Below are 72,089 nucleotides of genomic sequence, written 5' to 3'. Positions count from 1 at the left end.
CGTCTCTGCAGCCTTGCAACTGCCTTAAACAACCATTCACTCTTCTTCCCCACAGAGCTCTCACTTAGGAATGATCTCAAAACAGCTCTGTACTTAAAAAAAAAAAAGTGTAGCAAGTCCATTTACTAAAGGAACAAGAGCCTGCTTTTCGCTCCTTTCCTTGGCGTATCTTAACCGCAGCTGCCCAAGTCTGGGCTCTGCAAAAACTGTTAGGGGAGCTTGTGGAACCAGAGATCAGGCTGGTCACGGAAAACGGTTTTGAGGATTAAATGGCGCGTATTAAGCGATCTGTCCCTCTGCTGGCTCCATTCCCGTCTGTAGCTCTTCTAGGTTTAGTTAGCTTCTACAAATATGAAATAGGAATTCTTCATTCATTCTTTAGTTCATTCCACAAGGGCTGAACCAGCATCAGTCTCCCAGGCACCGTGCTGGGCTCTGGAGATACAGTGCTCATGGCAGATACGGTCTTACAGCAAACAGAAGAAAAAGATGAAAATGGATGGGGGGCGGGACTGGTGCCTGTCAGGTCCCACAGATACTGTGGATTCTGCCTGAGCTGGTAGCTCACCCCACCCCACCCCCCGCCCCGACTAGGATGGAGTTGCTGGTAGAAATGGGACCCAGCAGAACCTGTGTGCTGGGTCAGTTTGGACATTGAATAACTGTTACTGAGTTCCATTCAGAAGTTTGAGGTCTGTTGCTTAGACTCAGCTCCCTCTGTCCCATCCTTCCTAATGCCCTAGACGAAAACCCCTTTGGTCCTTCTGGAGTAAGGTCACTTCCTCTGGATTCACGTGCCTTATTTCACAGAATGTCCCCACCTGCTCTTCTGTGGGACACTGCTAACACCATCACTCTGTGGCCCTCTGCAAGACACGCTGCCCTCCTCCTTTGCCTCTGTCTGCCCAGAATCTGATGACTAGCTTAAGCCTAATCCCAGGGGAGACTGAGTCTTCCTCCTTCCATGATGCTGCTCACAGATCATTGTGCTTTTTTTCCCTTAAACCTCTTTTTATATATGCTATGGTTTAAAAGGTGCAGAAGATAGACATACAGTTTAAATAATTACTATACAGTGAATACACAGGAAATACCACATAGCCCAAGAATGTGATGGTTGCCAGAACCCAAGAAGACCTCTGTCCCTCCAACCACTCATGGACCCCACCCCCCTTATGGAGAGAACCTAGGATTCTGACATTTGGTATAATCCTATCCCTTGCTTAAAAAAAACAAAATCAAAAACTCATTTTATCAAAACTAAATAAATCAAAAAATCATTTTACCATTTTTATATGCATTCCAAAAGAATATAGACTACTTCTGCCTTTTTTGAGCTCTACATAAATGAAATCACATTGTATGTCTCATTTGGTGTCTGGCTCAATATCCTGTATGGGAGGGTCATTTATGCTGTTAACCGTTTCTATACTTTGCTCATTTTTATTTTGATTCATTGATTCAGTGATTAGTTACTTTTTATTTTTTCATTCATTGTGATTAATGAATTAATTTTTGTTTATTTTTTCATTCACTGCTTTTCACTTGTATTACTGTATTGAATCACCATTACTTTTCAACTGTTTTGAAAATCTGCCCTCCTGCTTTGAGCCCAATGATTTTGAGTAGCTTGTCTCATAGTCCTCAAACACAGTACAGACACTACCCTCATCCTGGATGATACTTTAAAAACTCTTTTATTTTTTATTTTTTAAATTATTTTTAAAAATTTTTGAATGTTTTATTTATTTTTGAGAGAGAGAGAGAGAGAGAGCAGGGGAAAGGCAGAGAGAGGGAAACACGGAATCTGAAGCAGGCTCTAGGCTCTGAACTGTCAGCACAGAGCCTTGACGTGGGGCTCGAACTCACAGACCACGAGATCGTGACCTGAGCCCAAGTCGGACACTTAACCAACTGAGCCACCCAGGTGTCCCTATTTTTTATTTGTTTTAATTTTATTTATTTTAATTTTTTATTATTTTTTTAAATTTACATCCAAGTTAGTTAGCATATAGTGTAACAATGATCCCAGGAGTAGATTCCTTAATGTCCCTTACCCATTTAGCCCATCCCTTCTCCCACAACCCCTCCAAAGTAACCCTCTGTTTGTTCTCCATATTTAAGAGTCTCTATGTTTTGTCCCCCCTCCCTGTTTTTATATTATTTTTGCTTCCCTTCCCTTGTGTTCATCTATTCTGTGTCTTAAAGTCCTCATATGAGTAAAGTCGTATGATATTTGTCTTTCTCTAACTAATTTCACTTAGCATAATACCCTCTAGTTCCATCCACATAATTGCAAATGGCAAGATTTCATTCTTTTTGATTGCCATGCAAGACTCCATTGTATATATGTACCACATCTTCTTTATCCATTCATCCATCGATGGACATCTGGGCTCTTTCCATACTTTGGCTATTGTTGATATTGCTGCTATAAACATTGGGGTGCATGTGCCCCATCAAAACAGCATCCCTGTATCCCTTTGGGTAAATACCTAGTAGTGCAACTGCTGGGTCATAAGGTAGTTCTATTTTTAATTTTTGAGGAACCTCCATACTGTTTTCCAGAGTGGCTGCACCAGTTTGCATTCTCACCAGCAGTGCAAAAGAGATCCTCTTTCTCGGCACCCTCACCAACATCTGTTGTTGCCTGAGTTGTTTAATGTTAGCCATTCTGACAGGTGTGAGGTGGTATCTCATTGTGGTTTTGATTTGTATTTCCCTGATTATGAGAGATGTTGAGCATTTTCTCATGTGTCGGTTGGCCATCTGGATGTCTTCTTTGGAGAAGTGTCTATTCATGTCTTTTGCCCATTTCTTCACCAGATTCTTTGTTTTTTGGGTGTTGAGTTTGATAAGTTCTTTATAGATTTTGGATACTAACCCTTTATCTGATATGTCATTTGCAAATATCTTCTCCCATTCTGTTGGTTGCCTTTTAGTTTTGCTGCTTGTTTCCTTCGCTGTGCAGAAGTTTTGTTTTGTTTTGTTTTGTTTTGATGAGGTCCCATAGTTCATTTTTGCTTTTGTTTCCCTTGCCTCTGGAGACGTGTTGAGTTAAGAAGTTGCTGTGGCCAAGACAAAAAGGTTTTTGCCTGCTTTCTCTTTGAGGATTGGGCTGTGGTGTTATCATTTTCATTGGCTTCCATGTACTTTTAAATTTACTCTTTAACTTCTTGGTTAGCCCATTCATTCTTCAGTAGGATGTTCTTTAGTCTCCAAGTATTTGGTACTTTTCCAAATTTTTTCTTGTGGTTTCTTTCGAGTTTCATAGCATTGTGGTCTGAAAATATGCACAGTATGATCTCGATCTTTTTATACTTGGTGAAGGCTGATTTGTGTCCCAGGATGTGGTCTATTCTGGAGAATGTTCCATGTGCAGTGAAGAAGAATGTATATTTCACTGCTTTAGGATGAAATGTTCTGAATATATCTGTTAAGTTCATCTGGTCCAGTGTATCACTCAAAGTCATTGTTTCCTTATTGATTTTCTGATTAGATGATCTGTTTATTGTTGTAAGTGGGGTGTTGAAGTCCCCTACTATTACGGTATTATTATCAACAAGTTTCTTTTATGTTTGTGATTAATTGATTTATATATTTGGGTTCTTCCACATATGGAGCATAAATATTTACAATTGTTAGGTCTTCTTGGTGGATAGACCCCCTAATTATGATATAATGCCTTTCTTCATCTCTTGTTACAGTCTTTATTTTAAAGTCTAGATTGTCTGATATAAGTATGGCTACTCTGTCTTTCTTTTGGTGACCATTAACATGATAGATGGTTCTCCATCCCCTTACTTTCAATCTGAAGGTGTCTTTAGGTCTAAAGTGGGTCTTTTGTAAACAGCATATAGATGGATCTTGTTTTCTTATCCAATCTGTTACCCTATGTCTTTTGACTGGAGCATTTAGTCCATTGACATTTAGAATGAGTATTGAAAGATATGAATTTATTGCCATTATGTTGCTTGTAGAGTTCGAGTTTCTGGTGGTGTTCTCTGGTCCTTTCTAGTCTTTGTTGCTTTTGGTATGTATGTATGTATGCATGTATTTTCATCTTTTCTCCCCTCAGAGAGTCCCCCTTAAAGTTTCTTGCAGGACTGGTTTAATGATCATGAACTCCTTTAATTTTTGTTTGTCTGGGAAACTTTTAATCTCTCCTTCTATTTTGAATGACAGCCTTGCTGGATAAAGAATTCTTGGCTGCATATTTTTCTGATTCAGCCCACTGAATATATTCTTCCACTCCTTTCTGGCCTGCCAAGTTTCTGTGGATAGGTCTGCTGCAAACCTGATCTGTCTTCCCTTGTAGGTTAAGGACTTTTTTTCCCCTTGTTCCTTTCATGATTCTTTCCTTGCTTGGGTATTTTGTGAATTTGACTATGATGTGCCTTGTTGATGGTCAGTTTTTGTTGAATCTAATGGGAGTCCCCCATGCTTCCTGGATTTTGATGTCTGAGTCTCTCCCCAGGTTAGGAAAGTTTTCTGCTATGATTTGCTCACATAACCATTCTACCCCTTTTTGTCTCCCTTCATCTTCTGGGACCCCTGATTCTGATGTTGTTCCTTTTTAATGAATCACTGATTTCTTGAATTCTTAAATAGTGCTCTTTTGCCTTAGCCTCTCTCTTCTTTTCTTCTTCATTATTCTCCAGAAGTTTGTCCTCTATATTGCTCTTCCTGCACTACCTCATCCATCCGTGCCGCCATGGCATCCATTTGAGATTGCAGCTCAGTTATAGCATTTTTTATCTCATCCTGACTAGCTTTTACTTCCTTTATCTCTGCAGAAAGGGATTCTAATCTATTTTCGACTCCTTAATAAGTATTTTCGATAATAAGTATTCTTATTATAATGATTCTAAATTCTGGTTTAGACATCTTGCTTGTATTTGTGTTGCTTAAGTTCCTGGCTGCCATTTCTTCCTGCCCTTTCTTTCGGGGCGAATTCCTTTCTTTCATCATTTTGAAGGGAGAAAAGGAGTTAATGAGGTAAAAAGAAATTAAAGTTAAAAAAATTAAAATTAAAAAATTAAAAATTAAAATTAAAAAATTAAAAACAACACACACCCACACAGAAGTCAAATAAACAATGCTAGATCCTAGGTGTGTTTTGGTCTGGGTGTTGAAAGGGGCTTGATAGATAGAGAAAAGGGGGGAAAGAAAGAGGAAAAAAAGAAATCATTTGAAAATTTGAAAAAATGAATACAATGAAATAGAATAAAATGAAATAAATGGAAGTAAAATAGAATTTGAAAAAATTCACACAAAATTAAAAAATATAGTAGAAAAAATTAAAGAAAAATAGTTTTAATAAAAATTGAAAATAAAAATCATTTTGTTTTCTTTCTGTATCAAGAAAAAGAAAGGAAATGAAAAAGGGGAAAAAAAGAAAATTAAGTAGATGGACCAGCGAGCAGACTGAAATACGATGGAAATTACTTCGTTTTCCCCTAGAAGTCAAACTATGAACCGCTTTACAGTCCGTAAACTAAGTGGGCGGAGAGATGTGTGTTCCTGAAGAGCGAGGTTAGCCCATTTGGGCGGGGCTTAGTGTAATGGCTCCATTCTCCACTAGATGGCGCTGCTAGCCTACTGGGGTGGAGTGCCGTGGCACTCGTGGGTGCGTATGCGCATGCGTGGGAGCGGTAAAAAAAATGGCATCACCCGGCTACCCGGCCTCTAGTGTCAGAATTCTGTTCTTCCCCATCAGCAATCGCGCACCCGTCCTTTGTCTTCAGCTTCCGTCCACTCCCCACTTTTACACTGTCTGTGATCAAGCCCCAGGCAGCACCTCCCTTCTGAGTTTTATCTCAGGTGCGGCTGTGTTTCCTGACCCCTGACTTCCGAGAGACTGCGGCTTTGACCCGCACAGCCGCTCTGCGGGAGGGTCTCACCAGTACCTGCCGGGTGCCTGCCGCACCCAGGAACATTCGCGGGACTGTGCTGCTGCCAATGCCCAGAGACTGCGGCCGGGTGCCAGCCCGCCCCAGAAAACGTTCACGCAATCGTGTAGCGGCAGCGTTTCAGGGATTATGGAAAATCACAACACGCATCTGGCACCGGGCTTCACCCCCAACGACCTTGTTCCAGCACCAGCGAACGTGGCTGTTCTCCCGGCTCCACTGGGGCCTTTGCCTGTGTGGGGGGCCACACAGCCTCTACCAGATGGCCTCCCAGCAGAGGAACCGCATCTCCCGTGTGGCCCCAAGACCCCTGGACTTCCCTCTGCTCCTGGGGATTCGCCCTTCCAACCAGAGCACCGCCAGGTATCAGCTGCTGAGTTTCAAACTCTATGCTCCCCCTGTAGAGTCTTAATGGGATTTAAACCCTGTCCTTTCTTCTTTCTCCTTTTTTAGTTCAGTCCCTGCGGCTGTTTCCACTTTTCCACTTTCTCTCCAGCTGCTTTGAGGGGAGGTGCTTTTCCGGTTCTCCACCCTCACCCCCACCTGTCTCTGTCCTCTCTCCACCTGCAAAAGCACCTCCTTTATCGCTCTCCAAGTTCACCTCTCTGTGCCATGGACCTGCTGAATTCTGTGGTTCAGGTTGTGCAGATTGTTGTGTTAATCCTCAGATCAGTTTTCTAGGTGTGCAGGATGGTTTAGTGTTGATCTGGCTGTATTTCATGGACGTGAGACACAAAAAATTTCCATGCTGTTCCGCCATCTTGGCTCCTCCCCCCTACAAACTCTTTTATTATGAAAACTTTCAAACATACACAAATTTGGGAGAGCAGTTTAATCAACCCCCTTATACCTAGCATCTAATTCCACCAATCATTCATTTACAACCCAACCTGTGGTACCTGTATCCCCATGTAGTTCCCTCCCCTTATTTTGAGATGAATCCCAATTATCATATTATTTGCTTCATAAATACTTCAATTTCTTCCTCAAAAGTTAAAGACTCTTTTTAAAAATATAATCCTATATCATTTTTTTTTTCAACGTTTATTTATTTTTGGGACAGAGAGAGACAGAGCATGAACGGGGGAGGGGCAGAGCGAGAGGGAGACACAGAATCGGAAAAAGGCTCCAGGCTCTGAGCCATCAGCCCAGAGCCCGACGCGGGGCTCGAACTCGCGGACCGCGAGATCGTGACCTGGCTGAAGTCGGACGCTTAACCGACTGCGCCACCCAGGCGCCCCTAATCCTATATCATTATCATACATACATACTTTAAGACCAGTGGAATTTTCTTAGTATAAAAAACAAGCTGATGTTCAAATTTTATTATTTAAAAAAGTTTTAATACTCTTTGGGTCAGAATTAAAATAAGATTTATAAATTACAACACAGTAGTTTGTATTTCTCTTAAAATGCTTCAAACCAGAGCTCCTTCATTCTGCTTGGTCATTTGTACAGGTTACCTCCCTCTTTCTCTCTCTCCCTCTCCCTCTCTCTCAATCACTATCTCATGATTTTGATCTCTCCTTATCCTTACAGTTTATTTATTTCTTAAAGAAACCAGATTATTCATCTCTAGACTTCCTCACAGTTAGGAATTTTCTGTTATTTAACATGTTCTCTGTCACCTCTGTTTTCTTTAAATTGGTGGTTGGCCATAGAGCTTTGTTCCAGATTTAGTTTTATTTTTGGCGAGAAGTCCCCATAGGTGGTGTTTTGTGCTTCCGTCAGCAGATGATCTGAGATGTCGGCATCTGTCACGACAGCCTATCTTCATGGATTGGAGATGGCAACATTCCTTCATTTGTCAGCTAAAATGCTTCTAGAGACAAACTTTTCATTGTCAACTACTTGATTTCCCTGAGATAAGTTCTTATAGGAAAGAAAGAATAAATGTTTGATGCTTTTCCTTTATTATTTTTCAAACTATATGAGATTATTTTATCACAAGATCCAGAGAAGAATGAGGACATTTTTCTTTTAGTAACTGTGAATTCATGGATACAACCATGTCTGAAATGTTTTCATCCATTGTGACTATTCTTGTGATGCCCAAATTATCCTGTTTTTGACCAGTAGGAGTCTTTTAATGGACTCCTGAGGTCCTAAAACCTTTCAATATGATGTTTGTAGACATTATAGCTTCTTTGTTTTCTGGCATCATATCATCATATCATCTCATCCATAAATATTTCAGAGTCTCCTGAGTTCTTCTAAAAGTGGAAGACCATGGTCTGGGTACTAAGGGTACTCCTTGGCTATTATTTCTAAGCCCTTTCAATGGACAGAGCCGGGAAATAAAGACAAATTGTCATGAGTTGATGTGGATACTTATCAATCAAATTAGGACTACATAGTTTTTACCTAATATGTTTAAGCGTACATATCCTTTTCTGTTATGCCAAGCATTGCATTTCTCAACACTGATGTAATTACTCACTTTCTTTCTCACATAGTTCACACACGACAGACTCAGAAAAACAATATAAATGCTACCATTAGCAATATGATTATTAAAATCAATTTAAGATTTTTTGTACTTTTTTTTTATATTTTCGGCCTTAAGATGCATCCCACTAAAGATGTTTAGTAAATTATTATGTCATAAAGTCATCTGAAATATTTTCTCTCATGTGGTTATGACACCAACTCAGTATTCTTATTAAGTCATTTTACTTTATTTTTTATTTAGAGAGATTACTTATGTATTTATATAATTATGCAAAATATTAGTGTATTCCAAAATCATATCACATGATAGAGTATATTCAGAGAAATTTAACTTCTAACCTCATTCCCCTCTCCTGTTTCCTCCATTTGAACCACTTATTTGGGTTCTTTGAGGAACTGTTTTGTTTGTTTTTTTTTTAAGTCTATTTATTTATTTTGAGAGAGAGACAGATCATGAGAAGGGGAGGAGAGAGAGGGACACAGAGGATCTGAGGCAGGCTCCGTGATGACAGCAGAGAGCCAGATGCAGGGCTCGAACCCACAAACCTCAAGATCATGACTGGAGCTGAAATCAAGAGTCAGACACTCAACTGAGTCACCCATGTGCCCTGTACCTGTTTCTTTTCAAGTTTTTGTTCTACTTTTTCTTTTATCTTAAAAACAAAAAAAAGGAAAAAATATATGTGTATGCCTCCCCTCCTCCTTTCTTAGCTAATTGACAGTGTACTACCCATAGTTTTCTCCATTTAGGTTTTCCACCCTATCAAGTATCACTTTAATGATATATAAGTGGGTTAGATGGTGTGCAACTTTATGGGGTTTGTTTTTCCCAGTGAGCATATTTCTCTGGAGATTGACCCAGGTTGTTGAGTATAAAACGAGTGTGTTCATTTTTATTGTGGAATAAGATTCTGTGGTGTGGACGTACCCTAGCTTGTTAAACCATTCAGCCATTCAAGGACATCTGGGTCATTTCTAGGTTTGGGCTATTACAAATAAAGCTGCTCTACATGTATGTAGGGGTTTGTGTTTGAACGAGAGTCATCATTTCTCTGGGATAAAGGGCCAAAAATGTACTTGTTGGATTGATGGTAGTTGTGTGTTTCATTTCTAAGGAAAGTTCCCAACTGTTTTCCAGAGGGATCGTACCATTTTACATTTGGACCAGGAATGTATTAATGATTCAGTCTGGCATCCTCACCAACCTTTGATGTTGTCACACATTTTATTTTAGACATTCTGATAGGTGTGTGGTCATATTTCATCATGGTTTTAGTTTGCAGTTCCCTAAGGGCTAATGATGTTAAATATCTCTTAGGTGCTTTTTTGTCACCTGTATGTCTTTGGTGAAATATGTCTTCCGGTCTTTTATCTTATTTTATTATTTCTTGGCTATTGAATTTTGAAAGCTCTTTATAGAGTCTAGATACTAGTCTTTTGTCAGATGCGTGGCTTGCAAAAAATTTCTATCACTCTGTAGCTTGTCTGTCCATCTTCTTGACAGAGTCCTTCATAGAGAAAAACACTTCTAATTTTGATCAAGTTTTATTGGCCAATTTTCCTTTTGTGAATCAAACTTACGCTCAAAACTGTGAACTCTTTGTCTGGCTCTGGATCCTGAAGATTTCCTCTATTTTGTTTTCTGTAAGTTTTATAGTTTCTAGCCGGCCCGCCTTGTTCCTTCCACTTTTCGGAGTATTAAGATGCTTATTTTCGTGTTTTTTTTTTTTTGTTTTGTTTTGTTTTTTTTGACCTAAATGTAAAAGTTTTATTATTTTTATTTTTTTTATAGTTTCATTAGGTTTATTTTTTTTTTTATGAAATTTATTGACAAATTGGTTTCCATACAACACCCAGTGCTCATCCCAAAAGGTGCCCTCCTCAATACCCATCACCCACCCTCTCCTCCCTCCCACCCCCCATCAACCCTCAGTTTGTTCTCAGTTTTTAAGTCTCTTATGCTTTGGCTCTCTCCCATTCTAACCTCTTTTTTTTTTTTTCCTTCCCCTCCCCCATGGGTTCCTGTTAAGTTTCTCAGGATCCACATAAGAGTGAAACCATATGGTATCTGTCTTTCTCTGTATGGCTTATTTCACTTAGAAGATGCTTATTTTCCATACACTGTCTGGGGCGCTCAATTGTACCACTTTCTCTGGCTCCATAGTTTATGATGAGAGTCCTGGGGTCATTTGAATTGGGTTTTTCCCTGGAGAGGAAATACCATTTCTGTCTCATTGCTTTCAAGATTTTTTTCTTTGTCTTTAGATTTCGAAGTTACACTGTAATGTGGCTTGTGGATTTGGGGAGCAGGTTATTCAGTAAAGGGTTCACTCAGCTTCTTAAATCCATAGGCTTCTGTCTTTGGGGAAGTTTGGGAAGTTTCTCAGCCGTACTCTCTTCCTTTTCTCCTCGGTGATGTTGATGACAGAAATGTCGGGTCTGTTATGACGGTCCACAGGTCCCTGAGGTTCTGTTCCTCTTTTTGTTCTGTTTTGTTCTCTCTCTGTTCAGATTTAGTGATTTCTATTTTTCTATCTTCAAATCCACTGGTTCTTTCCTCTGTCTCCCTGCCTCTGCACTTTGCTCTGGGACCCATCCAGTGAGGTTTTTAAATTGCAGGTATTGTGTTTTTGTTTAGTTCTAAAATTCCAATTTGTTTGCTGAGACTTTCTGTTTCTTTGTGGAGACTCTATTTCTTGATTTGTCTTGTTTGTTTGTAGCTCTCCTTGTATCTCTAGGAGGAGTGCTTTAAATCTTTGTCAGGTTATTTCAGTATTTCTGTCACCTTGGGATTGGCATCTGTTAATTGTCTTTTTCGTTCAGCTGGAGATTTTCCTAGTTCTCGGGATGATGTGTGATGTGCAGTTGAAACTTGGACACTTTCATATTGCGCTATGAGACTTCGGGCCTTATTTAAACCATCTGTTTCATCTAGGCCCCCTGATACCACTCTGGCAAAGGAAAGGCAGGGGCATTGTCCTGTGACTGCCAGCTGGGGCTAGAAGTCCAGATTCTCCACTCAGCCTCCTTTGACACCCAAGGGGGGAATGCAGTGTTTAATTTTAGGTGTCAACGTGAGTGGGCTTGGTGGTGCCCAGATTAAAGATTATTTCTGGGTGTGATGGTGAGGGTGTTTCTGGATGAGGTTAGCATTTGAATCAGGAGACTCAGTAGATTACCCTCCCCCATGTGGGTGGGCAGTCTGTCGAGGGCCTGAATAGCAAAAGGCCTCTGCCTTGGCCAGTTGCCATTTTTTCCTGCCTCACTGTATGAGCTGGGACACATCATCTCATATCATTTAATTTTCTTGTGCCCTCGGACTGGGATTTATCCCATCAGCTCTCCTGGTTCTTAGACCTTTTAGACTCAAGACTGAATAATACCTCTGGCTTTCCTGGGTCTCTAGCCTGTAGATGGCAGATTGTGGGACTTCTCAGCATCCATAATGGCATAAGCCAGTTCTTCATCATAAATTGATATAGATTGGGATGCTTGGGTGGCTCCATTGGTCAAGCTTTTGATTCTTGGTTTTGGCTCAGGTCATGGTCTCGCAGTTTGTGGGTTTGAGCCCCACATCGGGCTCTGTGCTGGCAGCGTGGAACCTGCTTGGGATCCTCTTTCTCCCTCTCTCTCTCTCTCTCTCTCTGTCCCTCCCCTGCTTGCACTCTCTCTTGTTGTCTCTCTAAATAAATAAATAAATAAACTTTAAAAACTAAATAAAAAATAAATTGATATGGATAGATACGGATACAAACACAGATACAGATATAGAGATATAAATATCTCTTGTTGGTTCTGTTTCCCTGGAGAACTCTAATACAGGGACTTCTTGTGACTTTGGGTGGGTTGTAAGTTAGACCTACTCTTTCACTTTATCCAAAAACAAATAGAGGCCTATATATACCTGGTTTTACTTCCTGTTATGGGCACATATAATTAGATATTTCAAGATGGATGCTAATGTCCACTTGGTAATTTTGGTTAAATTAGTGGATTAGATCAACACTAAAGGAAAAGACATCAGGCAACTCAATAGGTAATAAATCTCTGGCTATGCCATCTGTTTTCCATTTCCAAATACCTTTGCCCCTTTGAAGGCAGAGGCCGATTCTTTGGTCCCCAAACCAGACAGAACCAAGTGAGCCCTTGGTAATATTTGCCTCGGCAACGTAGAAAGAATGTGTGTAAAGTAACTCCACATTTCTAGGACTCAAGAAATGGCAATTCCATCTGTCATTCTTCTATCCCTTCTTTCCTTAATGCGATGTATAGAATACATCCAAATTTGAGACGCTTTTTTAGAGAAATGGTAGGATCCTCTGGCTAGCCCACACAACCTGTTTTACTCCTTATAGCTTTTAATAATATTGTTTATGGGTATAGTCACAATTTTCCTCATCACTACTGGCATGTTGTTTCTAACAATAAAATTGACTTAGAAAGAAACTAGCCAACTAATGTCAGGGCTGTGTTTCAAAGTCGTCAGAAAAAAGCCAAGAGGTTTAACAGTTGGCATTCTCCCTTCCACTTTGAGCACTAAACTCATCGTCTCCCTTTAAGTTTGGATAAAGCCTTCTTCTGGCTTCTTCAGGTGACAGCCTGGTGGGATTCAACCCTTCCTATGTGGATCTTCCTTGGATAGGGGCATATTTTAATAGTTGAGATATGGAGAAAATGTTGTTTTTGTCGTTGCTGCTGTTACTGCTGTTTTAACATTAGAGAAACCTCCCCTCCTTCCCCACCAAAAAATTGTTTTTGTTTTGTGACTTCTTTAATTAGAAACGTATGGTAGAGAACCCTAAAAGACATACTCACTAAGGATAGGCTACTAGACCTCATCCTAAGGAGGGTAGGTTTGGTTAATCCCAGGAGATATGCACAGAGCCTAGTGGTGGCTGGGTGCCTAGTCACTGGGTGCAAATAGGTCCTGAAATCCATCCCAGCCCTGCTAGATCAGGATCTATGTCCTCTGGAGGTGGTGTCTCGTCTAATTTGCACTGGTGCTAGAAGCTTGGAGTCAGGGCGTGGGTGCTGAGAACAATGGCATCCTTCCTGTGATGGAGAAGGGAAAGTGAAGAAGCCTCCTGAGACAGCTAGTCACCAGAAAGGGCCATTATGGGTGAAGAGCCAGGTGTCATTTTTTTGCTTTTCATTATTACTAATTTTTCACATGGTAAATGATGTAAATGCTACCTATTGATTGTTCTGAATTTGGATGAGGGGACCGGGGTACACGGATGCAACAAAGAAGTATTGAGTCTTAGTGCTAAGTGCACTTGAGCCAAGATGAGAGGTTGCCCACTTGGCTGGAGTGGGCGGCAAGACTATCTAGAAACACAATGACCAGATATTGGATATTTTTCGGATCTATTTCATTCAGCAAAATGAATGTTCATTCAAGGACACAACAATAGGCAGCCCTTATGTTGATCTAACTTCTGTAACATACTGTACATCTCTTGATGGTAAGAGGTGTTGGTGGCTAGTGAAGGTTTATCAACCTTTTCATACACATGCAAAACACTTGTGCCAATACAAGTGAATTATTTATAGGCACTGACAAACTAGGTCTACTAGAGGTCACATTTTATATTAACACTGAATTTTGATAAATGGTCACTGGAGTCTCTGGTTAAATCCTAGCTGTTCCTTATTCCTTGAAGTTCCACATTAGCTGGTATTTGGCAAAATATAAAATTACTATTGGAGTTGAAACAAAACTTCTATTTTCTCTATTTGTTTCTGAAAGCATGTTAGACATAAGTTACCTGTGTTATGCAAATTGATGTCAAGCAAAAAGGAAGATTTAGTGATCATGAATGTCTCTTCTTTTTAAAGTCTGTTCTTTATTTAAAATAAGGCCAACTTCATCTTGCAAATGGAAATATCCCCCCACAAAGTCATAGATCATGTCAGGAACAGACTTCTGTCCACAGAAGCAACATCCTATCTTACTCCCCCTATGACGATAGATGAAGGAGGGGGCCAAATCTTGAGCGAATTCAATGTTCAGACTCTATGCAGCTATGAATGTTATTCAAGGTTTCATCAGCTGTTTCTTTAAATCATGACAGTGCTATAATCAACTCCAGAGTTGAAATAGAAGATTAAAATTCTACTCCTAATTATATATTATCTTTTCTTGTAACTTTTTGTAAGAGCCAAAAGAATTGAGATACTAAATAGAAAACTTAAGGAGTCATTACAAAAATACTATTTATTTAAAAAAAAAACATTTTGTAGTTGCTGTGTGGAAAAAGAATTGCTATGCAATCAGAAAGATATGGGTTCAAATCTCAGCTGTGCTACTTGCTGGACAATGCAGGGTCTGCACTTTAAAGTTGATTTGTGCTTCGGCTTCATCACAGTATTTGTTTGAAAACAGGGCTAAAAAATTTTTTTTGTAAACCTATAAGACGACCTCATGCTGCCCCCGTGTGTCTATGGAAAGAGCAGAGTGCTGACCCCAGTTTGCACATTAAAAATAATCTGGAGAGATGAAAAATTACCAGGCTCTGTTAGTTTCTTGCTTGCGTGTTTCTTGCTTCTTTCCTCCCCAGGTGATTCTCCTTGTGCAACCGCGTTAGAGAAGCACAGAAATAGATTATAAACTCCAGAAGGGCAGGAATTTTGTGCAATTTGTGATTGCATTGTTTGTGTGGACAAAAGTATCCAGCTGACAGTAGGGCTCAAGTAATATTTATTGAGCAGATAAATTGATAAATGAATGTGTACTTGACTTTATTAAAGAAGTGATAGAATCAACCCTCAAGTCAGATCCTGCTGTAACAATTATAGTTACCATCAAGCGGGTCCTAACAATGTTTCTGGAGTGGCTCTTAAAACCTCCTAATGGAGTCCTATTGAGTTTAGTAAAAATCTGAACTTTTTACCGTAGCATCTAAGGTGCTGGATGATCTGGCCGCTTCCTTCTTTTTCAGCCTGATTTCTTGGCATCCTCCCTTTTCAGTCACATAGGCTCTATTTATTCTGACCCATCAGGCTAGTTCTCACCTCAGGACCTTTGCTCTTACTGTTCCTTCCACGTAGATTATTCATCTCCAGATCTTCACGTGCCTGATTCTTTCTCATCATCAGAATATCATCCCACACACATCATCTCCTCAGATCCACCTTCCGTGGCTACCCTGTCTAATGTGCCTCCACCCTGCTGTCACTCTGTCCTGTTACCTTGTTTCAATGTCCTCTCTATGGGGAATTAGCTTTTTATTAATATGCTAATATTAATGTTATGTTAATATGTTAACGATTTGATCGTCTATGGTTCTTCAATCCCCACTAAAACTGAGGTACCATTAGGACAAAACTCTAAGCCTTTAATTTTTTTTTTTTTCAGGCAGTATATTCAGCACTCAGAGCAGTGCCCAGCATCAACACAAACTTCCTAAATATTTGATGAATCCATACAATGATTTTTTAATGTCTTTTATTTATTTCTGAAAGAGAGAGAGAGAGAGAGAGAGAGAGAGAGAGAGAGAGAGAGAGAGAGAGGCAGAGAGAGAGGGAGACACAGAATCTGAAGGAGGCTCCAGGCTCTGAGCTGTCACCACGGAGCCAGATGCAAGGCTTTAACTCGTGAACCCTGAGATCATGACCTGAGCTGAGGTTGGATACTTAACAACTGAGCCACCCAGGAGCCCACAATGAGTTTTAAAAGCCTTATCTGTTAACTATTAACCTGTCTTGCCTTTGGGAAAATCATATATTTCCTGTAATATTTATAACTTGCTTTGCACAACGGCTGGCATATAGCAAGTGCTCAGATAATGTCGGCTTCTCTTGACTGTGCTTGCTTTTTTTTTTTTAAGTTTTTTTTTTTAATTTTTTTTTTTTCAACGTTTATTTATTTTTGGGACAGAGAGAGACAGAGCATGAACGGGGGAGGGGCAGAGAGAGAGGGAGACACAGAATCGGAAACAGGCTCCAGGCTCCGAGCCATCAGCCCAGAGCCCGACGCGGGGCTCGAACTCACGGACCGCGAGATCGTGACCTGGCTGAAGTCGGACGCTTAACCGACTGCGCCACCCAGGCGCCCCTTTTTTTAAGTTTTTAAATTTATTTTGAGAGAGAGAGGGAGCACATTGGGGGAGGGTCAGAGAGAATCCTAAGCAGGCTCCGAGCTGTCATTGCAGAGCCCAATGCACAGGCTTGATCCCAGAAATCATGGCTCAGCTGAGCCACCCGGGTGCCCCTTGACTACGTTGCTTCTGTTCCACCCTAAAGGAAAGTTCTTCAAGGCATCCTGTATAAAGTCATCTAAAAACAATAGTGGAACTTAGGTTTTCCTTTTTCTTGTGTAAATACCTAGGGATGGAATTTCTCAGTAGTTATACATGATTAGTTTTCAAGAAATTGTCGCACAATTTGCCAAAGTGACAGTATCGCCTCACACCTCCATCCCTTCCACGTTCTCCAGCATTTAATATTGTCAGTATTTTTAATTTTAGCATTCATGTGAGTATAAAATGGTCTATCATTGTTCTTTGATTTGTCTTCCCTCATGACTAATGATGTTGAGCATTTTTCGTGTATTTATTGGTCATTCACATGCCTTCTATTGTCAGGTGTCTTTTCCAATCATCTGCCGAGTTTTTACTAGTGTGTCTTCTTGTTCTTGATATGTAGACCTCTTTATTTATTCTGGACACAATTCCTCTGTCAAATATATTGCCCATACATTTCAATGCCTCTAATACATTGACAATAATTTCCCAGTTTTTAAATGGCTTGTTTTGATGAGCTTTTATTTTCATGAGGTATAATTTATCAACTTTTATTTTATGTTGAGTGCTTTTTTTTTTTCCAACGTTTTTTATTTATTTTTGGGACAGAGAGAGACAGAGCATGAACGGGGGAAGGGCAGAGAGAGAGGGAGACAAAGAATCGGAAACAGGCTCCAGGCTCTGAGCCATCAGCCCAGAGCCCGACGCGGGGCTCAAACTCACGGACCGCGAGATCGTGACCTGGCTGAAGTCGGACGCTTAACCGACTGCGCCACCCAGGCGCCCCTGTTGAGTGCTTTTTAAGTTATACCTAAGAAATTTTTCCCTGCTTCAAGGTCATGAAGATATTCTATGTTTCTTTTTTTTCCCCCTAGAATCTTTATGGTTTTAGCTTTTACATTTAATTTTATAATCAATCACAGACTAATTTTTGCATGTGATTTGATGTAAGGTCCCAAGTTTGTTTTCCATATGTATATCCAGATTTTATAAAAAATGTCTAGTACAGCCTTGTTCATAATGGGGAAAAGGGAAATAATCCAAATATCCATCAATAAGAGAAATGGAAGAACATATTGCAATTATTCTAACAATGGCATACTAATCAGCAATACAGAAAGTTACTATAGATATATGCAACAGCATGGATGAATCCTGAAAATGTTATATTGAGTGAAAGAAGCCAGACATAAAGGGCTACATACTGTTGATTCTATTTATATGAAATTCAAGAGTAGGCAAAGTTAATGTGTGGATTGAAAATCAGCACAGCGGTTGCCAATGGAGGAAGTGAGGCTTCACTAGAAGTGAACATGTGGGGACTCTGTGCGGATAGAAACATCCTATGTCTTGATTGGGGTGCTAACACAGGTGTAACACTTAATAGAACTCATTGAATTTCACACTTAAGGTCTGTGTATTTCATTGTGTGTAAATTTTACCTTTTTTCAATTTTTTTTTAGAGACAGAGAGAGAGAGAAAGAGAGTGTGAGGGGGCAGAGGGAGAAAGAGAGGGAGAATCTCAAGCAGGCTCCACATTCAGCATGGACATGGAACTTGATCCCATGACCCTAGAATCATGACCCGAGCCAAAATCAAGAGTCAGTCGCTCAACCAACTGAGCCACCCAGGTGCCCTGTAAATTTTATCTTTAAAGCATCACATAGCTGACAGTGACAAAGAGATTATAAGCATGGACATGCCATTATGTGTAAGGGCAGGTGTCTATAAATATTTCAATCACCCACATTCATCCCAGAGTCATCTATGTTTATGATGATAAAGTTCAGGAATGGTTAATTTTTTCTTCAGAATCTTCTTTTAATAATTCAGAGAATCTGCCTAGAAAGTTTTTTAAATGTAAAACCTTTGATATTTAAGACGTTTTGATATTTAAAGAGGGACACTTTACATAGGACGATTCATGAGTCAGAAACCTCTGGTAGCTGACGTTGTGTGATATGCTTATATAAATATATAAATTCACAGAACAAATATATATGTGTGTATGTATCCACTTTAGAGTCCTAGAACAAAGCCACAGAAGACTATATAATTATACTATAAAGGATTGATGTGCTTTTGGCTTCATAGTCTTTTTTTTTCAAATTGAATTGAAATACTCAATTCTAAAACCCCGCTAGAATTGCACATTCACAACAGAATACTTGCAACCATAAATTTATAACTGCTTCGGGACTTTCCAGAACAATCCCTTTGAGCCGCTCAGGCTCTGACAGAAAGAGTGTACAACCCGCCTGCACCACTTCTCCCTCAGACCAGTCAGCAGAATCCTAAGCAGCTTTATTTCATGCTCCCGGATTCTTTTTGTGCCTTGCTATCCAAGCTCAGACCTACTTATGTATTTATTAATGATGACTGTCTTTGCATTTCTATCAGCATTCACTGGGGCCACCAGGAGCGGGGGAATACGGTGTTGGAGTGTGTGGCTTCCATGGAACTTGTCAAACCGAGCCTTCTACTGGGTCATGAAAAAGATTCAGGGGGCGAGCACACTCTGCATTGTTTTATGGGGAATGGGGTATCAGACTGCAAACAGAATCGGGGAATCCCACTTTGTTGGTGGGCAATGCTTATGTACTATTTCTCCCATTTCTGGGTGAGAAGTTTCCATTGGCGTAGCTCTCTTGGTCTTTCTCACCCTATCGCTGCTCCCTTGCGAAGAGGGTCTTTTCTGATTGGTAATTTCGGAGGATGCTCCTTGATCGTGTTTCAGCTCCTTCTCATCATGCCTTCACCATGCCACAGGCACAAGAGAGCTGGTTCGGTCCTTGTGGAGATGAACTGCACTCTGGGGGAAATTTTCAATTCAGCAAAATAGTAGCAAGCCGATTTGTCCGAGCACTTAAGTCATCATTTTTATCTGACTTTTGTGCTTATCTTTCAACTGGATCTATACTCAAGTGGGAAGGAAGAGGTTGACATTTTTGGAACTGAGCACTCCCGCCTAGTGGTGGAGAAGAAAACACTTTTGATCTCTCTTGTTTTATAAAAATGTGCATCTTCTTGAATTTCAGCACATGAACATAGCTGACTCTTGGGTGTCTAAGAAAAGGGGTAAATTTCATACTCCTGCTGGCCACAGCTTTTAGCATGGTCATTATACATGTATTCTGAAAGCCTCCCAATTTACATGTAATTTAAGGGTTCACTCAACTAGCTTCTTATTGAAATCTTGGAATGATCCCCACTATAATTTTTTATTATGTAGCTGGATAGTCATTAATAACTCATATTAAATAGAAGTAGTTTCACATTTCATCAATACCTTAAAATTGTTTTCCTCATTACTTTTCTAATGTTTATGTCCATATTTTTTTTCTTATTATTGACCATCTTCTATAGACCAAAGACTTTAGCTGATTAATAAGACCTAGCGGCTCAGTCGGTTAAGCGTCCAGCTTTGGCTCAGGTCACGATCTCACGGTTCGTGAGTTCAAGCCTCACATCGAGCTCTGTGCTGACAGCTTGGAACCTTGAGCCTGCTTCAGATTCTGTGTCTCCCTCTCTCTCTGCCCTTCCTCTGTTCATGCTCTGTTTCTCCGTCTCTCTCAAAAATGAATAAACATTTAAAAAATTAAAAAAAAAGATCTATAAGGAATTTTTCAAATACTAGAGAGAATATATTCAAGTAGCACTCTCTCACTGATGGCAGATTATATGAAGTTTCAAAAAAGAGGTATAAACAAAGTTCCCCAGGAGCACACACTAAGGGAATATCACCTTTATGACTATGGGATTGGCCTCCCATAAACTGAATATCACCTTTAGATGATCATTTTTTTTTTAAATCTTGATCTCAGATATGTGTCCCACAATAGCAAAGAAATTTGTTTGAAAATAAACAGATAATAAGTGAGCACCTGCAAGTTTCGATGAAAGTTCCATATGTTCCAAGCCCTATCAGGCTTGTGGCATGACCATCCATTGGGTTAAGACTTTGAAAGGCCATTACCTATTCCCAGAAAAGCAGTCCAGATGACAACATAGTACAGATTACCTTGGGTTGTTCAGCCCTGTCCTGGCAGAAAATAGGGTCTGAGGGAGTACATGATGGACAGTCAGGCCCATAGAGAAGACCCAGAATACTCTTCACTGAAAATATTCTAACAGGGGCTGGATGATCACCTGCCAAAGATTCTGGGGCAGATTTCTGTCCTTGGTAAAAAGCTGGTAAGAGTGCATGACCTTGCAGATGCTTCCCATTCAGAAATTTCATGGTTCTTTTATAATAAGGTGTATGTTAGGACCCATAGTAGTGGGGAACTCTGGTTAGCCAAAGAGAAGCATGAAAGAATTAGGTGTTTGGACTGTCCTGCCTCTCTCCAGTAGAAATATTAGTGCTTATCTTCACTCCTTTCCAGAATCAATCTTGATTCAAAGATCAACCCAGCGTAAATAGGGATCTGCCCTGTGCACTTACATAGTTCTAAATTGCAAAATCCCTACTCCTTTTCCAGGATCACAGACTAGAATTCTGATTCACTTCTCTTGAATATTCAATATACAAGAACTGTTTTTATCCCAGTCCCCTTGGTTAGAGCCCCTGCATTCTGTCTAATTACTTTCCTAAGCTTCTTACTGTCTTATGACATACTTCAGAAAAAAAAAACATAAATTTTTGAAGAAAAATGTTATAAAATATAATAAAAACTTATATATGCATCCCAGCTTAAGAAATAAAACACAACAGTGTAGATGAAACCTTTCATTTCTTCTCTCCTGAATACACTTCATATTCAATCCAGTGGCGATCACAATGAAACCTACTCAAAAATTCCGCTCCCCCTTTTTTTTCTTCTTTGACATGTAGGTATTACTATATGTGCCAACTTCCCTTGCTGTAGGTCAGAGCATGTGATAGAATTCTGGCTAAAAGAATGTGAATGGAATGGAAGTACACCACTTCCAAATCTAGCTCATAATCCTGAGTATTCTCCAAGCTCTTTCCTTAACTGGCTGCATAGAGAAGTTTCCAAAGTTCCCAAAGGAGGATGGGGGACAACAAGGAACAGAACTGGGTCTCTGAGTGACTGCATGAAGCAGTTTTTCACTACCAACTTCACTGGACTGAAACACGAATGAAGAGTGGACTTGTTTTGAGTTAGCCTCCTCTCACCAATAGACTAGTCATTTCCATGCAGTTATATAAACTTTTACCCCCTGAAGAGGAGTCCCCAATCAGCACATAATTTTCATGCTTTCCAACTTACAAAAATGGAACTAAATCGCATGTGTTTCTTCAGCATCTTATTTTTTTACTCACCATTGCTTGTGAGATCCTCCCATGCTACAGGTAAAGTACTGTTCTCTCAGTCTATTTTCACTGCTGTAAATTTCTCCATTGCATCATTTGTGTATCTATATCCCTATTGCTGGCTATTTAAATAGTCTCATATTTCTTGCTATTATAAATATTTTTTAATGTGTATTTATTTTTGAGAGAGAGAGAGAGAGAGAAAGTGTGAGTGGGGGAGGAGCAGAGAGAGAGGGAGACACAGAATGTGAAGTAGCCTCCAGACTCTGAACTGTCAGCACAGAGCCCAACATGGTTCTTGAACTCCATGGACCCTGAGATCACAACCTGAGCTGAAGTTGGATGCTTAACCAACTGAGCCACCCAGGTGCCTCATATTTCTTGCTGTTATAAACAATTTTGCTATGAACATTCTTATACCTACTTCTTTATATGTGTGCATGTGTGTGTGTGTGTGTGTGTGTGTGTGTGTACATACACACAGCTAGTGAAGATAGATAGATAGATAGATACCCCTAAGACACTTAATGAATTGGCTTTTGCTGCACGAAATCACTTCAGAAGTTAGTGACAACACAACAGTCATTTATTTAGCTCACAATTCTGTGGGCTGGCATTTTAGGTTGTGCTCAGGCTCTGTTGTTTTGAGGTGGGCTTTTTATGTTTTTATGATCAGCTTGTAAGATGTCTATTGACTGGTGATCTCAAATGGTTAAGCTGGGATTGTTCATCTCTGCTCTACATGGTCTTTCTCTCATCCTCCAGCAGTCTGGTTCAGCCTAGGCTGTCAAAGTTTTAAGAGCAGCAAGAACAAAAATTGTAAGGTCTCTTGAAGCCCAGGCTCAGAACTGGCCCAACATCACTTTTAACTTACTTTCTTGGACAAAACAAATCTCAAGACCAGGCTAGAATCACAGAGTGGGAGAATAAACTCTACCTCTTGATAGAGGATATGAAAAATATTGCACTGATTTTTGTAATCTATCACACCTAAGAGTACAATTTCTGGGGGTTCTTGGCTAGCTAATCGGTAGAGCATGTGACTCTTGATCTTGGGATTGTGAGTTCAAGCCCCATATTGGGGGTGGAGCTTATTAAAAAAAATAAAAATAAAAGAGTGCAATTTCTGGGTTGTAGAATATACATATGTTCAACCTTACTAGATTTTTCAGAAACTTTTTCCAAAAGGGGCTATATACCTTATTGCAAAACTAGCAGTGTTGAGTACTGGTTAAGAGCATGGACTCTGGGAGCCCTATAGATTTGCTTGGATCACAACAGTGCTGCCTGCAACTGTGACTTTTGCCAAGTTTTTCAAACATCTCTATCTCTTAGTTTTTTCATCTGTGAATGTTCTTGGTTGCAAGACTCTAGCCAGTTTAGGCATACAAAGACTTTATTGGAAAGCTATTGCTTGGCTCTCTTAATCAATTGGAAGCCTGCACAACCAGGCTTAGCATATGGGCAGAAACCAAGGCAAGTGTTGGGGGATATTGTTAGCAAAGAACTCAGCCAAGGCCAGTTTTTATTAGAGAGAAGAGAAACTCCCAGGCACTGGTCAATACTATGAGGTTCAGATGGACACATGACTTTGCTTCACCCCTAGTAACCCCTTTTGAAACAGCCTATAAAGAGGTCACTTCTCCACTTCTGTCTTACCATCCCACACCCAACTCTGAATTCTGTTTTCTACAGAGGCTCACACACCAGTGCGAAATCAGCTTAGCAGAGATCCACTAACCTGTCTCTTATGTTTTAGTGGATATTTTACCCTCTTTCTCTACCTTTCTCCTGAAAACTTGGCTGTTCTGTGTCTGTCTCCCATTAGGTGAAAATTCAGAGTAGAAAGAATCCCTAGAAACAAATATAAACCACAAGCAAACTTATGGCAAAAAGGGAAAGCTATACACTAATGGATAAATAACTTGCCAATGGCAGAGTTAACATAGAAATGGAAAAAAAATAAAAAGCTAGGTAAAAAAAAAAACAATGAAAAGGTTAACTGACTGACTTTTCTTATTCCTAGTTTATGAGTTGGCCATCCTGGAATTGTGTGTGTGTACATATAAATATATATGTATATGTATACAGATTACATATGTGTATAAATGTATACATATTATATACATATATACATTATATACACATGCATATACACAGATTATATATTATATTTCATATTGTGTGTGTATATATATGTATGTATGTATATGTATGTGTACATATATATATTTATTCTGTTTATTGACTGGGTTCCCCAGTTTTTGTAAGAGAAATTGTTACAAAATTATTAGAAATCATACATGAAGATTGCTGGGGATCAGTTTGGGAAATCAATGCATCCAACAAGCATTTATTGAGGATCAGTTATGTGCCAAATAGGACTAAAACTTCACAGGGGTTCACTGAGCTGACGATGTGATGGAGTATTCAAGGGGCTCATAGTTTGGGGTGGACTTGAGGAGAGAGAGTGAAATTAGAAAATATAATATACTTATGGATGAAACAAATAGGCTAACAGCAGTAATCAGAACTGACTGTTGAGATTTTTCAAGCTATAAAAGACCACTGATAATACCTAACTGATCGCATCAATTTCAAAAGATATTCTATAGATATTTTCTTTATTACATTACCTGCCAGGGACTCATTTGCATGCGAATATCTGCACTACACAAGGAGTCTGAAATGAAGAACATTCTCTATATTTAAACGTTAAGCAAATTTAACCCCAGAATGGTCCATATTACTTTAGATATTCTATTTCACTCTGCAAATATGGCTTTAACGAAAGGCTAGGAAACATCAGTGTGTGCCCTGGGCAGATGCCAGAGTCATCCCTCTGTCCCTCTGAAGGAGCCAGTACTGGTCCAGTCACTTTGCTGTAATTATTTCCTACCATTACCTCTTCCAAGAACTGTTCATTTTCTCCTCTGATGATTCTTCATCCACTATGGGGTGTTTGAAAAGAACTAAATGACATTAATTGTGTTTCTCACAAACAAATGCCTTTTCAGAGGACCATAAAACAGCAGGTGCAGCATCATTGGAGCGATTCCTTCAGATGGCCATTCTGAGTTTGGATCAGTTCTGAGTTTGGATCAGTTCTGAGTTTGGATTAGTAATGCAACCAGGCAAATTGCATCAGAATCCACTCTTGAAACTGCTCCTTAAAAAGACAATAACTGGGAAAACGTTCTCTTCTAGAGCTGTCAAAATTTGGGGTTATCAGTAAGGTATGTGTTACTGGCACATTAGGTGTGGGAGATGGGGGAGGGAGAGAAAGAGAGAGAGAGAGAGAGAGAGAGAGAGAGGGAGCCTTGCTGCTCCTCTGGGATCTTACAGGTGCTGCTGTGGACCCTCTAATGCTGAGAGATCTGTTACAAATGTGGCCACAGCCAAAAGCTGTGAGACTTTGCTGGAAAAGCAGGCATGAAGTCAGATACCTAATTCTCCAAAAAGAGTTCTAGTGTAACTCCATTCACTGAAGCAGGCTATTAAAACTAGCTCCTTCAGTGGCCAGAGACTTCTTCCTCTTATAACTTAGCTGATGACTGGGGTTCCCCAGGTGGCTCAGTTGGTCAAGCGTCTGACTTCAGCTCAGGTCATGATCTTGCAGTTGGTGAGTTCAAGCCCCTCATCACGTTCTGTGCTGACAGCTCAGCGCCTGGAGCCTGCTTGGGATTCTGTGTCTCCCTGTCTCTTTGCCCCTCCCCATTCATGTTCTGTCTGTCTGTCTCTCTCTCTCAAAAATAAATAAACATTAACAGAAACATTTAAAAAAACAAGTAAGCTGATGACCAAGAACACTAAAACTTTGATGGGTATAAAAGGCAAATAGTCAATTAAAATCACATTGAGTTTTTACAGAATTGTGAATGGTGTCAAACTGTCTTTGAAGTCAGAGAAACCTCATTTTCAGTAAAGACTTTAACCACACTTGGGTCTTGTGACCTTGAGAAACCGACCTGGGCTCAGTCTTTGTTTACTTATTTGTAAAATGGAGATAGCAATGTCTTCTCATTTATTGTGAGCATTCAATAAGACATCACGTGTAAAGTGCCCAGTATTTGGCAAATGCTCAAATTACATTTATGTACTCATTTACATGTGAATATCTACATCAAAGATGGAGTCTGACAATGACTCCCTTTCTATCCAATCCTTGCCTCTCCTTCCTGTGTCGAATTATTTCTACACTGTTCTCGGTGTTTGAATATCCCTTCCCTACACGCCTCTTTTCTCAGTCATATGCACCTCATTATAAATGAAGTGGGATCAACTCTCTCTCCCAAAGCTACATCATACGTATATTGCCAAAGAATAAAACAAAACCAGAGGTGGTTTTGTTTGTTTTCATTTGTTTTAAGGAGCTCAATCAATATACTTGCCAGATAAACACTGACATCAATGACGAAGCTCCCCAAATCGTTCTTCAATGAGTGAAGGTGATGGTGGCACTTGTGATGTGCTAGAAAAGCCAGAGTGGGGGTTGGGGGATGTTCATGGTGTTTGTGCTAATTCAAAACCGAAAACTTAAACTCTAGATAGGACAGTATGATTCATAAGTCTCTCCATGGTTGCTTGAAATGAGTCTTATAATCCATAGGTCAGGAAATGTCTTCATTTGGGTCCAGGAAGGGTTTGGTTTCCTGATTCTAATTCAAAATTCAAAATTATTTAGCAGCGCTAGCTGGTTAGTGCCTGCTGTGGTGAACACAGCATTTGGTTTCCATCTATTCTAGACAAGGTCTGCTATACAAGGAACATATTAGGGTTGAGACTACAGTGATCAAGGTTGGTGCTTAGGGAGCAAAATTTAAGGAGGAACTTGCTCTTGGAGTTGTGCTGTGTGGCTTGGCACAAGGAGCCACTGACTCCTTGTGTACTCTGTCTTAGGCTTTCCACTTGCCTCATCCGGGTCTTGACTCTGCTTTGAATACAATTGCAGGGACTTTAGACTTTACCAAGTACCAAGAGGGGGCATTTCAGGAAATGAGGCATAGAGTATTTCTGAGCTGAAAGAAACCTTAGATACCATCTCTATGCTATTTTTCTCATTGGAAAATGACAACAACTGAGGCCCAGCGCAGACACGTAAATTATTCAAGTCACAAAGATGACACAAGTCTTCTTGGGCTAGCTGGGAGCTCCTGCCTTCCTCAGCATGGAGTCTGATAGTGGTCATGGGATACTTCAACATCAGGCTTTTCATGGGTGCATTTTTTCCCTGATTTTATCAATTCTGGGAAAGCAGCCAGTGTGCAGAACTTTACCCTGGTTGGGTTGGGACATGCTTCCTTAGCGAAGGACAGTGGGTACATCGATCCCTGCCTTGGGGACAGACACTGGGCAGAGAAGCTTGAGTCCATCATCTCATTTCATCTTTACAATATCCCTGTCAGGGGGATATTTCATCTTTGAAAGCTGAAGAAACTGAACTTTAAAAACAGAACTAACAAAAAGCAGAATTGGGATTTGAATCCAGGTTTCTCAGGGACTGCATCCTCTCGAGATCTTTTGGGTGCACGTGACAGAAAATCCAACCAAACTATCGTAAAGCAAAAGAGATTTGTTATCTTACATTGCCACTGAGGCCAGAAAGATCCATGGCTTCAAGGTCGGCTACGTTGGTCATCTGGTCTCATCCCCCCTCCCTCTCCCAGTTCTCTCTTCCCTGTCACCTTTGTCCTCAGGCTCAGGTTTGACAATAAGAGGCTGACAGCAGTTCCTGGCCAAGATCCTCTCAAGTTCAAGTTCAGAAGAAAGAAGGCAAACAGTCTCTGCCTGCTGCTAGAGCCGCGGGTGGTAATATACCACCCGAGGCTCGTGATCTGACGATGCAGGGGCTAGTTTCTTCCTTCTGCTAACAGAAGATGAGTGAATGACTAAAGAGAAAAACCTGCCACTGACACTTCAGCCTCCTAAACCTGATGCCATTAATGCCATCCAAAAAGAGCACATAAAAACAGACCACTGGGGAACTGTACTTGAGGCTTAAGACTTGTAGCAAAATCTCCCTAATATTGCAGGCTTGTGCACAGTTGGGGCAGAGAAGAGGCAATGTAATGTAACCTCCTAAGTGTGGCATGGTGATGTAATTGAATCAGACTTCGAGACAAAAATAAATTGCTGTCACGTTTCATCAGTCACCAGAGAGCTAGGATGTAATATAAATGTTGACCTACAGATAAAATATGCATCTGATGTAAAGTCATCTCAGTTTCATTTCAGGATCATGTTAAAAATAAATTCACCAGGTGGCCCATTGGATTTGAGTCATCAGGTAGAAATGCCACAAACGTTCCATGAGTACTCCGGTGTGAGCTCTACCCAGTGGCAGGTGGGGAGGGAAGCTTCAGTTGGAGGAGAACCCAAAACAGGAGACTGAATCAGCAAGGTCGGATGCTAGGAAGATCGGGCTGAGGGTGGTATTGGGAGCCAGCAAAGAGGAAGGAGGTTTGGCCCTGGGTTCCGTGGGGCATGTGGCAGACACCTCACAGCCCCCCTACCTCACCAGCTCAGTGTGCACCCAGCTGCCAGGTCCTGCGTGTCTTTGCCTGAGGGCTTTCTTTCGCTGGAGACTCACTTCCATGCATGGCAGAGCAGAAGCATCCCATGCCAGAGGGATAACTCCTGTGCCACCCGCAGCCCTCACCAGTGATGAGGGAAATGGACGTCGGAGCACCGCCAGCTTCCTTGCCCTCTGTGTAGTACCGTAGGGACATATATTTCACACTGGCTCCCCAGGTTTCCTCTGTGGGATGAAGTTCCAGGCACCCATAGCGGCAACTGGCTTGATAATCCTCCCTGTGTTGTCTGTCCTCCCTTCCCCTTCTCACTTCTCCACTCTCCTGCTGGTCTTCACATCCCAGATAAACTACTTGCTCTCAAGCCCTTGCTCCAGGGTCTGTTCTTGGAGAAACGCAAAGATTGAAGATGGAAATGGCCACTACTGAAGATGAGAGTATGCGAGTTATAGGTTAGGCGATGCTCAGGGACCAACAGGTAACCTCATGTGCTTCATGAGCTCAGGGTTTGCCCCAGGAGGCAAGACGTGATTGTCCAGAATTCCAAAGGAGGCTCTGTCAAGTGAAGGGATTGAAGGAGGGTGTCCTGGCTTGGAGCCCTTGATAGATGTCAGAGAATCTCAACAGTGAAAGTCAAAGCAACTTCAGCTTCCGCTCTGACACTCTTCACCTTGCCCTTTGTATCACCTGCAGTGCTATTTCTTCCTTACTTGCTGTGTTGCTGCTGGTGATTTTTTTTTTTCCTCCTGTCTGAAGAATATTCATTCCCTTCTCGGCCACGTAAAATCCTCCTTTAAAACTCAGCTTCCCAGCCTTTCCGCAGCAGCGCATGCTTTCTCTGTAGGAGCACCTCCATATTGTACTGACTGGCTGTGTTGCACCCTACTCTCTCCAAATGCTCCCAGCCAGCCTGTGAAAGTCAGGAAGGCAGGAGCTGTGTTCATCCCAGAATCCTCACCCTCAGCCCAGGCATTTAGTATGCTTCACTAAATATTCAAAAGAAAGAAAGAGCGAAGAAGAAGAAGGAGAAGAAGGAGAAGGAGAAGAAGGAGACAGACTTAAAGTGTTCCAAGAGCCTGCAAAAGTATCAGCAAGTACCATTAGGGGAAGAAGGAATTGCAGACATACCCTTGAAATGAGGTTGGCAGCATGGCAGAATAGAAAACGTGTTTTTCTTCTTACTGCTACACATTGGGAATCATAGGGACCTTTTAGGGGTGGGGGTCAGAAGAAGCAGAGCACAACATCTGGTAGGAAAGAGCAAGGGGTTAGGAAAGAGCATCACCTAGGAGTTTGTGAGAAATGCAGAATTCAGACCCACCCAAACAGAGTCTGCTTTGTAACAAGATTCCCAGGTGGCTCCAATCTGCCAAATCGCATTAGCTTTTGAGATGCACTAGGGAGTCCCTGCAGATTTTGGAAGCAGGATGAGCTCAGACAGAGTAAACAAGGTCTTCTCCATCATCTGGGCAAACAGCACCTTTGAAATTCCTGACAGCCCTAAGATCTGCTTTCCATTTCTCTTCCTAATAAGGCCAGAGATGAACTTGACTGCATACTGTCAACAACTTGCTTTGTCACCTCCCTTTACAGATGGCTTTTGTGTGGGAAGCTGTTTGACAGAAGGGAATGGAGCAGCACAGCAGAGTGTCTTTTGAGTGTAAGGAGAGGTGTGTCTATTCTCATTAAGTCCTCCCTCTTCTATGTTGTCCTCCCCACCCCCATCCTCCCCCCTTCGCCCACCCCCTGGCCCAGTCCTCCTCCTTTCCTCATCAAATGCATGGAGATGACTCCTGGCATTCCAGGGGTCTGGAGAGGCCAAGGCTCAGATGAAATTAATGAAAGTATATTAAAAGAAAAAGGAATCCAGATTGAATTGTCATTTCATTTAACTTCAAATGTATAACTTTGTGCTCTCGTTTCAGAGACTAGACTAGACTAGGCTGGCTACCACAATAAAAGTTCTAACGTTGCATTTTTAGAGTAACAGTGATTTCAAAGCATTGTTTTAACATTTTAACATTTTAACGTTCAAAACATTATTTAACATCTAAACCTTTTCTTGGCTTCCCCTCATTCCTGAAATTACTACTTTTCCATCATTGTTTTATACATGGGCAAGGAAATGCCTCAGAAAATGTACCAGAGGCAATATATCAGACAATATTATGGCAATATCTTGACATATTTTTTACACTGTTGTATTAATCAGAGGGTTCACGTAGCATCTCGAGGTGACCCAATAGTAATCCTAATTTGGTTGTTTTGGTGGCTACCTGCATAATGTCAAGCATGTCTGCAAAGATCTTCTTCTCAGCAGCGTTAAAAAAAAACATTACTTCATTCTGTCTTTGTCAAAATAGCTTTGGGCTATATCTGTACGAAGCCAGCTATAAGTCAATTATCCACCTACCAGGAAACAGATATACCCACTTGGATCTGAGTAATTGAATTCTTCAATTTGCATCCAGATGTTTCTGTGTGGAAGCTGCCTATGACCAGGAAATATATACAATGTAGATCAATAACTTGATAGGATAGCATTATTTTAAATGCATAGTTTCCTCTGTACCACACCCATAAGAAGTGAAACTCATTGCTTAATATCTTGCATATAGTAGGTACTCAGTGGCATTATTGGGATGTGAGCATAAAGAGAGCAAGCGTGAAAATGGTACATCTATCAGCCAGTCTTTATATCCATTCAGTGCTTTTCTTTGAATAGCCTGCATTGATTTGAGTACATATAACCATTGTGTGACTTGATTTTAAGTGCCTTTAAACTTAAATAATGATGCTCTACGGGAATATGCAAATGAGATTCAGTTGAAGAGCATGAATGCTGATAATAGAAGAATTAATTAAGTCATGGGAGCTATCTTTGCCTCTATTTCAATGTGATAGACTTGGGCTGATCACCCTATTTGAACATATTGCCGGAATTTCTTTTTTAATGCCAGGAGAGTTCTGTATTCTGAAATAGAGGACCTCTTTCCAATTCAAACTAGACCAGGGAAGTTTGTGCTTGCGAAGGGGATTAGATTCGTAAAGGAGATGCTGTGTGAGTCCTCCCAAGAGGGGGAGTTTTTCTGGATGGAACCCTGGGCAACTGAAGAGGTATCGATGTCTGGACAACCAAAGATGAGAAGTGTTGAGAGGTCAGTAAAATGCAGTAGAAGGAAATTAAAATTCATTAGATCCCTTCTCTGGTGGGTTGGGGTTTGTTGATCTACAAATGAAGCCCTTTTTTTTTTCTGTGTACACATAATATTAATTAATCAAAACCTTTAATTAAGCTTTTATTTATATCTAAGAGGGAAAAAGGCACACACAAGCTTTGAGTGAGACAGACCAGGGTTCTACCCACATCCAGGCAACTAACATAATTTCGCTGAGCCTCTGTTTGCTTGTTTGTAAACTGGGGTTGTTGTGAAGCTTAAATGAGATCATGTACACAAACATCTGTCGTGACAAGTGCCTCGTACATGGTCATAACAATGCTGATATTTGTTCCCAAGCAGGAAACTTCTGTGATCTGTGTGGTATTATAATGTACAAGAAATACATATTTTGTTATTTAGACTACCAAACTATAGTCCTCTTACGTATTTAGTCTTCCTCCAGGGTTCCTGGCTCCTAAAACCCTTGGAATTTCCTGTAATCAAAGCAATAAAGACGTCTTTTGTTATGTTAATGACAGTAGTTTTTGGACTCCACCCAAGGATAGGGGCTGGTTGCCTGGAGTGCCTTGGTGATTGGAGTCCCACCCCCTACCCCATTTCTGGGGAAGAGAGAGGGACTGGAGACTGAACCAGCCAAGGCCAATATCTTAGTCAATCATGACTATGCAGTGAAGCCCCCATAAAAACCGAAACTACTAGATTCAGAGTGCTTCTGGGGTGATGAGCAAGTGGAGATGTGGAGAAAATGGCACATCTTCTCCACACTCTTTCCCTGTACTATGATAGGGAAATACAGGATAAAATAGGCAGAGAGGGAAAGGCCAGGACTTGAGGTCCCTGGGTGGGAAAAACACAGATTTGAAAACGATGCTGGGAGCATCTGACCCTAAGCAAACTCCCTCAGGCATAAGGTTCCTCTTAAGAATGTAATAGACACCACTTACTTTCCCTCAGGTTTCCCTCTGGAATTTGACCAAAGACCTGAGTAAAAATAAGCAGACCATAAAACTATGACCCACAAGGAACAGTATGGCTACAGACCACCCGTCATACAGTGGAACCCACTCGATCCAAAGGGAATGACTACAGTCGTCAAGCCAGTAAGGGTAGAACGTGAGAAGGAACACGGGGGAAGGGAAGGGGTCACCCCAAACCCTATAAAGCAAAGTCCCTTGCCTATAGTCCGCAGGTATTCACTTTCGAGCGCCCCCTCTCTGTAAAGACAGGTTTCATACTATTCTCACTTTCTGATCTTATACCCTAACAAACTTTGGCCTGCTGCTCATTTGTTCCGTGTCCACCTCTTGATTCTTCAAAGCGGCGAGGCAATGAACCCTGGGTGTTGAGGTAAAAAATCCTGCAACAATACCTCACCCTGTGTATCTCTTCATCTGGCTGTTGATTTGTTTCCTTTAATAAACTGGTCAATGTAAATAACTGTTTCCTTGAGTTCTGTGAGCCGCTCTGGCAAATTAATTGAATTTAAGGAGGAGGTTGTTGGAACCTCCACTCTGTAGGCTGTCAGTCGGAAGTATAGGTAGTAACATTCTGGGGCTTGCAACTGGCCTCCGAAGTCAGGGGTTGGAGACTGTCTTATAGGATTGAACCCTTAACTTGTGGAATCTGATGCTTTCTTGAAGTAGGTGGTGTCAGAATTGAGTCGAATCCTCAGCCTGCTGGTGTTTGAGAGAATTGCTTGTTGTGGTGTTTGGGAACCACCCTTGCCTTCATCATTGGAAATTGAGTCTGGAAACCCTAAGAGAATCTGCACTAAGATTACATAAATCCTTAACACTTTCCTAGGAAAGCTATGTGGTATCCTTCTGTTTTTGTTTCATTATCTATAAAACGTGGAAAATGGAAACACCTATTTTATGCAATTATTTTTGGAAATAGCTGAGAAAATACATGTAAAGAAATGATAACAATGTCAGGAACACAGTAAATCATTGATAATATTGGGTGTTTTAATTACTTTTACATATTTTTGACGGCCTCAGCCATATGAAAATCGATATGACTACTCAGCAATTGTAATAGCAGTAGTTGCCTTTAATTTAGTGTCTGCCGTGTTTGACCCCATTAAACACTGTAAATATATTTCAATTTAATCTTTACCACCACACAACAAGAGAGGTGTTATTCCCACTTTACATGAAAGGAAACTGGGGCTCAGAGTAGTTATGTAATTTATCTGAAGCTATGGGGCTGGCTAAGTTAAAGTGATATAGTTGAGATTTCTAATTGCAGAGCCAGTGTTCTTTATACCATGGCAGAAAGTGCTATATCAAGACATAGTGTGGGGGCGTCTGGGTGGCTGAATCGGTTAAGCCTCTGACTCCTGATTTCAGTTCAGTTCTTGATCTCACGGGTCATGGGTTGGAGCCCAAGTCGGGCTCTGTGTAGAGCCCCCTCGGGCCTCTCTTTCTCCCTTTCTCTCTGCCCTTCTCCTGCTTGCTCTCTCTCTCTCTCTCTCTCTCTCAAAATACATAAATAAACTTTAAAAAAAGATGTAAGTGTGACTCTGGATAAGGAAGCACCATGGCTTATACATACTCTATTGTAAGTGAAGAGTAGCAGATAACTTCTGGAAAAAAATATTTTATTTTATTTGTAATTAAAAAAATTTTAATGTTTATTTATTTTTGAGAGAGAGACAGCATGAGTGGGGAAGGGGCAGAGAGAAAGGGAGACACAGAATGTGAGGCAGGTTCCAGGCTCTGAGCTGTCAGCACAGGCCTGACACAGGGCTGGAGCTCATGAACTGTGAGATCATGACCTGAGCCGAAGTCAGACGTTCAACCATCTGAGCCACCCAGGCACCACTGGAAAAAATATATTGAATAGGACAGAGAAGAAAAGTTGTTATCCCTGTACATGTGGAAGGTACGTATGAGGCTGGGGCTGGTGAGTGCAAGAACAAGGGAAGGCAAAGGAAGAGCTGAGAATTCTGAAAATGAACTTGGCTTGTATATAATAATATTGGATTGAATATACCATGGTGTTTCTATGCCTTTCAAATGACAGCATAACTTAGTGATTAAGAGGAAGCTCTGAAACCCCGTGGGACTTTGTCTGGGTTCAAATCCTAGCTTTGCCTCTCATCAGTGGTGTATTCTTGGACATGTAATTTTTTTTTTTAATTTTTTAATGTTTATTTATTTTTGAGAGAGAGAGACAGAGCATGAGCAGGGGAGGGGCAGAAAGAGAGGGAGACACAGAATTTGAAGCAGGCTGCAGGCTCTGAGCTGTCAGCACAGAGCCTGATGCGGGGCTTAAACCAACGAACTGTGAGATTATGACCTGAGCTGAAGTCGGACACTTAACCCACTGAGCCACCCAGGCGCCCCATTGAACATGTTATTTAACCCCACCTTCCTTTTCGTAAGATGGGAATAGAACCCTAACCATCATTATTATTACCTCAGTAAACATTGCCTACCTCATGTCTAAGAAATTCTTATTTGACTCATCTGGTATGGAACCCAGGCATTGCCATATTTAAAAACATCCTGGGGGTGGCCTGGGTGGCTCAGTCAGTCAGTTGAGTGTCCAACTTCAGCTCAGGTCATGATCTCACAGTTCAGTTTGTGAGTTCAAGCCCCTTGTTGGGCTCTGTGCTATCAGCTCAGAGTCTGGAGCCTGCTTTGGATTCTGTGTCTCCCTCTCTGCCCCTCCTCCCCTGCTCGTGCTCTGTCTCTCTGTCTCTAAAAAATAAATAAACCTTAAAAAAACAAAAATAAAACATCCTGAACTGATTCAAATATGTAGTCAGGGTTGACACCCATCAACTGAGCATTAGAATATAAGTTATTGGCAGGTAAGGCTGTCTTTTTTTCTGGCGTTATGGCCTCAGTGTAGTTCATTGCACAGGACACAAGAAGTACTCAATAAAAGTTTGATGCATGACTAATAGATGAGTGCATGATTGGGCTTAGATTCAACTCTGAGGTTTGATTCTATGTCCAGTGCTCACTCTACACTCTATAATGATACTTGGATATTGTTAGATGACTGTTACTCTCCTTGGACAATATGGCTTACCCTCAGTTCTTCAGAGAACCCAAGCCAAAAATATAAATTTGTTGACTCACTAAATTGAGGAATCCAAGGATGACCTACCTTCAGGCATGGTAAGATTCCAGAGCACAGATAACCTCATCATGGCTCTGGTTTCTTTCCCTTCTTCTCTTGGCTTCTTTTCTCCCTTTGACTTCTTCAGATATACTGTTCTTTTGAGATGTCATGATAGCATCCCCTGTGTCTGCTTAGCTCAGGGCTCTGTGTTAGCTGTTTCATCCTTGGAGTCAGAGGTAGGGGCTTAAAGTCCATGGACTGATGCCCAAGAGAGAATCAGAGTTTCACTATCAAAGAAGAATGATGGCCTCTTGACTACTAAATCCAACAAAATAGATGGAAATGTCTAGAACTCGGCTATCTGTACATTTTCTAGGAGAAATGTGATCATTTTAAGAAGAATCTACCTGTCTTCTTTTGAGGAGACCTACTTCCATATTGTGTACCAGTCATGCTGCACAATAACAAATGGCTGTTCCCTGTGGTAAATCACTTTTGTTAGTGTCCTTGGTATCTGACCCATTCATCCTAAAAACCATCACCTATGATTATATCATATTATCTATCACCTGGATCCGTCATACTCAAAATAACTGAGGGTGATTTTGTCCTGCAGGAGATAGTAGGCAATGTCTAGAGATATTCTTGACTGTCACACCTTAGGGGATAGGTGGTACTGGAATCTAGTGGGTAGAGCCCAAGAGTGCTGCTACACATCCTACAATGCACTAAATAGCCACCCACAATAAAGAATTACCAGCCCCAAATGCTAATGGTGCCGAGGTTGAGAAATCATGAACTAGATAATTATAGTAGCTTAAACGTTCTCTGTACCTTTATTCTCTTTTCTTTCTCCAGTCTTCTGGTCCACCGAAGTGGTTTTTGTAAAGTACACATCTAATATCACTACCCTCCTATTTAAGTAACATGTAGCTCTTCTTGGTGATAGAAACTACAAATTCTTCATTATGATTCAAGTCCTTTGAAAATCTGACTCCAGCTTTCAAACCTTCTTTTTCCTATGTTTCCCATATACAATATGCACTTAACTGCCTAGATGTTTTCTTTCTCTTATGGAACAATGTATCTGTGTTGACCACACCAGGCTTTCTTTCCTTTTATGTCTTCATGGTATTTCTCCATACCTGAATTGCTATTCCCACTTTTAGTTCTTATTTTTCTGTCACTCATTCATTCATGCAGTGGGTATTTATTGAATGTCTGCCTTTTGCCAGGCACTGTACTAAACCATGCAGATGCATTGGTGGATAAGTCACCGTCAGTTCCTTTTCCTGTGAGCTTAGAATTTAGCAAGATAGACAAATAAGTGATGTGATAATGGAGAAAGGACAATGGGAGCATGTAACTTGGTTGAAGGATGGGATTAGAGAAAACTTCCAGGAGGAAGTGATTATTAAGCTGAACTATAAAGATACTTAGGGTTAGCTAAGGGTTGGCCAGGTAAACAGGTTTGAAAGTGTCTTTACCAACCTACCCAGACTTCAAGGCCTTATTCGTATGTTAACTTGTACTTGGGGCCTTCCCAGATCTCCCCAGTGGAGATTAATTCCTTCTGTTTGGTTCTCATAGCACCTTCGAGGTCTGTTATAATATTTATTACCATCTGCCTTGCATTATGTATTCATGGTAAATATGACAAGTGAACCCACGGTAAATATTTAAATTGAAAATTGCCAAACTGTGCAAAGGATTCACAAGCAATGTTCTCTTATTTCAGAAAGACAGTTTGAATACCGTGAAGTAAAATTTTCATGCTCACCAGCAAAACAGCTCCACCAAATATCATAAATATATTTTTAGAAGGAAGTTATTCTGGTGCATGGTATTGGAACTGGACACTGAGAGATGTAGGAGACAGCTTGCCCACCAGAGTTCAGGCTTTGCTATAATCAGGGTAAAGCCTAACCTACATACTCATTTACTCAGGGATATTGGTTGAGCACCCTGCTGGGTACCAACTGGCAGTAATTGGTATGAAGAATATACTGCTGAGCCAAACTTACATGATTCTTATCCTGTGTCTAGTAGAAGACAGACACTTAGCAAAGAGTCATGCAAGCAGATGTATGCTTACTAATTGTAATGGGTCCAATGAAGGACCCCTTCAATTATAGACTCTGATGGGTCCAATGAAGGTACCATCAAGGGGTCTGACTAGGAGATTGACTTGGTGTATGTGTGGGGGGAGGAGTACAAAAGAAGGTGACACTGGAACTGAGGTCCAATCGTGAACAAATTTGGCCGGTGAAGGGGCAGGAGGGAAAGAAAATATCGGAGAGAGAAAACATACGAGCTAAAGGAGCACGCACAGAAAGGAGCACCGTGAATTAGGGAAACTGAAAGAGCTCTATTCTATATAAGAAAGTCAAGGAGGAGTGGATCCTGAGATGAGGCTGGGGAGATGAGGGAGAACAGTACACAGGGCCTTTTAAGCCATGAAAATTTTGGGGTTTTATTCTAAGTAATGGGACCGCTTTGGATAATTTTAAACAGCGTGACAGGGTCTGATTTGCATTGTAAAAGACCACTCTGGCTACAGTGTGTGGGGAACCAGAAATTGTACTTGTAACGCACCCTGGAAACTTGCTCCTTTAATGACCCTCAGCGGCTATAAACGTCAGAGCATGACATGTTTCATAAAATAGCTGAGTCATTTAATACAGTCATAGCAATAACAAGCCCTAACCCTTTCTACTGAAGAAAGAGAAAAGGAGTCTAGAAGGAAGGCGGTGTGATTTTTCAACTCTCTGACTCACTTTTCTCTAGTAGTAGTAGTAGATTCAGCAAGAAAATCTAAGCCCATATCCTGCAAGCAAAAGAGAGAAAAAGTTCTCAAATCTGAAACTGTGGGTTTTTAAACATTTTTTTTAAATGTCTATTTTTGAGAGAGAGAGAGAGACAGAGTGTGAGTGGCAGGGGGGCAGAGAGAGAGAGGGAGACACAGAATCCAAAGCAGGCTCCAAGGCTCTGAGCTGTCAGCACAGAACCCAACATGGGGCTTGAACTCATGAACTTCGAGATCATCACTTGAGCTGAAGTTGGACGCTTAAGCGACTTAGCCACCCAGGTGCCCCTGAGACTCTGGTTTTAATGCATATTTACTGCATCCTGAGAGGGTCCCCAGTGGCTGTGTACTTTAAGAGTGTTGTCAACACAGGTATTGACCATGGAGTTAAGGCCAGTATAGGTATGTCTGGACTTCGGGATAACACAGCCTCGCTTGAAGGCTTCCCAAGAGTTTCAGACCACATTAATGGAGAAATCTTGACAACAGCTGGAAATTTGTCACTTAAGAGAGTCCATTAGAAGGAAATAAAGAAGACCTGTTAGGGAGAGAAGGGAGAGGAATGTGCTTCTCTGGACGTTGAGTATTATACCAGGAGACCGAAAGATTGCACTTGCCAAATGGTTTTACTGAATTCTTTGTCAGGAAAAAAAGCTGGGGCCCAGAAAACAGGCAGAGTCCTAGTAAAGGGTAATGGGAAGAGACCCAAACTCCTGGCCTGGGGAGCAGGAAGGATGAATTACCAGGCTCCATTTGTGGCCCAGCTGGGAGTGGAGATGGAATCGGCAGTCATCTTGCCCTGATCTCATGCTCCATTTCAGTTCATTTACATTAACATCAAATGGAGAACTGCAGGATGTCCAAGGGAAACCAAAGTCACTTAAATATCATGGCTCTTTCTTGATACTTAGGCAAAAGTGAGGCCACAGGTATTAGTGGCTCATAGGCTGCATCTCACATGCACACCATACCATATAGTTAAATGTACAAAAGTTAGGAAATGATGAGCAGAACATATGTATAAATATGCATTTGTACATATCAAAATATACACTGAGCTGCACTGAACCTAACCATGCTTTTTCGTAGACTACATGCATGTGCACACTTGCACAGGTATGAATGTATAAATATATATATAGCGGTGGATGTGTAGAAGAGTACACATATTGGAACACAGAAAATTTGTACATACACAGCTGACCCTTGGGACAGCACAGTTTTCAACTGTGTGGGTCCACTTATAGGAGAAGTTTGGTAAATACAGTACAGTACTACAAATACATTTTCTCTTATGATTTTCTCAACATTTTCCTTTCTTTAGCTTACTTTATTGTAAGAATACAGTATATAATACATATAACATATAATACATGTATTAACTGACACATTATCAGTAAGGCTTCTAGTCAACAGCAGGCCATTAGTAGCCTTTTGGGGAGTCAAAAGTTACACTGGATTTTTGACTGTGCAGGAGGTTACTCACTGCCGCTAAGCCCCCAGTTGTTTAGAGATCAGCTGAATACATGTAGATAGATGTATAGATAGAGACACATATTCACATATGACATGTCCTTATACTGAACCTGTGGAACTCATGGTAGTTTTTTTTTTCCTTTTTTTTTTCAATATATGAAATTTGTTGTCAAATTGGTTTCCATACAACACCCAGTGCTCATCCCAAAAGGTGCCCTCCTCAATACCCATCACCCACCCACCCCGCCCTCCCACCCCCCCATCAACCCTCAGTTTGTTCTCCGTTTTTAAGAGTCTCTTATGCTTTGGCTCTCTCCCAGTCTAACCTCTCTTTTTTTTTTTTCCTTCCCCTTCCCCATGGGTTTCTGTTAAGTTTCTCAGGATCCACATAAGAGTGAAAACGTAAGGTATCTGTCCTTCTCTGTATGGCTTATTTCACTTACCATCACACTCTCCAGTTCCATCCACGTTGCTACAAAGGGCCATATTTCATTCTTTCTCATTGCCACGTAGTACTCCATTGTGTATATAAACCATAATTTCTTTATCCATTCATCAGTTGATGGACATTTAGGCTCTTTCCATAATTTGGCTATTGTTGAGAGTGCTGCTATAAACATTGGGGTACAAGTGCCCCTATGCATCAGTACTCCTGTATCTCTTGGGTAAATTCCTAGCAGTGCTATTGCTGGGTCATAGGGTAGGTCTATTTTTAATTTTCTGAGGAACCTCCACACTGTTTTCCAGAGTGGCTGTACCAATTTTCATTCCCACCAATAGTGCAAGAGGGTTCCCATTTCTCCACATCCTCGCCAGCATCTATAGTCTCCTGATTTGTTCATTTTGGCCACTCTGACTGGCGTGAGGTGATATCTGAGTGTGGTTTTGATTTGTATTTCCCTGATAAGGAGCGACGTTGAACATCTTTTCATGTGCCTGTTGGCCATCTGGATGTCTTCTTTAGAGAAGTGTCTATTCATGTTTTCTGCCCATTTCTTCACTGGGTTATTTGTTTTTCAGGTGTGGAGTTTGGTGAGCTCTTTATAGATTTTGGATACTAGCCCTTTGTCTGATATGTCATTTGCAAATATCTTTTCCCATTCCGTTGGTTGCCTTTTGGTTTTGTTGGTTGTTTCCTTTGCTGTGCAGAAGCTTTTTATCTTCATAAGGTCCCAGTAATTCATTTTTGCTTTTATTTCCCTTGCCTTTGGGGATGTGTCGAGTAAGAGATTGCTACGGCTGAGGTCAGAGAGGTCTTTTCCTGCTTTCTCCTCTAGGGTTTTGATGGTTTCCTGTCTCACATTCAGGTCCTTTATCCATTTTGAGTTTATTTTTGTGAATGGTGTGAGAAAGTGGTCTAGTTTTAATCTTATGCATGTTGCTGTCCAGTTCTCCCAGCACCATTTGTTAAAGAGACTGTCTTTTTTCCATTGGGTGTTCTTTCCTGCTTTGTCAAAGATGAGTTGGCCATACGTTTGTGGGTCTAGTTCTGGGGTTTCTATTCTATTCCATTGGTCTATGTGTCTGTTTTGGTGCCAATACCATGCTGTCTTGATGACTACAGCTTTGTAGTAGAGGCTAAAGTCTGGGATTGTGATGCCTCCTGCTTTGGTCTTCTTCTTCAAAATTACTTTGGCTATTCGGGGCCTTTTGTGGTTTCATATGAATTTTAGGATTGCTTGTTCTAGTTTCGAGAATGCTGGTGCAATTTTGATTGGGATTGCATTGAATGTGTAGATAGCTTTGGGTAGTACTGACATTTTGACAATATTTATTCTTCCAATTCCATGAGCAGGGAATGTCTTTCCATTTCTTTATATCTTCTTCAATTACCTTCATAAGCTTTCTATAGTTTTCAGCATACAGATCTTTTACATCTTTGGTTAGATTTATTCCTAGGTATTTTATGCTTCTTGGTGCAATTGTGAATGGGATCAGTTTCTTTATTTGTCTTTCTGTTGCTTCATTGTTAGTGTATAAGAATGCAACTGATTTCTGTACATTGATTTTGTATCCTGCAACTTTGCTGAATTCATGTATCAGTTCTAGCAGACTTTTGGTGGAGTCTATGGGATTTTCCATGTATAGTATCATGTCATCTGCAAAAAGCAAAAGCTTGACTTCATCTTTGCCAATTTTGATGCCTTTGATTTCCTTTTGTTGTCTGATTGCTGATGCTAGAACTTCCCACACTATGTTAAACAACAGCGGTGAGAGTGGGCATCCCTGTCGTGTTCCTGATCTCAGGGAAAAAGCTCTCAGTTTTTCCCCGTTGAGGATGATGTTAGCTGTGGGCTTTTCATAAATGGCTTTTATGATCTTTAACTACGTTCCTTCTATCCCGGCTTTCTCAAGGGTTTTTATTAAGAAAGGGTGCTGAATTTTGTCAAATGCTTTTTCTGCATCGATTGACAGGATCATATGGTTCTTCTCTCTTTTTTTGTTAATGTGATGTATCACGTTGATTGATTTGCGAATGTTGAACCAGCCCTGCATCCCAGGAATGAATCCCAGTTGATTATGGTGAATAATTCTTTTTATATGCTGTTGAATTCGATTTGCTAGTATCTTATTGAGAATTTTTGTATCCATATTCATCAGGGATATTGGCCTGTAGTTCTCTTTTTTTACTGGGTCTCTGTCTGGTTTAGGAATCAAAGTAATACTGGCTTCATAGAATGAGTCTGGGAGTTTTCCTTCCCTTTCTATTTCTTGGAATAACTTGAGAAGGATAGGTATCTCTGCTTTAAGTGTCTGGTAGAACTCCCCTGGGAAGCCATCTGGTCCTGGACTCTTATTTGTTGGGAGATTTTTGATAACACATTCAATTTCTTCACTGGTTATGGGTCTGTTCAAGCTTTCTATTTCCTCCTGATTGAGTTTTGGAAGAGTGTGGGTGTTCAGGAATTTGTCCATTTCTTCCAGGTTGTCCAATTTGTTGCCATATAATTTTTCATAGTATTCCCTGATAATTGTTTGTATCTCTGAGGGATTGGTTGTAATAATTCCATTTTCATTCATGATTTTATCTATTTGGGTCATCTCCCTTTTCTTTTTGAGAAGCCTGGCTAGAGCTTTGTCAATTTTGTTTATTTTTTCAAAAAACCAACTCTTGGTTTCGTTGATCTGCTCTAGTTTTTTTAGATTCTATATTGTTTATTTCTGCTCTGATCTTTATTATTTCTCTTCTTCTGCTGGGTTTAGGCTGCCTTTGCTGTTCTGCTTCTAGTTCCTTTAGGTGTGCTGTTAGATTTTGTATTTGGGATTTTTCTTGTTTCTTGAGATAGGCCTGGATTGCAATGTATTTTCCTCTCAGGACTGCCTTCGCTGCATCCGAAAGCGTTTGGATTGTTGTATTTTCATTTTCGTTTGTTTCCATATATTTTTTAATTTCTTCTCTAATTGCCTGGTTGACCCACTCATTCTTTAGTAGGGTGTTCTTTAACCTCCATGCTTTTGGAGGTTTTCCAGACTTTTTCCTGTGGTTGTTCAAGCTTCATAGCATTGTGGTCTGAAAGTATGCATGGTATGATTTCAATTCTTGTATACTTATGAAGGGCTGTTTTGTGACCCAGTATATGATCTATCTTGGAGAATGTTCCATGTGCACTCGAGAAGAAAGTATATTCTGTTGCTTTGGGATGCAGAGTTCTAAATATATCTGTCAAGTCCATTTGATCCAATGTATCATTCAGGGCCCTTGTTTCTTTATTGACCGTGTGTCTAGATGATCTATCCATTACTGTAAGCGGAGTGTTAAAGTCCCCTGCAATTACCACATTCTTATCAATAAGGTTGCTTATGTTTGTGAGTAATTGTTTTATATATTTGGGGGCTCCTGTATTCGGCACATAGATGTTTATAATTGTTAGCTCTTCCTGATGGATAGACCCTGTAATTATTATATAATGCCCTTCTTCATCTCTTGTTACAGCCTTTAATTTAAAGTCTAGTTTGTCTGATATAAGTATGGCTACTCCAGCTTTATTTTGGCTTCCAGTAGCATGATAAATAGTTCTCCATCCTCTCACTCTCAATCTGAAGGTGTCCTCAGGCCTAAAATGAGTCTCTTGTAGACAGCAAATAGATGGGTTGTTTTTTTATCAATTCTGATACCCTATGTCTTTTGGTTGGCGCATTTAGTCCATTTACATTCAGTGTTATTATAGAAAGATCCAGGTTTAGAGTCATTGTGATGTCTGTATGTTTTATGCTTGTAGCGATGTCTCTGGTACTTTGTCTCACAGGATCCCCCTTAGGATCTCTTGTAGGGCTGGTTTAGTGGTGACGAATTCCTTCAGTTTTTGTTTGTTTAGGAAGACCTTTATCTCTCCTTCTATTCTAAATGACAGACTTGCTGGATAAAGGATTCTCTGCTGCATATTTTTTTCTGTTCATCACATTGAAGATATCCTGCCAATCCTTTCTGGTCTGCCAAGTTTCAGAAGAGAGATCAGTCACGAGTCTTATAGGTCTCCCTTTATATGTTAGGGCACGTTTATCCCTTGCTGCTTTCAGAATTTTCTCTTTATCCTTGTATTTTGCCAGTTTCACTATGATATGTCGTGCAGAAGATCGATTCAAGTTACGTCTGAAGGCACGTCTGTGCCTCTTGGATTTCAATGCCTTTTTCCTTCCCCAGTTCAGGGAAGTTCTCAGCTATTATTTCTTCAAGTACCCCTTCAGCACCTTTCCCTCTCTCTTCCTCCTCTGGGATACCAATTATGCGTATATTATTTCTTTTTAGTGTATCACTTAGTTCTCTAATTTTCCCCTCATACTCCTGGATTTTTTTATCTCTCTTTCTCTCAGCTTCCTCTTTTTCCATAACTTTATCTTCTAGTTCACCTATTCTCTCCTCTGCCTCTTCAGTCCGACTGTGGTCGTTTCAATTTTATTTTGCATCTCGTTTATAGTGTTTTTCAGCTCCTCCTGACTATTCCTTAGTCCCTTGATCTCTGTAGCAAGAGATTCTCTGCTGTCCTCTATACTGTTTTCAAGCCCAGCGATTAATTTTATGACTATTATTCTAAATTCACTTTCTGTTATATCATTTAAATCCTTTTTGATCAGTTCATTAGCTGTTGTTATTTCCTGGAGATTCTTTTGAGGGGAATTCTTCCGTTTGGTCATTTTGGATAGTCCCTGGAGTGGTGAGGACCTGCAGGGCACTTCCCCTGTGCTATGGTGTATAACTGGAGTTGGTGGGTGGGGCCGCAGTGAGACCTGATATCTGCCCCCAGCCCACCGCTGGGGCCACAGTCAGACTGGTGTGTGCCTTCTCTTCCCCTCTCCTAGGGGCGGGATTCACTGTGGGGTGGCGTGGCCCATCTGGGCTACTTGCACACTGCCAGTCTTGTGGTGCTGGGATCTGGCGTATTAGCTGGGGTGGGTAGGCAAGGTGCACGGGGGGCAGGAGGGGAAGGCTTAGCTCGCTTCTCCTTCGGTGATCCACTTCAGGAGGGGCCCTGTGGCAGCGGGAGGGAGTCAGACCCGCCGGAGGGATGGATCCACAGAAGCACAGCATTGGTTGTTTGCGAGGAGCGAGCAAGTTCCCTGGCAGGATCTGGTTCCCTTTGGGCTTTTGGCTGGGGGATGGGCGAGGGAGATGGCGCTGGCAAGCGCCTTTGTTCCCGGCCAAACTGAGCTCTGTCGTCGGGGGCTCAACAACTCTCCCTCCTGTTGTCCTCCAGCCCTCCTGTTCTCTGAGCAGAGCTGTTAGCTTATAACCTTCCGGATGTCAAGTCCCGCTTGCTGTCGGAACACGCTCCGTCCGGCCCCTCTGCTTTTGCCAGACTCAGGGGCTCTGCTTGGCTGGCGGGCCGCCTCTCCGCCCCGGCTCCCTCCTGCCAGTCCGTGGAGAGCACACCGCCTCTCCGACCTTCCTACCCTCTTCAGTGGGCCTCTCGTCTGCGCTTGGCTCTGGAGACTCCATTCTGCTAGTCTTCTGGTGGTTTTCTGGGTTATTTAGGCAGGTGTAGGTGGAATCTAAGTGATCAGCAGGACGCGCGGTGAGCCCAGCGTCCTCCTACGCCGCCATCTTCCCTAGAATCTGGTAGTTTGTCTTTTAAGGCCATAGGGAAAAATCTCTCTTACTTATTTTTTTTTTAAGTTTATTTCTTTATTTTGAGAGAGAGAGAGAATCCCAAGCAGGCTCCATGCTGTCAGCTCAGAGCCTGATGCAGGGCTTGAACTCCTGAACCATGAGATCATGATCTGAGCTGAAACCAAGAGTCAGACACTTAACCCACTGAGCCACCCAGGCGCCCCTCCCTTACTTTTTCCATTTCTAATCTCCAGACCTTCTTTTAAAGGGCTCATGTGATTAGTGATTAGCAAAGGCCCACTCCTGATAATCTCCCTTTAGATTAATTTCAAATAAATTGATTAGGGACCTTAATTACATCTGCAAAATCCCTTCTTCTTTATCATACTGCAAAACACAGTCATGGGAGTGAAATCCCATCATCTTTGCTACATTCTACTGGGTAGAAGTAAGTCACAGGTTTCACCCACACTCAAAGAGAGGGGATTACACAAAGGTGTGGATCACTGAAGACCATCTCAGAATTCTCCCTCCTGTATAGGAGATGGACAGGTTTGATTTTATTACAGGGAAGTCTTAGCTGGTAGCAAATAAATGAATTCGCCACTGAAGTTGCATACAGAGCATTCCCCTTGAGTTCTGAGCATAGTTCCAGCTATGTTATTTTACTACATTTTGGCTATTCATGCCCACTACAATTTTCATGATATCTCTAGTTAGTTAAAATTAAGATAATTAATTTTCATATCGATAGGGTAATTAGTCCTTGAAAGAACAAATATCACTAAGATTGGTCTAGCCAAATTGCTTGGTGAAAGACAGTTCTACTTCCTGAGTTGGTTTTTGCAGATTTATTCGTATTGATGCTTAGCGTTTTGTCAGATACCTGAAACAATAAAATCCATCCTATCTTAAGTTGCAAATTTCTCAGGTTTGCTTTGCAACTTTGTCAATGTTGCTATATTTCAAGTCCAGTATCGTGTTTTGGAGGGGGAGAGGGAAAATGATGAAATGTGATGGCCAAAATAGCAGACTGGACACTGATGTGACACACAGATCGCCCCCCCAGGAATGAAGCACTTATTAATTCACCTATTGGGAGTGTTACTGGAAGATGACCCACATCGGTCAGCCCTGCTTGAGGATTGTCACAGGTTGAAGAAAATTCCCTTCTTCAATGTCACATCTCTTTCCAAGGACAGCCCACATCTAGTGGACTGATAGAGGCAGGGGCCTGAAAGTATGAGAGTTCATTCCAGTTCTGGAGCTAACTGTGGGGTGATCTGATCCAGTCACTGGGATCGTGTGTAAATTCAACTTCTGTTCAATCCTGTTTCCTCTTCCTCTCTTCTACAGCTATCAATCCCAAGAGTACTCCCTAATAAGTGGCCCACATGTTAATATCTTATTCAGTCTGCTTTCTCGGGAGCCTACATTCTAACAGCCAACTGAAAGAATTGGGGGAGCATAAGGATTTGGGTCCTCTTCTCTGCCCAGACACTCCATACTACTCACTGTTCCCTAAACATGCAGCTCTCTATTTCCTTGGCTTTGCATAGGCTGCTTTCTCTGCCCCCGCTTCACTCTGTGATTGAACTTCCATTCATTCTTAGAGACCTATGTGAAATGTGAACTTTGTGTATCCTCTTCGTATCTGCTGGATGAAATTAATTCCCCCTTTCTGATTTCCTAGGTTTTTGTACATGCCTGTGCTACATACATAGTACCCATTGGATTTTATCCCACTTGTTTGCCCATGTGTTATTGTTCCCCTCTCAATTATATATTTCTTGGAGATCTAGATTATGTAAGGGAAGTTGGTTAAGAGGTATCACAACATTTTACAGAAAACATTGGCTTTCAAAAGGACTGGGTTAGTAGAATTCAGCGAGGTGGAAGGATTCCTCATTCCACCTTGGAGGTAGGGCATGCCCAAAGTTCAACACCAAGAATGACCATGGTATATACAGCAGGGGCAGTGAGATGGTTAATCTGGCTGTAACAGACATACAAGAAATGGGAGATGACAGATGTGGAAGGGCCAGCAGGTTAAGGTGAGCTTGGGAAAATATTTTAATGCCATGTTAAGGTGCAAGCCAAGCACTGCCAACTTCTAGGGCTCAGGAATCAAGCACGTAATAAGAATGAATAAAGATGTTTCGGGGTATAAAAATCTTTGACACTGGAAATTATATTTGAGTATCATTCCTCTTTTTCTTTGTCACTAGAAAAACAGTAATGCAATTGTGATGATAAATGACACCCACCATTCATCCTTAATGTTGGGAAATAGAATCAGTAAGATTTATTAGAGTGACATTTTTATTCCCATTGTACACATGAAGAAACTGAGGCCCAGAGAGGTTTTTACTGGTTTTCTTTACTATCTTCTGTTTTCTATTGCTTTGACTTTTGCTCTAATCTTTTTTTTTAATTTTTCAAAAAAAATTTTCTTGATGTTTATTTATCTGAGAGAGAGAGAGAGAGAGGGAGAGAGAGCACCACACGTGTGCACGCAAGACGGGGAAGGGCAGAAAAAGAGAGGAAGACACAGAATCTGAAGCAGGCTCCAGATTCTGAGTTGTCAGCACAGAGCCTGGTGCAGGGCTCGAACTCAGGAGCAGGGAGATCATGACCTGAGCTGAAGTCAGATGCCTAACTGATGAGCCACCCAGGCACCCCTACTTTGCTTTAATCTTAATTATTCCCCTTCTTCTGCTTACTTTGGGTATAATTTCTCTTCTAGCTTATTAAAGGTGAAATGTAGATCTTTTTTCTGGGATTTTTCTCCCCCTTCTCATTTGTTTTAAGAGATTTGATCATGATATGCCTTGATATCGTTTTCTTCATTTTTCTTTTGATTGATTGTTCGTGTGTTTTTGATACTCTTGGATCTGTGACTTTATTGGCTTCTTTTTTCCACATCTGGAAAAATTTTTAGCCATTATCTTCAAATATTTCTATGTGCTTTTTTTGGGGGGGGGCTCCTTGAATTTGTCCCACAATTTATTGATGCTTCATTCTCTTCTGTTTTCAATCTTTTCCTTTCTGTATTTCATTTTGTAGAGTTTCTTTGCTATGTTTTAAACTTTTCTAATCTTTTTCTCTGCATTGTCTCATCAACTAATGTTAGTCCTATTTAGTGTATTATTCATCTCAGACATTATAATTTTTATTTCTTGAAGTTCAGTGTTGTCATTTTATATCTTTCATTTATTTCCTTAACATACTTAACCTACTTTTGTGTACATTATCCTGGTATAAAAGCTGTTCTAACATCTCCATCTTTTAATATTGTCACCTCTGCCAATTTTAGGTCTGTTTTCATTAATTTCTCTTGTTATTTATTATGTGTAGCATTTTGCTGTCCCTTTGCATGTCTGGGAATTTTTTACTGGATTCCAGACTATTCATGTATGTATGTATGTATGTATGTATGTATTTTTAATATTTATTTATTTTTGACAGAAAGAGAGACAGAGCATGAGCGAGGGAGGGGCAGAGAAAGAGGGAGACACAGAATCCAAAGCAGGCTCCAGGTTCTGAGCTGTCAGCACAGAGCCCAACACAGGGCTCCAACTCACAGACCGTGAGATCATGACCTGAGCCAAAGTCGGACGCTCAACCGACTGAGCCACCCAGGCGCCCCGGATTCCAGACAGTTTAAATTTTACCTTGTTGCATGCTGGATATTTTTGTGTTTCTATAAGTATTGTCCTGGAATGTGAGTAAGTTACTTGGAAACAGTTTTACCCTTTTAAAGCATTGTTGGGTGGGATCAGGAAGGTATTTAGTCTAGGGCTAATTTCCCCTGCAGTTCTAAGACAGTCTTTCTATACTAGTTCATTCGTGATGCACATGATATGATATGATAGGTGTTCCTCTTCTCTAATTGGTGAACAGACCCTGTGTGAGCTTTGCACATGTTCCTTCTGATCTTTTTGGGTGGCTCTTCCACTGGCTTTGAGGAATCTCCTCATTAAGCATGCACTGAGTAGCATTTAGCTGAATATTTGAGAGGGACCTTCAAAGTTCTCTCTTACATACATATCTCTTATCTCCAATACCCTGCCAAACTTTTGGTTGCCATGGTTTCTCAGGAGTCTCAGCTCTGTCACCTCAGCTCAGGAAGTCCACTGGACTCTGCTTGGGCTTCCAGTCCACGTGCTACAGCATGGAGACCTTCTATAAGTAGTAATAGGAGGCATTGGTGGGGATCGCCTAATTTGTTTCCTGTCTCTTAGGGAATCACTGACCTTTGTTAATTGAAGTCCAGTAGTTTGAGAGTGATTATTTCATATATTTGGTCTGGGCTTTTAGTAGTTCCAGGCAGTTGGGTATAGTCCCTGTTACTCCAAATTGGCTGGAAGTGGAATTTCCGCACCTGAGAATTTCTCCATATTTAAAAATTAATTTTTAAAAAGCAGGGGAGCTAACTGGCTCGGTCCATTTCACAGATTTGAATTACTTTGTTATTATTTTATTACTTTTTGTTGTCATGGCTCTTCTTCTGCAGAGCCCACATTTCCTCTGTTGTTCCAGCACCTGCAGGCCGATGGGTTCTGTAATACTGTAACATCATCTTCCTTTGCCTCTCTAGTACTGAGGTGGGTGGTGGCTTCCTCCTGTTGCGAATCTCTGGGTGTCCTCAGTGTGGTCACTATGGAGAAGTGCTGCTTAGATGTTCCCTTTCACTACAAGGGGACTATGGTTGACTGACAGGCCCAGCTGCCCCACCACTCGGTGGATCCATCTGCTGTGAGACAAGATCGTGTTTTTCCCTACGCTTCTCCCAGCCAATGGCTGCAGATGGCAGGGCAACTAGATGCAGGTCGTCCTTGTTCAATGCAGGATTCCTTTCATGATCAACTGTTGTGTGGAGACCCCGATTCACCTGTTTGGCACTTTGTCAGAACCTTATCTGCAGCCTGAAGCTCTTGCTACCCAGTCCTTCCATCCCTTCTTGTTTCATGAATGTTAGATCCGCCTGACTCTGAAGGCTCTAACTGCTTGTCTGTGCTCCCTCTTACTTTGTACTTGACAGAGATTTTTCCCAACAAATCTTTAGTATACCCAATCCCACCTTGATGTATGCTTCTTGTAGGAGCTTTTCGTGTTTGGTTTTTCAGTTACCGTAGTACTGTCATAACTAAGTCCCCCGTATTAAATTCCCTCTGTTGAAGCACCTTCCATGGCATCTTCATTGGCTGACTAGACCTTGATTAATATGAAATCCCATCTGCTCAGTGGCAGCTGGGTGGCTCAGTCAGTTAAGCAGCATCTGATTTTGGCTCAGGTCATGATCTCATGGTTCATGAGTTCAAGCCCTGCATCAGGCTTGCTGCTGTCAGTGACGAGCCTGCTTCAGATCCTCTGTCTCCCTCTTTCTCTCTGTTCCTCCCTGGCTTGCTCTCTCTCTCTCTCTCTCTCAAAATAAATAAACTTAAAAAAAATTAAAGTCCTTTCTGCTTATAGAAAGCACTTCAGTAATAATACATGGGTATTTTATTACACAGAACTTGTGCCCCTCATCTCTACTTCAGCCAGATGAGGACCACATTTCAGTGTTGCTGCTGGTCTACGACAATGAAGTTCTGATTATAAGTGGGTAGCTTTCCCTCTCACACATTTATTATGCTCACTGGCCACCCACATCCCTCATTTATAGCCAGGGTCTGCCATTTGTCCAGAATGCCCTAATGAAATCTTCATCCCACCGTTAGAAGGCTTGAGGAAAATGCTCAGGGAATTTCTGGAAACCTCAAGTACAGGCTCTAGGCTTGAAGCTTGTCCTGCTTTACCTCAAATGGTGTACAAATAGCAGAGGGTTTATTTGGCATCCTGGGGTTTAGAACTATTTATAAACAGCACACACTGAGTTTGAGTCATGAATAATGTGTCCCACTGGCTGGACAGGGGTAGGGGGTTGACTTGATTGTCTTTTTATTCCCCTTTCTCTCTGGAAGTCCAATCGATTGGGACTAATTTGCAAGCTGCCTGTTTTAGACAGGTGCAGGCTCTCAGACACTACTGCTAATGTAGTTCTTTATTCTACTCTGAACTCTTGCCTCCTTGGGAAATAAAAAGATATTTGCCAAGGAAAGCAAGCTGTATCAGTGGTAGTGAGTCTGTTTACACATATGACCACAGTTCTAGGTAGCATCACCCTAGAACTTCAAGATAGTGCCCTCCCAAAGAGGGGTGGGTGAGGGGCTTGCACATTTTATCAACGTTTGTGGAATGAGAGAATTATTAATAAAGTTTCTGTCCTTGCCCATATAGATACTTCATTACACACAGTACCTTCTTCTTCCCCAACCAAACCTCCCAACCACAGTGTTTATGACTTTCTTATGCCACATACTTTGTATCTGAGCCTCTGTTTAAATACTAAAATAAGAATTATGATGATATCTGTCCATCCTAATTTCATAAGACTCTTATAAGCATCAGACTCAAAGCAAAGTAACATAGGTAAATGGACTGTTAGTATAATGTGCTGCCCAAGTTAAAATAGCTTTAGACCTCAAATGATACAGTAGAAAAATAGATGAAGTGTGAGATGTGGAATCAGGCAGATTGGTATGCCAGTTCCAACTGCATTCATCTATCAGTTGTGTGGCTTTGAGCAAGATCCCTAACTTCTCAGAAGCTGGTCCCATCTGAATATAAAGATAATTTAATCTACTTTAAAGGATTGGCTGACACAGCAGTCTTCATTGTGCCTTCTCGTGTGATCTTTGTTAACTTACATAAATTGTTATCTTCATCTATGCAATAGAAATAATAATATCTAATCTGCCACCTAACTGGTATTGCTGTAAGATTAAACGAGGAAAAAAAATCTAAATCTAAGATTTTAGAAGAGTGCAACTATAAAGTAATATGATTATATTATGAACAATAAGTACTATCTTTATCAATTAAAAGACAATGATAGTAATAAACGAATGAAGTCTACAATAAATGATGAATGAATTCCACTGGGACAGAACAAAAGGAAATAGAGTCTTGACAAAAATAGATTTTAAGACAAAATTTTACCTAATTGCATAAACATTAAAATGAATCTGTGTATAAATACCACATGTGTGTCTACAATACAGAATATATATATCGCTTCTTGGCCTTTTGGCTAAGATCAAGTGTACAATACAGAATATATGATTGGTGATTTAATTCTTCAGGAAGTTTTTACCATTCTTAAAAAGTTTCAGCTACTCATAAGACCTGAAATTTCTAACACTTAAAAGTCATCCTTTACAGGAAGGGAAGTGGGAAAAGTAATATTAATGGAATGTCCCCTATGTGGTAGATACTTCTTAAGTGTTATGTAATTTAATCTGGAAAAGTGTTTTATGATACAAGTCTTATTATCACCAATTTAAAGATGGGGAAATGAAGACAAAGTGTGTTAAGTCATTTGCCCAAGGACAGTCACAGTGCATAAGTGATGGATTCTTGTACTTAAAACCAAATAGATCTAAGTTGAAAAGGGGTGCTCTTTTTCTTTTTTACAGCCTTCCATTTTGAGGTTAAGACTGAAACACCAGGAGTCCTTTGTTATAATGGAAATACAAACATTTGTTGACTTACTAACATTCACTTTATAATCATAGCACACAACAAGTCCTGGAAACCCACATATTTCTTAGAGTCTCAGGGTCCTTTCTTTTAGCCTATGGATGGTGATGTCACCTTTGTGGACAGGACAAGACATTGGCAAAAGCAGTATTTCTTCTCTAGCTCATCTTTCCTCCCTCCCTCATGGCATTTTTGCTCCCCTCACCCCCGACTTGAGTTTCATTGATTATAGTAGTTAGTTTCCAATAAGCAACCTTTATCACAGTAAGGAATTTGAGATCCTTATAACAGGGAAGGTATTTTTGAAATAGACTTAAAATGACAAGATGAGGACCAGCGTGGCTATTAGCCTAAGGAAGCTCTTTAAGGAGAGTCAGATTTTGCATGGATTCCTCTGTCAACTTCCGAAAGTCTAAAGGCAAGAGTATGATGTTCAAGCCATGGTTATCCTCTCAGGATAATGGTATAAGGGAGTATCTTAGTCTGTTCAGGCTGCTATAACAAAATACCATGGACTTGGTGGCTTATAAACAACAGATTCTTTTTCTCATGGTTCTGGGGGCTGGAAGTTAAAGATCTCGGTGCCAGAAAGATCAAATTCTGGTGAAGGCCCTCCTTCTGGCTCAGAGTCTAGACCTTCTCACTGTGCCTCCCATGGTGGAAAGAGCTAGGGAGCTCTGTGGGATCTTTTATATAAGGTACTCATCTCATTCATGACTTTATGACTCCAGCATTTCCCAAAGGCAGCACTTCCTAATATCATCATCTTTGAGGGTTAAGATTTCAACATATGAATTTGAGGGAGGGAAACAAGCATTCAGACCATAGCAGATAGGACAGATAGTGTGACTGTGAACTGACGTTGTTAGATAAATGGCTCAGCTGTCACATGGGATAAAAGCAAAGAGATCTCTGCTCTAATGATCTCTATTTATGATCATGTGTCAGCAAAAGAACAAGTATTAGTTACTGATGGGAAGTTATCCAATGACACACAAATGGCACTTAGAAGATAGAAGGGAACACGATTACTATTGTTATCATCTGTGTCTAATCAGGACCTAGGGTGATTAGATCATTAGTCTTAGAGCACAAGAACAGCATGTGGTACTTCGTGAAGATCAGGATTTTCTCATGAGACACCAGCAGATTTGCATCTGTCACGTAAAGAAGCACATGGACGAGAGGTCAGACTAGAGCTTTGAAACTCAAATTGTAGGTTATGTACCTGCAGCACCAGCATCACCTGGGACCTTTTAAAATGCAGTGTCACTGGCCTAGCCCAGACTCACTGAACCAGCATATTCATTTTAACAAGATCCTTGGATGGTTTTTATGCTCATAAATGTGGGAACTGGTTTAGTGGAAATCATCTCTCTCTATCATCTCTCTCTCTCTCTCTCTCTCTCTCTCTCTCTCTCATCTCTCTCTCTCATCTCTCTGGGCAGGCCTTCTTGGGGGAATATCTACCTGCAGGAGAATGATTACCTCCAAAATGACTCACCATGCACCTTACAGAAACTGTATGTCTACTAGCAACTAAAGTCCCCTAGGAAAACTCTTTCCTACCGGGTCACAAATAGAGACGATCTTAGCTCTGGATTCCAGGAGAGGGAACTTCTTCACACCTGGATGATTCCTTTCTTAGCCTGATTCTTACACAACACCCATCATTTTAACACCAGCCTTTTTTTTAAAAAAAAACTTAAATTTCTCTTACATTCTTTCTTCCTCTTTTTCTTCACTCTCTCCTCACTCTCTTTCCCAGTGGTGTCCTGGAGCTGGCTAGTCAGGCTCCTATCACTTGCAAGAGCCAAATGGACACTTTTCTTTGCAAGTCTATATTCAGGGCATTGTGCCTGTAGCTTGGAATCAGCGACATCAAGAATATTTACACTGCGGAAATTGCAAACCACGCAAGTCATGCTTCCGCCTCACCTCAGCCAGTTTGCCAGTATAATATTGCTTCCTCTCGCCTCTGCCTCAGAAGCTCTGCTTGCCTTTTTTCTTTCTTTATTATTAACCTCTCTTTCTCCTCTCCTACTTTTACTTTCTTCTCTCTCTTTCTTGTTTTTCTTCACAGAAAACACCACCGACAACATGACAAGAAAATAAAGAACAGCCAACATTCTGTTAACCCAAACAGCATTTAAAGCCACAGAAAGCAAACACACACACACACACACACACACACACACACACAGTGGAAATTGTGCTAGGGATAATACCCTAGTTAAGGAAACACAAAGCACTGAACTTTTTCTTTTTATTTGAGAGAGAGAGTGTGCGAGTGGGGGAGAAGGGCCGAGGGGGGAGGGGAGAGAGAGACACACAGAAAGAGAGAGAGAGAGAGAGAGAGAGAGAGAAAGAGAGAGAGAGAGAATCTTAAGCAGGCTCCACACTCAGCTCAGAATCTGACACGGGGCTCAATCCCATGATTCTGGGATCATGACCTGAACCCAAATCAGGAGTCAGACACTCAACTGACTGAGCCACCCAGGCTCCCCAAAGCAATGAATTTTGAAATGAAATTAGATGTAGTCAAGTATCAGGCTTCTCTAGCCAAACACATGTCAAAGTGCTCAGAAATACTCTGTTATTCATCTAATACATCATTCTGCTCTACTAAAGTCTCCTTTGTCCTCAAATAGGTGTATTCAAAATGATGGAGAAGTGATATGCGAGTCAATTAAATTATCTTCTTTAAATCCTAAATGTTAGGAAGAGTATACTAGGTCGTCAGGACACTATGCTGAGTATCTCTTGAATCTGTGATCTTCTTCTACTTTATTGCATATATATGTTCTCAAATATGTCACAGGATAAAGAGATTTGAGGGGACTGAACTTGGAGACTAAACCCTTTGCATCTTATTGTTAGTCTGGGGAAATCTGCCTGAAGTTCTAATCAACCAGTTGGCAAATTAACTTTGAGACAAAAACATATTTATGAGTTTGGATATTGTGTTTATTCTTTTTCCTTGGTCATAATTTTTTTTGGTGTCCACTGCCAATTTTTATGCCAATAATCACAGATAGATGTTTTTTTTTTCATTTATTCATGTTCAGCTTCCCATGTAGAGGGTCTATGAGAATGATCTAATTGATCAAAATGTGTATACAGAGGATTAAGTCTATGATTCTGCTGATGAGATTGTAATTGCCTGTTCATTCCATCATTCAATGATTCATTCACTCCACAAACACGGGATAGAGACTGGTGATGCACCAGGTTCTAATCAAGTGATGTGTATGCAAAAATAAATAAGAAATGCTCTCTAGGAGATTACTGTTTGTGTTTGACAAAAGAGATGGGCACACAGGTAGTAAGTATGTGCAGTGTGATGAGTGCTATTCTAGCAGTGCTGGCCAGGTGCTGAGGGAGCGCAGAAGAAGGAATATTTACCTTGACCTTGGGCATTTAGGGCGATGGTCACAGAAGTAACTTTTAAAAAATGTTTTATTTGTTTATGAGAGAGAGAGAGAGAGAGTGTGTGCATGCAAGCGGGGTGGGGTGGGGGGGCAGAGAGAGTGAGAGAGACACAGAATCCCAAGCACGCTTCAGGCTCTGAGCTATCAGCACAGAGCCCAACGCGGGGCTTGAACTCACGAACCGTGAGATCATGACCTGAGCTGAAGTCGGATGCTCAAGCAACGGAGCCACTCAGATGCCCCAGAAGTAACTTTTTAAAATGAATGTTAATAAATGAGTAAAAAATTAACGGTATGAAGAAGTGAAAACAGTTTGTATGGTATACCACACAAACAGAATAAATGGCAGCATTGAGACAGAAATGTGCAGGATGTGCTCAGTGAATATATATTCATTCAGAAGGATTGGAGGTGTGTGCACCTGTGTGGAAATGGACAGTGCTATTGTCTGAATGTTTGTATTCCTCCCAAATATATATGTTGGAAGTCTGATGTCCAGTGTGATGGTATTAGGAGGTGGGGGCCTCTGGGAGGTGATTGGGTCTTGAGGGTGGAGCCTTCATGAATAGGATTAGTGTTCTGATAAAAAAGACACCCCACAGAGCTCCCTCATGCTTTCCACCTTGTAAAAGACACAGCAAGAAAGTACCATCTGTGAGCCAAAAAGCAGACCTTCACCAGAACTTGACAATGCTGGCATATTGATCTTGGATATCAAGCCTCCAGAACCGTGAGAAGTACACTTCTGTTTTTTGTAAACTACTCATTCTGTGGCATTTTGTGAGAGCAGCCCAAAGGTGATAAGACAGAGGATATTGGGGAATGAGGAGATATTGATAGATGTTGAGGCTGGTTAGGAAGTTCGTTACCTACTTTAAAGTATCTTGAAAGTTGTTAAACAGTATTTTTTTTAAAACCAGTTTTAAAACCAGTTTTGGCATTCATACAAATTAACACATGTCAGAGATTTTATTGAACTCATTAACTGAGGGGATAGGGAAGATGTTTATAGTTGGTTCAGAAGGAGAATTCAAAGAACCACACCTATGAGCAGTAAATGGTGCCAAAATGAATTTACAAATATATGTAAAGCTAGATTGTGTCTGGGATGAGGCTGAAGGAACAGGAGAAAAGAGAGTGTGAGAATCAATTGTATTGCTTGCTGTCTATCACATATCTGCAAATTACAGAGTTGTAAAATGGCCGGAAGACAATACAAAGCTTAGAGATACCACAGAGTGAAAGAACCCAAAAAAGTAGGCTTAGACTAAGCCTGGCTTTCCACGAAAGAACCCCAAAATCTTGTTCTTTGTTTCAAAGCATTTCACAAATGTTCTCCTGTGAGAACCGTACCTGCATTAAAGAAGAGCAGTAACACAAATGGAAGAATATTTTGTGGGAATGTGCGCTTTCCATTGACTGAAGTTCCTTAAGAGAGAATCGATCTTGCATCATCAGAGCCTGGCACATAGTAGGCTGCCCCTAAATGTTGTGTGAATGAGAGTGGAGAGGGTTGATTTAGAGGGGAGGGGTGACCCACTTAGAGAGTAATGATACTGAAAGTGGTCATCATGCTGATAATGTGGTGTTGCGAGTGGAAAAATGTGCACGTATCAAAAAGCATGCACTGTTTAATAATACTAATATCTGTAAATACCCTGTAAGAGTAACAATATAAAACAAACTCTTAGTAACTGAAATTTTATTCTAACATGCAATAAAGCATGTGTCCAATCTGACATATGCACAGGAAGGGCCCAGAAAAGTAACAGCGACTTAGTTTGGGCTAATATAAAATTCCGATTCATGTACATCAAACTGTCAGCCTTGTTTGACCTTTATTTTCCCTCTGGTGTTAGCTTTTGTTCTTGCCCCTCGTAGGTCTCTTGAGTAGAACTGATTGGCAGGTGTGGCAAATCCCATTGTGGCAGCTCTTTTTAAGGAGGATTGATGACCATGTAAGAACAGACATTAACCTTAAACATGGTTTATTAACCTGGAAGCCTGAGGCTATGTGCTGAGGTGCCAAAGCTTCCTTCAGGCTCAGCGTGTTGGGCCCCTGGGCATTCACATTTTCAGTGGAGCCCTGGTTCTACCAAGAAAAAAACAAAGTTTCTTTTCCTTGAACATGAAATTCTTGTTACTGAGTTTGAAAAGGAAGGAACAATTGCCAATAATGCTCGGTGTTTGCAGCAAAAGTATTTGAGCAAGTGGCCAACATCTCTTCTTACATAAAAGCTTTTTAAAAAAATGTGTGCAAAAACAGCAGTAGATATTTTAACACGGTTTGGGATTGAGATTAAAGATCTGGGATTTACAATCTAAACTCCTCGTCTCCTTTCTCGAAATGCCTAAATCCAGTTTGTCCCTGCCAAGTAGTTTAGTTTGCTATTCTAATAAGAGTTATCTACACTTCTAGTATTTGGACAGAATTATCAAAACTCCTGTTTAGACATCTTCAAATGTTTCTTAAGTTTAGATAGCTCTGAACTGTAACTTTCATACACCAGGGATTCTTATAATGAGGAATATTTTATTTATTATAATATGTAACATCAGTATTATATAGTATACATAATGAGAATAAGTATGTTTTTATATATTATAATATATAATGAATACTTAGACACTACATCATATATATTATATGATATAAATGTTATATATTTATTTGATTATAAATATTAGATATAATTGCAAAAATATGTATTATACCTAACATAAATATTATATTATAAGCAAGCCAATAGTAAAATAGGGATGAAGACTCAAAAAAGCCAGTTGTTTGCTTCCTCTAATTGGCCCTGAGGAGGACATGGAAGGGGAGTATCTGAATTCCCTATTTGAAAGAAAGTGATAGGAATTCTGCATTTAAATAAAGAAATGACTCTCAAATAGCCTTCGGAGAGCCAGAGAAAGCACAGCCGAGGGTGCCAGATGTCTAATGCCGGCCCAGAGTGGTCCCAGGGGTCAGTTTTCTGGTGAAATTGTAGGAATACGCTTTTAAATTGGTCATACTCTTTAACATGATGGACACATAAAGTCAGGGTTGGGAGCTTATTCAAATGAAAAACATAACACTGTGACCTCTGAAAAATCTGTAGTGCAAATTCCAATGGGAAAAATAGCATAATGAAGCAAAGCCAACTCCATACTTACTATTTAGAATATTCTTCAGATTGGTGATGATGGCTTACCAGCCTGACATGACTAAGGAGGGCCAGGATAATATTTTTTCTCCAAATAAATACTGGACAATTCTGCACACCATTAAAGACCATTGTTTCTCAGCTGTCAGAGAGAGCCCTATGCTCTAGGCATGAATTCAAATATAAATTTTAAATTTTGAAATGATTCTATTACATGCCTGACTTACAGAGGGTCCTTGTGATGAAGATGGCAGCTTAAGAATTATTTGACCCTGGTCAAGGTGGTAAGTCGGCATGGCTTTCTCATCCAAAATCAAGTCTAGAGGAGCTGTAGAAGCAATAGAGAAGCATGTGCCAGAAGAAAAAATGAACAGTTGCCAGATACAGAAGTTCCTGGGAGACTGAGGGCTTTCTGGCTTCCACAGTTGGGATGGAGGTGGCCTCACTACAAGGGGAAGTAGGGTTGGAGGGAAGCCTTTACCTTGTTTCTGCCCAAGTGGTCTCAGAGCAGTAGTTGATCCCCTCTTCTCCAGATATTGTGGGGAACATTCCAGGCCACTGAAGCCAGTAGAGGTGATGTTAGGGGCACAGCATGGCCCTAAGGGGGTGAAGAATTGCTAAAAATGACAGGAATTGACGAGTTACCTTAGGATTGTTTCTTGTTCACCTTCTTTCTCTTCAAACTCTTAAGACAAGTGGACTGAAATGTCAAGATTGCCCCATTCCAGTAATGCTTCTCTCTCTCTTTTTTAACATTTATTTATTTATTTATTTATTTATTTATTTATTTATTTATTTATTTTGAAAGCGGTAGAGACAGTGCAAGCAGGGGAGGGGCAGAGAGAGAGGGAGAGGGAGAGAATCCCAAGCGGGCTCCACACTGTCAGCACAGAGCCCAATGCGGGGCTCGATCTCAGGAACCGTGAGTTCATGACCTGAGCCGAAACCAAGAGTCAGATGCTTAACCTACTGAGCCACCCAGGCACTGCCAGTAATGCTTATTTCTAAGAACTTACATGTGTATCCTGAACAGATGAGTTCTACAGTGGTAGCAAGAGTAAGGGACCAACTCTGCAGAACCCAGAGCTCCCTTGGTCCCTCTTCGTACTTACTAAACTCAGATGGGGGGATACAGACCAGGACCTACCTTTTGGGTCTTCCCCAAGACGTTTTACAAGATGGAGTAGCTAATTGATGCCTCTAGGGGAACATGAGCTCATGGGCCAAAATAATCAGACCCTGGGTCGATATAACCATCACAGAACATACACACGTATGGAAAACATTTACAGCTGAAGAATTATTGGAACCGAAGCCTCAAGAATTTTTTTTTATAATTTTTTTTTCAACGTTTTTATTTATTTTTGGGACAGAGAGAGACAGAGCATGAATGGGGGAGGGGCAGAGAGAGAGGGAGACACAGAATCTGAAACAGGCTCCAGGCTCCGAGCCATCTGCCCAGAGCCTGACGCGGGGCTCAAACTCACGGACCTCGAGATCATGACCTGGCTGAAGTCGGACGCTTAACCGACTGCTCCACCCAGGCGCCCCTAAAGCCTCAAGAATTTAAAAGAGGTAAAATACATACATATATATATATAAAGGGGTAACGGATGACATAAAGCCATAGTTAAAGTTATGAGAAAGACCAATGTGAAATATTAGGTATGAAAATTGTAAATTTGATAGCAAAAACACAATACATAGAATAAGTAGCCGAAGAATGAAATAATTTGGTGGGAATCAGGTTGAAGAATTTCCTCAGAAGCCAGCAGAAAAGAGGAGCATTATACCCTGGTGAAAGGAACAGAAGAACGAGAAGGGATAGGCATCATGACAAATATATATTCAACAATATGAAAGCTCAAACTGACAGAACTGAAGGGAGGGAGAGAAGTCAATAACTGTATATGGAGATATGAAAACACTCCTCTCAGGAACTGATAGATTAACAAAATAAAAAAGCAGGCAGGGAAACAAAACCAGAAATGACATAGATCTAAATACATCTCTATATACAGACACAGATTTATCTCTATATCAATATCTGTATCACCTATATTTATCTAAATTTATATAAACTCTTTACTCAGCAAATAAAAACTATATTTTGCTAGGGAGCAAGTATGAAATTTGTTTTCAAAATATAGGTTATAGGGGTGCTTGGGCGGCTCAGTCGGTTAAGCATCTGACTTTGGCTCAGGTCATGATCTCACAGTTTGTGGGTTTGAGCCCCTCATTGGGCTCTGTGCTGACAGCTCAGAGCCTGAAGCTGCCTCAGATTCTGTGTCTCCCTCTCTCTCTCTGCCCCTCCTCCACTTGTGCTCTGTCTGTCTCTCTCTCAAAAATAAATTAACATTAAAAACAAACAAACAAAAATAAAGATTATATGTTAGATCAAAAATGAAGTCTCACGTCAAAGATCAGTTTCATATAGACTCTATTCTTAAAGATAGTCCAGTAAATTTAGGGATGTACAATAAAAATAGCTAAAATTTCCACAGGTTATGAACTGAAATAAAATAATCGTCTTACTTAAAAAAGAAATCATGAAGGAAATTATGAAATACTTAGAATTGAGAGGCAATGAAATGTAAGATATTGATGTTTGCAGGAGGCTGATACAGCTGCAGAGAGAGATAAAAGTATTTCAAATGCATCTGCCAGAATACATATCAAATTTAAAACAAACAAGCTAAACATTCAGCTCAAGAAGAGAGAAAAAGAAAAAAAAAACAAACTCAAAGAAACTAGAAGGAAGGAAATATAAAGAAAAAAGAAAAAAATGAGACTTTTTTGGCTCACATCATGATCTCATGGTTTGTGAGTTCAAGCCCCACGTCAGGCTCTGTGCTGACAGCATGGACCCTGCTTGGGATTTTCTCTCTCTCTCTCTCTCTCTCTCTCTCTCTCTGCCCCTCCCTGCTCACACTCATGCTCTCTCTCTCTCTTTCTCTGAAAATAAATAAATAAACTTTAAAAATAAATAAATAAAAGGAAGGATTCATAAAACTAACAGCTGGTTGTTTGTAAAGATTAATAAAATAGATTTTAGCCAGTACTGTCAAGGAAAGAAAAAAGTGTGATGCCAATAAATAAAATACTAAATAGCAAGAGAAGAATGCAGAAACAAAATAGATTTTTAAGTACTATAAAATATTTTAAATAAATATATGCATATGAATTTGAAATACAAGATGAAAGGGACAAACTCCTAGAAATGTGTAAATGCCAAACTTGGTACAAGAAGAAAGAGAGAGAGTGAAGCTAAAGTCAGTACTAAATGATGCAAGGCAGTCATCAGAGACCTTCGCTCCCAGTAAGTTCCAATTCCAGATGATTCTTCTGAATGTTGGTGCAGTTCATGCTTCTCTTAGGTAAATCATTCCAGAGACAGAAAAAGTAAATGCTGCTCAGCTTGCCTTATGAAACTAGTTTCATGTGGTTTCCAAATCAGAAAAAAAAATAGGAAAAGAAAAGGAGGAAGGAAGAAAAAGGAAGGAAGGAAGGAAGGAAGGGGAGGAGGGAAGGGAAGGAAAGGGAAGGGAAGGGAAGGGAAGGGAGGAAGGAAGGAAGGAAGGGAGGGAGGAAGGGAAAAAGGAGAAGGGAAGGGAAGGGAAGGGAAGGAAAGGGAAGGGAGGAAGGAAGGAAGGAAGGAAGGAAGGAAGGAAGGAAGGAAGGAAAAAAGGAAGAAAGAAAATAATGTCTCTTTCCTATAATATACAAATACAGGAAATAAAACTTCAGCTAATTGAAACCAAAAGTGTATTTTGAAATAATACAACATGATTAAGCATTCAATATTAGAAACTTCTATTAGTGTGATTAGCTACAAAAGTATACTGAAGAAAAGGAAAGAAAAGGAAAAATAGCACCTTTTCAAATTCCCTTTCTTCATCTCCTGCTGCTGCTTGCAAATAAATGCAAACACTCTATGATGTACCCTTTTGTTTATTAACTCTCCTCCTTTGGTGATCTGTCATATAGTTTATTCCATCAATGGGGAAAGATCTCAAAGTCAGTCACTTTAGTCTTGAATTCTCTGAATTCTCAATTTCTTGACTACTTCATTTACTCATACAGAAAGTATTGATTGAGCATTCATTATGTGCCCGGCACTGTTCTAGGCACAGAAGATACAGTAGTGAATCCAACAGACACATCCCACTGTCTTGTGGAATTTACATTCTAATACAGGGATACAGACAGTAGATCATAACAAAATGTAAGAAAGTGAAAATGTCTAGGGAGAGAAACAAACACATCAGAACAGAAGGGGAGTGGTTGTGTTGTCAAAGGACTGCATGAACCATCAAGGAAGGTTTCTCTGAGAAAATGGGTGAAGGTCTCAAGGAAGAGAGGGAGAAAACCATATGGTTATCTGAAAAAGGAGCTTTCTAAGTTACAGCAAGTATGAAGGTACTAAGACATGATTATAGCTAGTGCATTCCAGGAAGATCAAGGAGATCAGTGTGGTTGGAATGGAGAGTTGAAGGGCAGAGTAGCACAGAGTAAGGCTGGGGAGAGAGTGGAGTGAGGCAAGATTATGTTCTTACGGGCCATTGCAGGTCTCTGGCTTTTCCTCTGTATCAAACTGTAGTGATTTGAGTGGGAAAAAAAATTAAGAGTAACTCTAACTGCTGTGTTGAGACTGCAGAAAACTGTAATTATCCATTAAAAAGCTATTATAATAATCCAGGTAAAAGATGATGGCAGTCAAGGCCACAGGTTAACAAAGAGGTGATGGAAAATGGGTTGAATTCAAAATATTCATTGAAGGGTGAGCCAAGAAGATTGGCTGGTGGATTGCAATGCAGAGTGTGAATGAAGTAGATATGTCAAGGACGGCTGCCAAGTTTTTGGCCTGAGCATTTGGACAAAAGGCCCAACTAACCAAGATAGCTAATATGTCCAAAACATTGTTATCTCCTTCAACTTATTCCTTAACTTTCTTAGTTTTCCTTAACAGCACCAGCATTTCCTATAACTCTAAAACTTGCGAGTTATCTTTGTTTGCTCCTGACTTGCTTCCTTCTGTGCCTTTCTTCATGTTACTCTGCACTCAGTGAATGCCATTCTTGATGTCATCTTTGCATATGGAAGCATATCCATTCTTTAATTTCTCTGATGCTCCTGCCCTGATCGTGTCAACTAGATTTCATTTTTCTCATCATAGTATAGGAATGAAATGTGTTTTGAACATTTATTTTCTGAGATAGGGCTTTGGTAATAGATGGATAGCATAATGGAGAACTCAGCAGTCTTTGCTATGTTCAAGAACTTCATGGTCTTGGAGAAAAATACAGGACCTTCATCAAGCCAGATTTCCAATCCAGTAGATTGTAGCCAGCACCTGTATCCAATTGGTAGGTGTGTCTGAGGGTGGTGGCAAAGAGACAATTGAGTGTAAGACTATGAAAAGAGGGAACTTGCGTTCTGGGCTCTCTCAGTGGTGGCCCTGGTATTTGAGACATCATGGACCTTGGTAGCAGACAGATACATAAGCAAATGTACCTTTGCTATTTGTGTTTGTGCCCTTGAGAATGTTATGCTATCTCTCTATCCTCCATTTTCTTATCTGTAAGCTGTGGGTACTAACATCTATTTCTAGATTGTAGTAAAAATTAAATAAGACAATGCATGTAAGGGTATAATTCATAGTGCTGGAACCATAGTAGGTGCTCAGTGCATATAAATTCTACCTTCCCTCGGTGAGTCATAGGTCAACTCCTCCCAGTAAATTAAGCTCTCAGAAAGATGAATGAACTAAGTCTCTGTGGGGTACTTTAGTGCTTGGCAACAATAATACATTTTTTCTGATGGCCTGAATGTGTTAGTGTTGCTTCCTGCAACACTACCCAGAAATGATTTGGACCCTGGAGAGAATCTGCCTCTTTGAGTTGCAATCTCCTTCTTGTTTCCTTCAATGAGATCATTGTACCATACTTTCTGATTGAAAGTGATCATCCTTGTGGAAATTTCATGGCTAAAGAGTTTCTCCTTAAGAGAGCTGAATTTTCCGTGTAGTTGACATTGCCCTTGCTGCTACAGAATTTAGCAAGAACCATTTCCAGTTCTTTTGACATTCTAAGGGTGCAAGATCAGCAGTTACTTTCGTTAATGAAAAGCCTACACCTCATTGACCAGCTATAGGTCACCGACTTTTGAATGATGGAATGAAATATACATGCAATCTGATTGAGTCATGATGGATACTATGTGGGAGATATTCATAAATTAAACCGTCTTGACACACCAGGGAATCTGTAATGTTATACCTTCTCCCAGGGAGACAAGAGATTGAGAATGATCTTTTTTCTTTACTTCTCTTTACAAAGTGTATTCTTCCAGTAACACAGAGGCTGATGGCACTTACTGACGAATACATTATATTCATCATACTTTTAATTTTCAAATAAGAGAAGAGTGTATTGAAAATCATAAAATGATAATAACATAATGATATCTTTAAATGTTATGGTATATTTACCCATAGGAATTCAGAGATTTTCACATAAATTCTCTCCTTTATTACTTTTGTCAATTTTGAGGTCTTGGTAAAAAATGCAAATTAAAAAATGAAAAGCATTTTATGGGGATTCTATTGATATGTTTATGACTTCCAAGCATCTAAAATTTTTCCAAGTTCAAAATAGTACAATTTAGAAGTCTAATTTAAAAGATTATTTGGTGAAATAAGTGATATAAGTCAGACAAAGAAAGACAAATGCCATATGATTTCACTAACATATGGAACTTAAGAAACAAAACAAACAGGGGCGCCTGGGTGGCTCAGTCGGTTAAGCGTCTGATTTTGGCTCAGGTCATGATCTCATGGTTCGTGAGTTCGAGCCCCACGCTGGGCTCTGTGCTGACAGCTCAGAGCCTGGAGCCTGCTTCGGATTCATGCTTTGTCTCTCTCTCTCTCTCAAAAATAAACAAACATTAAAAAAAGTTTTTTAAAAAGAAAACAAAGTGAAACACACACACACACACACACACACACACACACACACACAGACTCTTAAGTACAGAGAACAAACAGGTGGCTACCAAAAGGGAGTTGGGGGGGGGGATGGGTGACATAGATAAAGGGGATTAAGAGGTACAAACTTAGTTACAAAATAAGTAAGTCATAGAGATGAAAATTGAAAAAACCTCGGTGACAGATGAGGACTATGTTTATCGTGAGCACTGAGGAATGTAAAGAATTATTAAACCATTCTCTTGCCCATCTGGAACTAATATAATTCTGTATGTTAATTGTACTTCAATTTTAAAAAAAAGGTCATTTGGGCAAATGATTTTATTCTCTCTGCTTCTTTTCTTAGCTTTCATGATAGAGTAGCTATCACTCACATACATCTACACTTCAGTATTTGCAAAGACGTTTTACAACTATAGTATTTCGGTTGAACATTACAGTCAGGGCAGACATATTTCTCAGTTTTATAGGTGAGAACTTGTGGAATGATAATGTTCAATAATTTGCTCGAGTTCATAGAAACAGGTCATCTCTCTCCGAAATTCCAAGATTTGAATGAATCTATCCCCATTTTACAAAAGGCAATACCAAAGTTCGGAAATAAAGTTAAATGCTCAAGATCACAGAGTTATCAATCCTAACGTTTAAAATAGGAAGACAGAGGAGGAAGAAAGAAACCAAAGTTGTTGTACTTCTATTATTTATAAACGCATTCCAAGAATTGTCCTTTCATCCCAGGATACCATTATGTTGCTTCAAATCCTTTTGGAAGTATGGTAAGGTCTAATAAATACATGAACAAATGAAAAATAATGAAGAAAAATACAATTACCCCAGAAAGTTTGGTATTATTATCTTTTTTTGTCGTTACCATTTCATTTCAGATGATGAAACCATGACTGAGGGGAACCAAGCAATTTTTCTAGGGACCAGCATCCAGAAAGGACAATCATGAAATCAAAATTTATTCCACATCACACTTACTCCAGAACCCCGGGCTCTGTCTTTGGTAACTCCTAAATGTGTTAAGAACAAGTAAACCAAATTTTAATCTTCCTGTCCAAGAGGATGTTTGATGATAGAATAAAAATAAGCTCTTCTGTATCACCATCTAAAGTTTTTTTTCCCATTTGAATTCATTTTATTTTGTCTACAGAATGCTAAAAAAAAAAAATGTAGAACCCATAATCATTCTACATTCTAAATAGCCTCTAAACTAACCAAATACAATGCCTCATCCACATATGAATTCCCAATTCACACATTTATGGAAATAGTCTTGTGCTTAATGACATAGAAATTCATTTTAAATCATTTCTTGAATTCATGGGTGCATTTGTCATTATGTATTTTTTAAATCAATAGATACTAGAAACTGACAATGACAATATTAGTAACTTTTTTCACATTAAAAAGACATCTTTTACTTGAGAAGACTTGAGACTCCTTGATGCAGGGTAAGTCTGACATGGAGACCAAATGGAGGTTATTATGTACAAATAGTTGATTGACGTGTACCCCCTGCATTAAATCAATCTGTCCATGCATCTGTCTCTCTCATATCTGTCTCTAAGTATATTAGCATCATTGATTCATATATTTTTATAGCAACGTATTTAATATGTATTGTTTTTTACACTCGTTTTTATAAGCATTGTTTTATTCTAAAAACAGTGTTTTACCTTTTTCCTTAACTTTTTTTGTACTAAAAGTTGCAAATCTGTTTTAAAAATTCATAGTTCAGTGGACATGAAACTATGAAAATAGTTTAAGAAAGATTTATGTATTTGTCAACTAGATTCACCAATTAGTTAACATTTTGATCAATTTGTTCTCTGTATGTGCATTATTATCTTTTTCTTGGAAACATTTGAAGTATGCGGGACATGGTTACATGTCAATCCTGATACTTGAGCATCTACAGCCTGATGTGGAAAATGTTGGTGTTGGCAGCCGGCGAAGGAGGAATTCTTGAGATGTGTTCGGTGCAAAAAAATGTGTATATCAAAGCATGGGAATATGTCCCATGGGCAGAAAGACCTGAATTGGGTTGTGAGGAGTGACTGATTATATACTTGGGAGCTGGTGGAAGTAAAGCCAAGGGGAAGTCTCCCAAAAGGACTTTCAGATGCTAAGGAAGACTCACAGGGTCCTGGAGACCTAACTCTAGCCAAACTAAGGTTGTTTTTCCCTCTAGTAAAACATCAACATTAAGACAGTTGGGAGTTCCTGGAGGAATGCTTTACTCTGCTGGACTCAAGTATTTGTCAATGGGCTGCAGGTTATAAAGAAGTTTAATTTTATCTACATTTCGTTTTTGCCTTTGTTCCTCGCACCACAACCTAAGACTGGAGAATTTTACCTATATAACCACAAAACCACTATGAGTTAAGAAAATTGACACTGATTCAATAACATCAACTAGTTTGAATTCCATATATTATTTTTCTTGAGTATCCTCCCAAATATATTCTGTATTTTTTGTTGAATCCAGATTCAGTCAAGGTTTATCCCCCATATATAGTTATTATGCTTCTTATTCCGCTACAGTCAAGAACATTCTCCCTACGGTTTTGTAGTTTTTCATGACATCAACTGTTTTAATTGGGTTGAGGCTAGATATTGTATAGAATGTGCTATATTCTAGTTTTGTCTGACCAAATTCAGATGAAATGTTTTTGGCAAAAATGTTCCATTATTAATATTGTACATTTCTTACTAAAACGTTGGGCTTCAATTGAAAACCATGCACTGTCTAAAGGAATCCCTCTGGGCCATCTGATTCTGATTCTATGGAAGCTATCTAAACAGTGTGTAAATTACAGATAACATAACAATGTACCCTAATTCTTGACTATAGATGCGCAAATTATGGCCCCAGCCAAGAGGTTCAATTGTCTTTCCCTTCCTTCCACTCTCAATCTCCCAGCAGGAAAACCAGCATTCCCAACATTTGCACATCAGTTTCTATAATCATGATCTATAAATGCATCTGTTCCTTGAATTCTCTTTTCAAAAATTTTTCTTAATGTTTTATTTTATTTTTGAGAGACAGAGAGAGAGAGAGAGAGAGAGAGAGAGGGAGGATGGGGCAGACATATAGGGAGGCTCATAATCCAAAGCAGGCTCCAGGCTCCAAGCTGTCAGCACAGGGCTGGACGGGAGGCCCAAAGTTTCAAGGCGAGATCACCACCTGAGCCAGAAGTCCGTCCTTAACTAACTGAGCCACCCAGGCACCTCCCTTGAATTCTTTTATGAGTCAATTATAACATCTGCCTGGTTCTCTCACTGATTAATAAGTTAACTAAATTTTTTGATGAATTTGTTTTATATCTGAGTGAGTCATAATCTGATTTTTAATATTTAATTGTTTTTAATATTATCTTTTAACCATCACATCAAGAGGCACATGATATTCGTTTATTTTTGTATGTGTTTTCAATATCAGTGATGCTGTTTGCTCATGTGATTAAATTGTTCTTGTAATGAGACATTTTCCCTTGTAATTAATAAGTAACCAATAACATAGCACTTTGATTATCCTGTAAATATCCGGTTCTTCAAAATCTTTTACCCAAGAATCACAACGGATGACTGTTTCCTCAATCACTTGTTACATTGGGGTGGGTGGAAGGGAGAAGTTGCAATTTTTTTTTAATACTACCTTTGTTTCTATTTTTACTTGACATTCTTCTTTAAAAATAACTTTCTTGTTGGGGCACCTGAGGGGCTCAGTCGGTTAAGCTTCCAACTCTTAATTTCGTCTCAGGTTATGATCTCTAAGTTGTGAGATGGAGATTGAGCCCCTCTTCAGGCTCTGTGCTGTGAGTGTGGAGTCCGTTAGGGATTATCTCTCTCTCCCTCTCTCTCTGCCCCTCCCCTGTTTGCACACTCTCCTTCTCTCTCACAAAATAAATAAACATTAAAAGATACCCAACTTTTCCCCTCCTTCCTTCTCCCCTCCTCCCCCACGATTAAGGAATATCAATCACTACATGGCTCTAACACCATGGTGGACTAATGCCACGAAATCCAAAATCTAAGCCTGCCTCAAAGTTAGGAAATTGAAACCTAAAGACAACAAATCACTAACAGCCAACAAAGCTACAAACTATAGCCAGTCAATAATTTCCTTACTTTGCTTCTACCTTTTCTCAGTAAAATCTCCCCCCTCAAGGTCCCATCAGTGGAGTACTTCTAAGCACTTCCAGTCTGATGCTGCCTGACTTGAAAGGACTTTTACTCACACTCTTAAAATTTTAATATGCCTTAGTTTATCTTCTAACACTAGAGACTTTTCAAGAAAAATAGTCAATGTGTTATAATCTTTTTTTCTTTCTTTCTTTCTTTTTTTTTAGTGATCAAATTGTCAACCATTTAGCCTTTCAGTGTCCCTGTCTTGACATGTCACTGTTAGTCTTGGAGAACTGCTTTGCTTCAGTCACAACAGAATGTTCTAGACTCGTGTATTTTCCCACTCTCACACTAGAAATAAATCATGTCTCTCAGAATCTGTGACTCCTGTTAGTGGGGCATGATTAATGAGTGCATGTTTGCTGTGGAAAATTTGGTAGATTGTGGTAAGTATGAACTATTGTTTGAAGTAAAAATCTACTAAGAGTAATCAATGTTGTTTGTTTTGATGGAGCACTGGTGTATATATAGTGGCTTCTGATGGCAGTTAGAAGAAAATCTAAACTCCTTACTGTGACCCGCCAGATCTGTCCCCTGACTATTTTCACCTCATGTGGGACTTCTGGTTCACCATGCTGTAGCCATACTGGTCTTCTCTTTGATCTAGTACACTGCCAGCTTCAACAGTCTTACTCAGTTTGCAGTTGTTGCTCCCTCCACCTTGATGTCTTGACCCCAGATTTCTTCACAGATGGCTCTTTCTCCACATTCCTGTGTCAGCTCAAACTTAGCCTCCCCAGAGGAG

General features: G+C 40.3%; 1 long non-coding RNA gene across 1 annotated transcript; it reads left to right on the top strand.

Moving 5' to 3' along the window:
• The first annotated feature begins 21,530 nt into the window (after positions 1-21,530).
• Positions 21,531-68,254, top strand: LOC122496097. The gene is made up of 2 exons (XR_006300678.1): positions 21,531-21,923; positions 68,035-68,254. It is a non-coding gene; the product is annotated as an uncharacterized LOC122496097 (long non-coding RNA).
• The last annotated feature ends 3,835 nt before the right edge of the window (positions 68,255-72,089 follow it).

The sequence above is a fragment of the Prionailurus bengalensis genome, chromosome F2 (genome assembly GCF_016509475.1).
Source record: "Prionailurus bengalensis isolate Pbe53 chromosome F2, Fcat_Pben_1.1_paternal_pri, whole genome shotgun sequence".
In the NCBI taxonomy this organism is placed as follows: Eukaryota; Metazoa; Chordata; class Mammalia; order Carnivora; family Felidae; genus Prionailurus; species Prionailurus bengalensis.
Note: the sequence above shows the minus strand (reverse complement) of the source record. Positions and strands in the feature narration are given on the sequence as shown.